The sequence below is a fragment of the Gambusia affinis genome, linkage group LG11, assembly GCF_019740435.1.
Source record: "Gambusia affinis linkage group LG11, SWU_Gaff_1.0, whole genome shotgun sequence".
In the NCBI taxonomy this organism is placed as follows: Eukaryota; Metazoa; Chordata; class Actinopteri; order Cyprinodontiformes; family Poeciliidae; genus Gambusia; species Gambusia affinis.
The window spans coordinates 100-64,530 of record NC_057878.1 but is presented as its reverse complement, the minus strand read 5'-3'; the positions used below and the strand labels follow the sequence as shown (position 1 = coordinate 64,530).

Sequence of the window (64,431 nt, the reverse complement as noted above, 5' to 3'; positions counted from 1 at the left end):
GCCTCAGGTGTCCACTGGAAGGGGATCTTGGTTGAGGTTAATGCTGTGAGGGGAAGAGCTGCCTGACTGTAGTTGCAAATGAATTGGCGGTAAAAATTAGCAAACCCCAGGAACCTCTGAATTTGCTTGCGAATTTGGGGAGTGGGCCAGACCAATGCTACTTTTATTTTCTCTCTGGTTGGTCTTACCTGTCCGCCCTCTACAATGAAACCAAAGAAGGAACTGACGATTGATGAAATTCACATTTTTCAGCCTTGACATAGAGTTTGTTTTCGAGGAGACACTGCAGGACCAGGTAGACATGTTAATTGTGTTCTGTAATGTCTTTAGTGAAAATCAATCAATTGATCAATCAAATTTTATTTGTATAGCACATTTCAGCAGCAAGGCATTTCAAAGTGCTTTACATCATATCAGACACAAAAACACAATGCAATATAGAATCAACAATCAAAACAAAACATAAAGTCAGGTTCATCAATAAATTAGTAATTGATTACGTTTCAAATACAACTCTAAACTAGTGGGTTTTTAGTTGAGATTTAAAGGAAGTCAGTGTTTCAGCTGTTTTACAGTTTTCTGGAAGTTTGTTCCAGATTTGTGGTACATAGATGGTGAATGCTCCTTCTCCTCATTTGGTTCTGGTTCTGGAGATGCAGAGCAGACCAGAACCGGAGGACTTGAGATGTCTGGAAGATTGATACAACAGCAGATCTTTAATGTATTGTGGTGCTAAACCATTCAATGATTTATAAACTAGCAACAGCATTTTAAAGTCTATTCTTTGAGCTACAGGGAGCCAGTGGAGGGACTTTAAAACTGGTGTTATGTGCTCTATCTTCCTGGGTTTAGTGAGAACACGAGCAGCAGCATTCTGGATCAGCTGCAGCTGTTTGATTGATTTGTTGGACAGACCTGTGAAGACGCTGTTGCAATAATCAATGTGACTGAAGATAAACACATGGATGAGTTTCTCTAGATCTGGCTGAGACATTAGTCCTTTAATCCTGGAAATGTTCTTCAGGTGATAGAAGGCCAACTTTGTAACTGTCTTTATGTGGTTCTGGTCGTTCAGGTCAGAGTCCATCACTACTCCCAGGTTTCAGGCTGATTGCTGGTTTTTAGTTGTAATAACTGAAACTGTGCACTGGCTCTAGATCTATAACTCTAGATCGTTCCTCTTTAGGTCCAAAAATAATAACTTCAGTTTTGTTTCTGTTCAGCTGGAGAAGGTTTTGGCACATCCAAACATTTATCTGTTCTAAGCATCTGTTCAGTGATTGGATGGGTTCTGAGTCTCCTGGTGACATCGTAATGTAGAGCTGTGTGTCATCTGCATAGTTATGGTAGCTAATATTATTTCCTGTTACAACCTGAGCTAGTGGGAGAATATAAATATTGAATAAGAGGGGTCCTAAGATTGAACCTTGGGGTACCCCATATGTGATCTTTGACCTCTTTGATGAGAAGTTTCTAATTGGAATGAAGAAATCCCTGTTCTTCATGTAAGACTCAAACCAGTTAAGCACTGGACCGGAGAGTCCGACCCAACTCTCCAGTCGATTCAGTAATATGTTGTGGTCAACAGTGCTGGTCCAACAGAATCAGCACTGTGGTTCTTCCACAGTCCGTATTTATATGGATGTCATTGAACACTTTTACAAGGGCAGTGTCTGTGCTGTGGTGAGACCGGAAACCAGACTGGAAGGAGTCAAAGCGGTTGGTTCTCGTTAGGAAGCTATTTGACTGTTCAATAACTTTGCTGATCAATGGGAGGTTGGAGATCGGCCTGTAATTCTGCAGTAGTGATTTGTCTAGATTGTTCTTTTTTATCAGTGGTTTGATTACTGCTGTTTCCAAATCCTGGGGGAAATGAGAATATCGTCAAGATAAACAAAAACAAAAAAGTTATAAAAGTCCTGTAGCACGTCATTAAGTAAAGCTTGGGAAAAGGCTGGAGCATTGGACAAACCGAAAGGCATTACCAGGTACTCGAAATGGCCGATTGGAATCTGGAAGGCAGTTTTCCACTTATCCCCCTGGCAGATTCGAAGGAGATGGTAGGCATTTCTCAGATTGAGTTTGGTGAATACTGTTGCACCATGTACCGGCTCAAATGCTGAGGAAAGATGAGGGAGAGAATACTTGTTTTTAACTGTGATCTGGTTCAAACCTTGGTGGTCGATACATGGTCTCAGGGATCCGTCCTTCTTTCCAACAAAGAAAAATCCAGCGCCCAGGGGAGAAGAAGAGGGACGGATGATGCCGGCTGCCAGCGAGTTTTATGTATTTCTCCAAGGTCTCTCTTTCAGGTCAAGAAATGTTATATAATCTGCTGGTGGGTAGCAGGGCTCTCGGGAGAAGATCTATAGCACAGTCATAGGGACGATGAAGTGGCAGGAAAAGTGCTTTGGACTTCCTAAAGACCGGTGCTAGATCATGATATTCGGCAGGTAGAGTGGATAGATCAGGAGGGTCTGCTTCTTGTAAATTTGCCGGTGGTGGACCTGGAGGAACTACTGAACGGAGGCAAGTGGAGTGACAGTTGTGTGACCAAGATTCTATATGGAGTTCTGACCAGTTAATATTTGGGTTGTGTCTATGAAGCCAGTCGAAACAAGGATAACTGATGAGTTAGTGGTAGGAAAACATAGAATGAGATATGTTCACTGTGATTTCCAGAAATAATTAATTGTAATGGTTTCGTTTTGTGGGTGATCTGTGGCAGGGCTTTACCATCCAGACCAGAGAGATGGACAGGTGAAGGAAGTGGGATGGTCTTGATGGATGCCTGCTGAACAAAAAAGGAGTTGATTAGATTTTGTTCGCAGCCCGAGTCTATCAATATGGAGAGGTTAACCGAGTCGTTGTTAAAGAATAGGATGGCTGGAAGCAATGGTTGAGGAGATTTTATTTCTTCTTTTGGACCCATCAGACTCCTCACTCTTACTGATGGTCACAGGTTTTTGGCCATATGGGATAGGCTGCAATGAAATGACTTACAGAACCACAAAACAGACACTGGTTTGAGCTCATTCTTCTTTGTCATTCTTCCAGGGTTAAACGGGTGTGACTGACCTGCACAGGCTCTGGCCCAGGTAAGCTCTGTGGGGAAGAAGAAAGAGATGGTAATAGAACTGTAGCAGTCAAAAATCTGGATGAGGTGGCTTGTTTGGACTTCTCTTTATTTCACTGTTTCAAGTGGTTGTCTAATCTAGTGGCCAGCATAATGAGTTTATTCAGGGTGCCAGGTTCATCTAGAGTTGCTAACTCGTCTTTTAGCATTTCACTAAGAGCTTGAAAGAACACACTCTTAAGAGCAGACTCGTTCCAATCGGATGCTGCAACCTTTATTCTGAAAACTACAGCAAATTCAGAAACTGGCCTTTGTTCTTGTTTAAAGTCCATAGACTTCTAGATGTTGCCGTGTTCTCTGATCCTTGTTGAAAAATCAATTTAAACTCCTTTAAGAACTCCTCAAATATACATCCAAAGTCTGCAGGATTGGGAAATCTCCGCCAAAACTTAGGCTCTGCCGGACAGAAGGGAGATAACGTAAGCTATCTTGGCACCATCGTGAGAAAAGCTTTGAGGGGAATGGTTAAAGGCTAGTGAACACTGTAGAAGAAATCCTCCACAATCACTTACATCACCTGTGTATTTCGCAGGCCAGGGGTAAGTGGATGACACTCTGAATACCTGGGCCGGATTGGTGGAGTGGGAGCCAGAACAGGATCAGGGGCAGTGCCCAGCTCCAGCTATATTTATTAATAAATAAATATAGCTGGACAAAAACTTTTGTATTTTCCTTTTTTTTTGAGTAAAGGTGTGCCTGAAATAAATTGTGAAAATGAACAGCTATATTTATTGATAAATATAGCTGCATCTCATTAGTACAAAAGTGTTTATACCATCAGTTAGTCATACCGGAGGACAGAGTATATTCCTCCTTCGTGATGCCTTAATCCAGCTGGAGCCTCAGCTCTATATTCACCTGAGGCACAGCAAGACTGAAGCATCCTCAGACTCATTTCATTCCCTGTAGTCAATCCTATCCTAGTAGAAACTAGTACCTTGTACTTACTTTATCCACAGGGTCTGGGCTCTTGGCTGTTGAGAAACAATTGCTTCCTGGTGGCATGATATGTATTTGTTTTAAATTTTACCCTATAGTTAATGTTTGTCTGTGACATATGTAATGTGGCAAAACTCTGCATGATACTTGTAGACTAAGATTTAAATTACCACCTTGATGCACTTCCCTTCTTTTGCCTGAATGTCCTCGTCGTGGAAAAAAAAAAGCTATTTCCAAGCACTGTTCAGGTAAAATCACTCAATCAGGTTTATTCATGAATTGTGCACAACTCAGAGAGCTCATAGGACAATCAATGATGAAGCAAGTCTGACCGGAAAGCTCTGCCAGGCAGACAACACATGAGTTTTATACAAAAGGGATAAGAGACCCAAAGCATGGGAAACAGACTGGTTCCCAAGCAGCTGTGAAAAACATCCAATCTTGTACATGTAACCAAAATAGTGAAAACTTGGTGGGAATATACAGAACTTAGAATAAACATATAGCAATACATCTAGCAGGTGTAACCTTATTGTAATTTTCCCATGTCAGTCCCAAAACATTATGGATGCAAACAGTTGTTAAAAGTTTTTTTCTGGCAAATAGGACTATTATCATTTGAAGGAATGATAAGTCATTCCTTTAACTTTGAAGTCAAAAGTAAAAGACGCACACAAAATCAATTCTACTGATGTAGTCTTTATATTTTAATAGGCATCATAAACAAGGCAGAAGAGACAATAACAAGCAGAAGCTTAAACCTTAGTGATGACGCAGGCAAAAGTCTGATCTTTGCTTTTTACACAGTATGCAAAATATCTGTCATCCTAGTGAGGGTAATTTACCGCCATATAGTTATATGATACACAATTTATGCTTAAATCAGTGCTGAAGTATACTTAAAACATTTTAGAAACTGGTTACCAATACCTGTTATGTCATGAATTACATTAAGATCAATATTCCACAGATGTAATTTTAGCTTGTCAGGGTTGAGATGTCACACGGTTACTGAACAGAGTTTCTGTCTGGAAACCCAGTTCATATCTACAGATTGTGTAAGCATAGTAACTTGTACATACCAAAATCAAACCTACACCCACTTTTCCAGAACATAAATAAAATATCACCCTAACCAAATAACATTTCCAAGTGTCAAAACTACAATAATTTTCTGTTTTTACCACTGAACAGACCATGGAGTCAGGCTCTTCCTTTCTTCCTGAAAACTCACATACTGCTGAAGATGACTACTTCCTACTAATTTTAGTTGGTTATGTCTATTTTATCCTCACTGAAAAATGTCTGGAGAGACTTTCCCTTAGAAATATACTTGATGTTTTCAATTTCACCACCACTGTTGTTGGGCTTCTGAAAATGAATTTCCAGGTGGTCCTGGAGGTCCTCCTCATCCTCCACATCATCAATGCCTTCCAGAAGAACGGTTCGCCTTGATGAACCGCATGATGTCTGAAATGAATAACAGACATAAGATCAACTTGCATAATATTGTGGGACATATGGTGCTCAAGATTTTCAAAGCAGTAATTGATTAGTGTGGTTGTGGAGTGACATGGAGTAGGCAGCAATCGGGAGACCAACATCTGGAGTAGGGCAGATGTTCTGTTTATAGGATTGAGTAAGATGCTGCACAGAGTAATTATACAGACGAACATAATTGAGACTTGATCCATCAATTAATATTTAGAATTACTACCATGACAAGACTTTTATTTTGAAGACCAATTCTACTATAACAGGGAGTGGCATGTCCATGTGATTAGCTTGGAACATGAGTAATGAATAGCTGCTTTCCCACTGGCAATTCTCTCTCTAACCAGTTAATGTGTGGTTCGGTTCTATCCCAGCTAGTGAACTTTTCCATTATTCTCTGTTCCTCACTATTGTTGGTGGGATGTGAGCAGCAGCAGCAGCAGCTGAGCTCAACTCTCTGCTGATGTTTGCAGCAACACTCAGCAATGGAGAAACCTCCAGGTTCTGGTTCTGATGGACTCAAATAAACCCAGACATTTAATTTTGTCTTATAGAAATTAAATGCTGGCTGAAACATAATGATAAATACTTAGATCAGCTGATTATTTTGCTATACATATAAATAAAATTACAATACTTAAATGTGCAACCTTTTGGATTTAGGTTGAGCAGTCAAGAGATGTAAACCAACATCCACACCTGAGCTTTAAAATTGTTTGTTTTTTTTTTACATCCAAAGGAAAAACTAAAATTCACATCATAAGCTAACATAATTTAGTTCAGGTGTTTGCCACTGTCTCCACTAAACTCCAGCTCTGACAGAAAGCTAACAACAACTGAACTGTTTTTCTTTTTATTACCGTCAGTTCTTCAGAGAGATGAGCTGCTAGCTGCACTGCTAAATCACAGTCATTCTGTGATTAAGCTTATAATAGCAGACAGCCTGTCCACAGTCCACAGTTAAACTGTGTTGTTTGGAGTTTTCAGTGAGGTAAATCACGAGCCAATCATGGACGAGGACCAAACCAATTGGAGGTGCTCTAGTGGAAAAGTGTGTAATGTGATTAAACATGGAGTGGGAATATAGAGCCACAGCTAAAACCGCAGGGTAATGCTCACTGCCACAAAGCAAACCCTGTACAGAAATGATTTGAGGAGAAAAATACCTTTCAACTTATAGAAGTATGTCCTGAAGCCAGAACAAATAAACCAACTCCTAACTCCGAGGACAGTTTACTCACTTATCTGCCAACAGAACCAGCGTCTGTCTCTGAGGCTCCTGCAGTCTCTTCTCTCAGGTTTACACTATTTGTTTTAAAATGTTCTGCTGCCTATCTATGACTTGTTTATGAAGAGTTCACAGCTGGCTGGTTGTAGCAAAAGATCCAGTGGAAGAGGCCAGTGTACTTTCCACTTCAGATGTCCTTTTGCATGAAGGGTTGACAACCTTCAACTCATGTATCTCAATTATTAGTTTGTTCTGTGGGTGCATTAGCATCCAGGGACAGAGTAGTTCCATCGACTTACACTGCCCTGGAGATTAAGGTCACTTTGTTGCTGCTTGCAGCTACTATAACCAACAAGGAAGAATCAACGCCATCTTCTGTAAAGTTGATACTGGTTGTGTTCATTAAGGTTTCAGAAACCTACCAACACTGTCTTTCCTCTGTCTCCAGTTCGCATTGCAAAGACAACCTGTCACTGGTTAGCTACCTGTATCAACTTTACATCCACTGTTTACTACTGTTACATTTGATTCCTGTTGCCACATCCACGGCCAGGCTTACCCTATCAAGTCACTATTGACACCTTTCACAACTGTGTTTGTTGTTTTTTTAAGAAATTTCTGATGGAACATTTAGGACCATACAGAGGTGAAGAGCAGGGCAGACGTGTGCCTCCAACTGGTTTGGTCCTGGTCCACCCAGCCAGATGCATTTTCCATTAGCAGATCAGGCGTGGCTCTGCCTTTTTGTATTGTGACTTGGAGTCAGACTAAAGTCACAAACTAAATCGTCAGTTTGCTAGGACTTGGGAAGTAAATGTTAATCTGGCAAAAAAAACAAAAACAAGACCATTTGTGCTGGAAAACTGGATCTATTTTATGCACACTTTTGCTCACGAAAGACAAATTTTTTGAGAAATGAAGGATGGACAGAAATATTTATATAGGATAAAATAAACAGAACTGTTTGTAGGACGAGTGTATTGTCTCTTACTTGAAACTTCTCCAACTTGTACTCATACGCTGGTCCAACCTTGACATTAACTTCAGATTCAAGATTTACTTTGTACACTCCTTTTCTGGCCAACCTCCAGGCAACTACACACACACACACACACACACACACACAAAGACAACATTTCAGCATGAAATTCATCATTAACTCAAAAATGTGATTTTATCATCTTTACACCAGTGTCCATTCAGACACAATCTATAGGCAATTTAATACGTTTTTTTTACTGATTAAAATAACTGGAGAGTATTAATGACATGGTCTCAGTCTTAAACTTCTGGCAATTTTGGGGTTCAAATAAAGAAGTATTTACCTTATAGCACTAAATTATTGTAGAGGAATGATCTGTCAAGTTTTGGATCCATTTCAATCTTAGTATAAAGAAATTAATCCTTGATATTAAAATCTTGTAGTTTCTGTATTTTTCCTTTCTTATTTCAAGTGCATTTCTTTGACAAAATAAACCTTTCAGACAGGTGTCTAAATGTTAAATGGCATTTACATAGCATTTACTAATCACTAGCACGACAAAGCACTTCACGCACTTTCACATGCTGATGCTACTGGATAGCAGAAAAAAGCTTGAAGTAAACCTACAGCAATTACTAATAAAACACTTAGCTGAATCTAAGTAAATCTGTTGGGCCACACGTCAACACTCAGACAATAATTCTGAGTGCCATACCTTATGACTTGCTACTATAACCTGTCATGTAGACTTCAAAGTAAATGGGTAACAAAGGACACACGCAGGTTGTTTTGGCATTTTACTACATCTCAGTGTGTGTGACCCTGAGAGTAATACCTCCAGGTTTCAAAAATGTAATGGACCCAGTTCCAGTCTTGCCATCGTAATCCACACTCTCCACTTCTCCTCCTCCCCTGGTTGGTCTGGAAAAGCTGATCTCCAGACGGTCCTCCGTTCTGTCCTCCGGCATGGCAGGGGGGATGTTGTATACTTTCAGCTCTTTTCTGGACACATCCACATGGACCTCCACAGATAAAACAAAGGTATTGCAAAAAACAGTTATTTCATAATGCAATGTTTGCATGGGAATGACAATATTTACATTATGTTCACACTTTATATATTCTATGTAGTCAGACGTCAGTGTAACATGCGACCCTCAAAGATGTTAGTTGTTGGTCGGCAGAATGAGCAAAGCAAAATGAGTGAAATTTAACAAAAAAGGGGAGAAGCAAGGGCAAAAACTCAGTGAGTGTAAATGATGCCATTTTATTTATATTCAGTACCATCTATAATATCAGTGCACATATATTGCACTCCATCTAACCATCTGTCTTTTTACGGCATAGCAAACCCTCAGGAAATGATTTAAACGCCAGCATAATAGCCTTTCCACTCAGTGTCTAAATGCCAGTTGTCAGTTTTTCTAAAAAGTGCAGCTGAACCAGAAGCATCTGAACTGATACCACATAAGTTATCTCTTGAGTGACCTCTAGATTCAACAATTACACAAAGAAGGAATGAGTTAGATTTGTTATGGACAGCTGTGAGCAAATATATCACTAAAATGTCTCCTTCAGGAAATATTTGATTTTTCCTTTGCTGTGTCCTGACATATTAATGCATTATCCCAGCCTGTTTAAATTTTGTTTTCCAGTCAATATTTGTCTAAGTCCTTCACACTTAGACAGAAATTCTCTGTGATTCAGCAACAGTCACACATTACGCTCACATACTGGTCGCAACCAATCAGAGACCGTGAAGGAGAGGAGCAATCCCATCTGATCAACAATGATGCCCTCACCCTCTCAAAAAAAATGTAAAAAGCGGTGGAGTGATCACAATGATGGTCACTGATTAATAAAAATGATTGGAATTTATGGTATATTTTCCATTGTGATTTTAAAAAGAAAGATTTGTTTTTCATGTTTGTTTAAAATCACTAAAGAAATGTGCAAAAATTTGAATAATCTATAATTCATCAGTGGTTCCGTTTTATTGGTAAACCTGGATTTTATTATATACCTCAAACTTCACAGATGTTCCCAAGGTGAGTCCTCTTGGTTTCAGATTCAAGGTGGCGTCTTCACAGGACACACGGCAACCAGGCAGCTTCAGGATTTTTTGAGCCACTAGAGGACCGACAAAATGACAGAAATACAAATCTTATAAAGAGCCAATGAGATGCGAGTCTGAGATGTTCGAAAATCAGCAACTACTTATATGTGCATAATGTCCTGCAGATCCACATATGTGTCAAGGAAAGACCGAAGGTGCAGTAATTTAGTTTTCCGCAAGTTTATTGGAATCAGTAATGTGAAGAGAAAGAACCTTGTGATTTTTTGTCTTTTGCAGAGCAATCATATAAACATGAAGTGGAGGAACACAGAAAGACCAAAGATTAATGAATGGATCAAACTATTGAGCAACAACCTAGCAACGGAAAAACTAACTTGCTTAATGAAAGAGAAGCTTAAGGTTAGTAGAATGTTCTGAAATTCTAATTTAACCACCACAAACAGGAAGTCAGTCAATTGTACAATTTGCAAGGAATCTTCAGTCGCATTGATTATGGCTCCTTGTAGCTCAAAGAATAGACTTTAAAATACTGTTATTAGTTTATAAATCACTGAATGGCTCATCACCACAATACATTAAAGATCTGCTGTTGTATCAACCTTCCAGAACTCTCAGATCTTCCGGTTCTGGTTCTGCTCTGCATCTCCAGAACCAGAACCAAATAAGGAGAAGCAGCATTCAGCATCTATGCACCACAAATCTGGAACAAACTTCCAGAAAACTGTAAAACAGCTGAAACCCTGACTTCCTTTAAATCTCAAATAAAAACCCACTTGCTTAGAATTGAATCTGAAATGTAATCAATTACATATTTAATGATGGAATCTGACTTAATGTTGTGTTTTGATTGTTGATTCTATGTTGCATTGTGTTTTTGTGTCTGATATGATGTAAAGCACTTTGAAATGCCTTGCTGCTGAAATGTGCAATACAAATAAATTTTGATTTGATTTGATAATGTGATAATGTGTTCATGGCCTACCCAGTGCATATTAAGCGTGTGGACTCCCACGTGTTCACAACCCACGTTTGTATCAGAGGAATTAATATTGGGCCAATTCTAAACGTAGTTACTAAGACAACACTGATCCCACATTGTGCCACCTTGTTAGGCCTGTCAAGATAACAAATTTTGGTGAGCAATTAATTGTCTCAAAAATTATTGCGATAAATGATAATATTGTTTAAAGACCTTTTTACACTGATTTAATGGAAATGACATGATAAGGCATGCGATTTCCTGCCAAAGATAAATACACTTTATTTTTAAAAGAACATTTAACACTGGAACTAATAAAATAAACAAAACAACCAAAAACTAAAATAAAATGGATTCTCAGTCTCCATTAACAAAAATGTACTTGAATAAAACACCAAAGTGTAAATAAATACTGGATTCAACCAAAAGAGTGCAGATTATGAAGACTGTAAACCATATTGCCCTTCAGTGATTATTAGATTTAAATAGAGAAGATGGAACATCGACTACCTGATGAAATAGTTCACACTAGTTAGTTCACACCTACATTTTCCCCTTAAGACAATCTTAGAACCTCTCCTTGGGCTGCCACCTTATCGTGGTGGAGGGGTTTGAGTGCTCCAATGATCCTGGTAGCTATGCTGTCCGGGGCTACATGCCACTGGTAGGGTCACCCAAGGCAGACAGGTCCCAGGTGAGGGGTCAGACAAAGTGCAGCCCGGAGACCCAGATGATGGATACTAACTTTGGACTACATGTTCCCTCGCCCGGACGCGGGTCAGCGGGGCCCCACTCTGGAGCCAGGCCTGGAGAGGGGGCACGACGGCGAGCGTCGGGTGGCCGGGCTTTTACCCATGGAGACCGGCCGAGGACAGCCCGAAGAGGAAACATGGGTCCCCCCTCCCATGGGCCCACCACCTGTGAGAGGGGCCAACGGGGTCGGGTGCAATGTGTGCTGGGTGGCGGCCAAAGGAGGGGACCCTTGCGGTCCGATCCTCGGTTGCGGAAGCTAGCTCTTGGGATGTGGAATGTCACCTCTCTGGTGGGGAAGGAGCCGGAGCTAGTGTGTGAGGCTGAGAGGTTTCGGCTAGAAATAGTCAGCCTCACCTTGACGCATGGCTCTGGTTCTGGAACCAGTCTCCTTGAGAGGGGCTGGACATACTTCCACTGTGGAGTTGCCCAAGGTGAGAGGCATCAGGCAGGAGTCGGCATACTTGTTGCTCCCCATCTCGGTGCCTGTACGTTGGGGTTTACCCCGGTGAGGGTAGTCTCCCTCTGCCTACGGGTGGGGGGACGGGTCCTGACTGTCGTTTGTGCTTACGGGCCAAACGACAGCTCAGGTTACCCACCCTTTTTGAAGACCCTAGAGGGGGTACTGGAGAGTGCTCCACCTGGGGACTCCCTTGTTCTGCTGGGGGACTTCAACGCTCACGTATGCAATGACAGTGAGGCCTGGAGGGGCGTGGTTGGGAGGAATGACCCCCCCGATCTGAACTCGAGTGGTGTTCTGTTGTTGGACTTCTGTGCTCGTCATGGATTGTCCATAACGAACACCATGTTCCTCAAGGCTCTGGATGTTGTAGGGTTGTGTTGGCTAACGTGACTCTGCAATATCGCATGGACATCGGGGGCAGTTCCCCTGGATTGGCAGACCGGGGTGGTGGTCCCCCTGTTCAAAAAGGGGGGCCGGAAGGTGTGCTCCAATTATAGGGGGGTCACACTCTTAAGCCTCCCTGTCAAGGTCTATTCGGGGGTTCTGGAGAGGAGGGCCCGTCGGATTGTCGAACCTCGGATTCAGGAAGAGCAGTGTGATTTTCGTCCTGGTCATGGAACACTGGACCAGCTATACATCGTCAGCAGGTCCTGGAGGGTGCATGGGAGTTCGCCCAACCAGTCTACATGTGTTTTGTAGACGGGACACGGGGAGACGGGGACATGGGGGCTCCCCGTGTCCCTCGGGGAGCCCTGTGGGGGGTACTCCGGGAGTATGGGGTACCGGGCTCCTTGATACGGGCTGTCAGGTCCCTGTATGACCGATGTCAGAGTCTGGTCCGCATTGCTGGCAGTAAGTCGGGCTCATTTCTGGTGAGAGTTGGACTCCGCCAGGGCTGCCCTTTGTCACAGATTCTGTTCATTACTTTTATGGACAGAATCTCTAGGCGCAGCCAGGGTGTTGAGGGGATCCGTTTTGGTGGCCTTAGGATTGCATCTCTGCTTTTTGTGGATGATGTGGTCCTTTTGGCTTCATCGGGACGTGATATGCAGCTCTCGCTGGACCGGTTCGCAGTCGAGTGTGAAGCGGCTGGGATGGCGATCAGTGCCTCCAAATCTGAGGCCATGGTCTTGAGCCGGAAAAAGGTAGAGTGCCTTCTCCGGGTCAGGGGGGGTGTCCTGCCCCAAGTGGAGGAGTTCAAGTATCTCGGGATCTTGTTCACGAATGGGGGAAGAAGGGAGCGGGAGATCGATGGGTGGATTGGCGCAGCGTCTGCCGTCAAGCGGGCGCTGTACCTACCGGTCCGTCATGGTGAAGAGAGAGCTGAGCCAAAAAGCGAAGCTCTCGATTTACTGGTCGATCTACGTTCCTACCCTATGGTCATGAGCTTTGGGTCATGACCGAAAGAACGAGATCGCGGATACAAGTGGCCAAAATGGGTTTTCTCCGTAGGGTGTCTGGGCTCTCCCTTAGAGATAGGGTGAGAAGCTCAGTCATCCGGGAGGGACTCAGAGTAGAGCTGCTGCTCCTTCACGTCGAGAGGGGCCAGTTGAGGTGGCTCGGGCATCTGGTTAGGATGCCTCCTGGACGCCTCCCTGGTGGGGTGTTCTGGGCATGTCCCACCGGGAGGAGACCCCGGGGAAGACCCAGGACACGCTGGAGGGACTATGTCTCTCGGCTGGCCTGGGAATGCCTTGGGATTCCTCCGGAGGAGCTGGTGGAAGTGGCTGGGGAGAGGGAAGTCTGGGCCTCCCTTCTGAAGCTGCTACCCCCGTGACCCGACCCCAGATAAGTGGAAGAAGATGGATGGATGGATGGATGGATGGATGGATGGATGGATGGATGGACAATCTTAGAACTTTGATCGCTCTAAGATTGTTGCTTGTGATCATCCTGTAGTGTGTGGTGTTACGGTAGATTGTTGTGGCGCTCTGATCTAAATCTGGGGTTTTCCCAACTGGCAACCTGTTGAATGTGACAGGTAGCCAATCAGAAAGCGCGGATTATCCTCTGTGCTTTCAGAGGGGAAATTACAGAGGGGAATCCCAAACAGTTGACAAGACGCAACCCGAAGTCCAGCGGACATTAGAGATGATATGTGGAAACAACATTAATGTTTATAAAACATTTTGTGCAAAGAATATAGAAATGATCAGGGGAGTAGTTGGAGCCAAATTGCTACGCAGTTGATGAACATGGTAACTTTTCAGCTGTTCTTTGTTAAGGTGACATAAATAGATTATAATGATTTTCATTCAGTCAGGACGTTACGCTGACACTAGAGCCACATGCACTGCAGGTAGATTGTAGTAAAGCATTGATTAATGCCTGGTGTTAAGATTAGTTCACTGGACTTGTAGCCATTATTTTCTGTCCATTGTTGAACAACACAGCAGGATCGAACCGTTGTACTAAGGATTTCTGTCGGCTAATGTGTGATCTCTCAGGTTTTGAAAATGGGCCGACAATCGGCCGACAGCTCTAAGATGTTGTAGTGTGAACTAGGGGTTGAACCAATTAGTCGACTAGTCGACTAGTCGACTCTAGGACGTCTCGCGAGTTTTTACATTTCATGTCGACTAGTCGCAGTCATGTGATTGCCGGTGGTGATAGCCTGTGCTGATCCGACAGCACAGTATACGTCACAAGACACAAGAAAAATAAGCTAATACATTAGTTTAAATGATATGTAGATGGATGCATATTTGTGGTTTTACAGTGTTTTTAAAAGGAGATGGAGTTGCAGCTGCAGTCGACTACAAAACACGAGCCGTCTAAAACTCGCCCCCTTCCCGCTAAGGATGTCACTTAGCCGGCTCGCAAGTGTCGCGAGTGCTCTGTACTGTGCTAATGACAGTGAACTTTATTTACCCCCCCGCCCCCGTGCCACCTCTTTTTATTGTTTTTACATGCCATCTAAAAGATGTGCGTTTCCTTTTGAATGTTGGTTTCCCAGCAACTTATTATTTATCATAAACTATCCCGATGTTTTGTTGTTTCACTTGTTGCTGTTCTGTGTAAATGCTGTATTTTTCCGTGAAAACGGGTAATAAAGCCTGTACGTTACTCCGAAGCTTTGCGTCTTGTTGCTATGACGTCACAACGACTCGACTTTTATCATGTTGACGTTGACTAGAAAATATCTTAAATCGTTCAATCTGCTGAGTCAGCAGAGCTTCCTGTCGCGCATCGGGCGGAGGAGAAGCAGGTGGTTTCGTTGAATTCAGCTGTAACCAAACGGGATCCGTTCATAACAAGTTTGGCTTGTGATGTTCCAAAAGCACCATGTAGTCAGTGTGATAATTTGACTCCTATAGTAACTATCCAGAGATCATCAGCATCAGCCGGTGTTTAGAAAAAAAAAGTCAGACCCGACTTTGTGCAACAAACTTTTCCCCGCTGCTCACGAAGAATGATCTGTTTATTGCTCTTTTAATTCTCCATAATAGACTTAGTAAAAGCAGGAGAAGGGGAGTGTGTGTGTGTGTGTGTGTGTGGGGGGGGGGGGGCAATATTTGCCGTGAAAATAGCTAATAAAGCCTCCAAGTTGTGAAGGTTTTTGCGCTTACGTCACTATGACGTCACCGCGACTAGTCGACATCGACTCGACTATTATCATGATGTAGTCGACCTTAAAAAATATGTAGTCGTTCAACCCCTAGTGTGAACTGGACATTACACTGAGGAAATGAGGAAGGGAGGGTCAGTGGAGAGCACCGGAGTTGAGCCTTTTTTCATTCAGTGTCATCAACAGAAAGAGAAAAAGGCTTGAAGAGACAATAATGCAGATAATTAATTGATTTATCGTTGATCGCGACAGGCCAACACCTTGTTGTCCGTTCCTAACCATGTTGTTCAGTACAAAGATGAATGAGGCTGTTCAGGCCATAATTAGGGCTCTGACTCCACAGGAGTGAGCAGACAGCCAATGTAGGGAGGGCATAGCCGTTCGCCTGCTCCCAGCAGAGGAGGGAACTCTTTTGTTTTTACTCCATTTTTCTATTCTGTTTATGATGTTTTTCTGCTGAAACTAATACTGAAGCCTACCTCCCAAAATTTATTACAACTTTTCAGCCCCAGAGGAGTTTAGCGGGGGGTGGGGATGTTGGCTTATTTTGGGGGGTCAGGGTGAACGAGCTTTAATGTAAATACATAAACCTTAAAGTATGTAATCTTTCAAATAAAATAACCATTATTAATGTAAAATAAACAATAAGGATGTAAACAATGACATATATAAAATGTCCTGTAAGAGCGGAAACCCCTCCTCTTTTATTTCTTCTTCTGTGGTATTGTCTTTAAATTGTCTGCGCCCCATAAACTGGTATGGGCTGGTAAGATGAGCTCCTTTGAAACTTTGTGGTTGAAGATGGACTCAAAATCAACTCCCAAACCTACTGCCAGTTTATAGAAGACAATTTCGTCAAGCAGTGGTAGAGGAATGGGTCTACATCTTTCAAGAAGAACATGATTTTTATGCTGGACAATGCTCCATCACATGCATCAAAGTACTTCACTATCAAATCAAATCAAATCAAACTTTATTTGTATAGCACATTTCAGCATCAAGGCATTTCAAAGTGCTTTACATCAAATCAAACACAAAAATACAATGCAACATAGAATCAACAATAAAAACACAACATAGTCAGATTCCGTCAATAAATTTGCAATTGACTACATTTTGAATACAACTCTAAACAAGTGGGTTTTTAGTTGAGATTTAAAGGAAGTCAGTGTTTCAGCTGTTTTACAGTTTTCTGGAAGTTTGTTCCAGATTTTTGGTGCATAGATGCTGAATGCCGCTTCTCCTCGTTTGGTTCTGGTTCTGGGGATGCAGAGCAGAACCAGAACCAGAACCAGAAGACCTGAGAGTTCTGGAAGGTTGATACAACAGCAGCAGATCTTTAATGTATTGTGGTGCTAAACCATTCAGTGATTTATAAACTAACAACAGTATTTTAAAGTCTATTCTTTGAGCTACAGGGAACCAGTGGAGAGACTTTAAAACTGGTGTTATGTGCTCTATCTTCCTGAACTATGTGACTAGCCAGTAAAGGCTTTAAAGATGAAATAATAACAAAGTGTCCCCCTTCCTCACAAAACCTAAACCTCATTGAGAACTTGAGAGCCCTTCTTAAACAGGACATTTAGGTGAAGGAAGACAGTACACATTTCTGGACAGTGTCTGGGAGGCTGTGGTTGCTGCTAAACAAAACGTTTATAGTCAACAGATCAAGAAACTGATGGACTCCATGAATGAAAGCCTTATAACTGTTATTGAAAAGAAGAGTGGCTATATTGGTCACTGATTTATTTTTTAAATGTCAAATGTTTATTTGTCAATTTTGAGTTGTATGTTTATTATTTTCACTATGAATAAATTTGTCTGTATCATTGCTTTGAATTTTGTAAACCTGTAGACATTTTTTAGAATGGATGCTATGCAGTTAGATTAAATTGAATCTTTTTCATATCAACCACATTACATAATGTGCAGACAGTACCACATATATAAGAAAACAACAATGAAATCCTGTTTACCTTTCTCTTCCTCAAAAGTGATGAGAGCCTGCCCTCCTAGTAGGAGCACTGCAGCTCTCTGGCTGATGGTAAACACTCCTCTGACTGAATGACTGATGTCTTCTCCCTCCCCACTCTCTTCTCTGATAAGAGACAAAAACTTCACTTCTGTCTCTGGAATCTGGGCATAGATCTAGACAAGGAATACAGTTAGCCTTCATTTAAATTTATATGCTGTTATTGCCCCTGTGAATAATAATCAAGTATCTATTTAAATTAAACATCTTTAATCTAAACAACGTTTATTATTTGCATTACTTTTTTTAGAACCCCTAACTCCAATTCACATACTTTAGTAGAAAAGATGAACAAACAGGACAATTTATGATTAAAAACCAGAAAGAATTACATTCTCACCTTGAATTTGTGCTTCAGTTTGGAAGCCTCGGCTCTCTTGGCCTCCAATTGAGCTTTACATCGCCTCAGTTTATCCAGTATATCTTGTTTGTGTTTAGAAAGCTTCTGGATTTCATCCTTCATAGAAAATGATTAAATATATATCATAACTATCTCCTTCCCAATAACCTGTAAGTGAAAACAAAGAGTCAGACATACCTTGACTTTTTCCAAGTCTTGATTGAATTCTTTCTGGCAAGACTCCTGCTTTTCAGCTTTAGCCATCATTTCTTGTTTGGCATTCTCCTTGAATTCATCTTCATCCAGTTTTTCCAGGATCATCCTGGCTTTCACATCATCAGCTTTCTCAACTTTAATCTTTATATATACATACACAGACACACACATGCATCAAAGAAAAGGAATACAATACTCTTTCTGATGTGCAATATGTGTACATGGGGCTTGTGGCAGAGATTTTTTTCTCTGTTCTGCTAAATTAGCTATACTCTGATTAATAAACCTATTTAAAGAGCTTCTAGATGTAATTCCAAAAGCCGAGATGCTGCTTCTTGTAGAACCCTCCCCTCTTGTAGAGGGGAGGGTCAACAACTCCTGCAACTGTCTGAATGTCCCTTCTTCTTCCTTTAAATCTCGACTAAAAACCCACCTGTTTAGGATTGTATTTGAAGCAGTCAATTACAAACTTAATGATGGAACTTGACTTAATGTTGTGTTTTGATTGTTGATTCTGTGTTGCAATTGTACAAAAATCCGTGAGGGACGGCGGAGTCCCAGAGTGAAATTCCGTGAAAGAGGTGTACTGAGTCTGGTGCTGGAAGCCCTTTGAAAGGCTGTTTACATCATTTTAAATGGTGTGATTGTGAGCGTGAGTGGGAATAAAAATAACAAGTATTTTGTTCCATATAACATAGTAGGAGTGTAGCAGGTAAACCTTTTATGGATGTAAACTTGACTAAAAACCAACCTGTTTAGGATTGTATTTGAAACGTAATCAATTACAAATTTACTGATGGAACTTGACTTATTGTCATGTTTGGATTATTGATGTTGCATTGTATTTCTGTGTTTGATATGATGTAAAGCACTTTGAAATGCCTTGATGCAGAAATGTGCTATACAAATAAAATTTGATTTATTGATGGTCTGTCGCAGGCAGTGATGTCAGTAACGCGTTACTAACGCCGGACCACTTTTTTCAGCAACGAGTAATTTAACGCGTTGCTATTTCAAATCCAGTAGTCAAACTACAGTTACTTATTAAAATCACTTTACGTTACTGTTATCTTTTGTAATTTAATTTTATTTCCTCTAAGCGTCTTGGGGAGTGACCGACGTTTCTGTGCGACATTATCAGCAGCAACAGAAATGTAAACAACGGAGGGAGATGCGCATTTTGTTGCTTGAAAAATAGGAACTATTCTGAGTTTCGGTAGCCAAGTCCGATTATTATAAGCAGCTTGGTCTTTTTGTAAAGTCGCTTACAAATTTGATGAGTCGTGGGTTGCACTTTTTGGGCTAGGAAATAAGCCGATATAAACGCCAGAATTTGTTTGACATCCAGTTAGTCTTAGCCAGACTCTCCCTGTCCATCATTTCGCAGATGGTCCACCAGAAGATCCCTTCTGCTGTGTCTATGTTAATGTCAAGGTAATATGACGTCGAGCTTCGCATTGCGCTATGACAAACTGTAAACATCGAGACTAATATGAGCAGCGCAATAAACGTGAAAACAGCCACGAATGAAGGACTCCGTAAAGTTGTGTGGACTCGTTTGGACATTGGACAACATTTTGGATCTCGGTGATCTGCCAATACTTACATGTGAAGCTGTTCTTGTAACTGAACAAATGTCAATCAACCAATGAAGATTTCTCCCTGTTACAGGGAAGTTTTCCTCTTCACTGTCGCTACATGCATGCTCAGTATGAGGGATTTCTATAAAGTCAATGACTGCGCAAGCAACTGTCTCTGCATTCCCATCCAGGAGGCGTGACCCAAGATTACTCAAGTTTGTAACACGCACACACACACACATATTATTATTTTCTGATCATTTTTATATTTACAGCCATTTATCCATCCAGCCAGCCATCTATTTTCTTACACCCATGGATGTAGTAGGGTTGGGAGGAGTGCTGGTGCCTATCTCCAGCAAGACGTTTTGGGCCAGAGGCGGAGTACACCATGGACAGTTGCCAGTCCATCACAGCTGAGCCATTTATATCCTTTTAAATATAATCTATAGCCCCAATAGACCCTGCAGCAGCTTCTGTCCCGTTTCTGACCACACCAGCAAAAAATACCTGCTTTTAGTTTTGAATATGACAAAGAAAAAAAGAAAGTGAAGTCATCAAGTAATTCTTTCTAGTTTCTAGAATCATACATTTAGATACTTGGACTACCCATTCCCCTGTGGCAGATGAGAATCCAGCGATTGTTTATAGCGCCCCCGTCAGAACACCCTCTTCCGTTACAAAAGCGAAACCAAAACCAACAACATTATGAATAAAAGTACATGTTTTATCCATGAAATAAAATAGTGGTATATATTTAAGCATAGGTTTTCTTTTTCACCTTCAATTCTTTCAGCTCCTTCTTCGCATCTTCAAGGTTGTCCATCTTTGGAATACTACTCATCTGACGAAAAGACAAACAAGGAAAAGAGAATCACTCTATTCTCCGTCCGAACCCCTAAGGCTCTAACATATAAGTTATTTACATGAACAATTACTCTTTAATCCATTAGTAAAAAGCCTGCCTTAACTTTGACAACGAAATCGAAACTTAAACCAGTAAATCGGTTAATTACGTCGCAGGTATTAGAAGTTGGGTTATTGTCTTACCTTTATTGGTGTTTTTTTTAACAAGGACCTTTTGCTAGGTTCTAAGAAAGAGTTCGAAAAAGTATCAAAGTTGTTTATAAACTGAGATAGAAAACCTGATTGGTGTTGTGCAGAGGTCCAACGTCAGAATGTTTTTTCACCCCCCAACACTTCTTCTGTACCGACTGTCACGCGCTGCTACGCAGCATTTTATAACCGACACACCTAATGGTGCATTCATGAATGCCTCGTATATCCAAGAACGTCAAAGTACTTGCGCTAAGTGAAATAAAAAAAAGATTGACTTAAGTGTTACCATCGTTCGACGTCTCCAGAGTCTAATTCAGTCCTTTCTTGTCTTTGGACATTTTCAAGGGGTTTTACTGTCCTAAATAGTTTTTTTAAAAAACGATGAAACTTCTTTCACATTCTTTAAATACTCTGAAAACAAAATAATGACCGATTGAATTTTTTTAAAAAGCTAACAATGTTGTGTATTCATTGAATTATTCTAGTGCCTCATCTTTGCATAATTTACGAAGAAATTATGCCATAAGTCCATGGCAGACTTATGAGCTGCCATGGAAATCAGCAGCCCATGAGTCAGTTTCAAATGAGACTGGAAAACTACTGATGTATACAAAAACACTGGCATCATTAAAAAAATTAAACCCATTTACTGCAAAATTATATTTTATTCTGTGAATCACAATAAATATTCATATAGTTATCCTTCAAGATCATGGACTGAGTAGTAATTCATAAGAGACAGAGGCAAAAACACAAGATTAAGAAAAATGAAAGTTGCCTATATGGTGTAAAAAGTATTCTTGGTTTTACTGTAGGCAGAGGTTATATTTACATTGCATTTATTTAAATAAGGACTTGATTATATGTTGCAGAATTTCAGAAACTGGTTTTAAGGATTTGGTGTTTGGTCATTAAAATTATTAAATAACAGTTTTTAAGAGTCTTAACATCCAATAATGCTATTTAGGAAGTTTTGCTTAAGACTTTGTTGGTGTGTAATAATATTTTTTAATCCCTATTTCCGAGCATTTTGGAGTTATCTTAACACACATTTATTTTGCCCTTATTAATAAGTGATTGCTGTGGTAAGAGGAGAAAACTACAAATACATCGCTGCACTTGACTTTACTGTACGGCCAGCTCGCTGTTACTCTTACTCTGCAGCTGTGGAGTCACAAATTGTTATTCATTTGCCTTACAGTTTTATGTGTTTGTCTTTAGTCTTACCCCTTGTTTTTGTTAAAATTTTCTACCTATGTTGCAATGTTCTTGTACCTCATCGAGTCTTTGTATACAGTTTGTTCAATAAAAAACAAATAAAGTTGTGGAGTTACAATGTCTGGGATCATGAGCGCCCCCTGCCATGAGGCAAGAAAACTGCCTGCCTCACCTCTGATCGCTCAGCACACAAAACACGTTACACACACAGTTGGTGACGCAAAGCACTTTACATTATATACATAAGCTAAATTATGGAAAATCAGTTCATACATACATGTTCTCATAGAATGGCAGCCAGTGAAGTTAGTGAGAGGTTGATCAATCCCAGGTGAGGCTCAGCTCACTGCTGCCTCACCAGCTTCGCTTCCGAGCATTTGAATGGGAAAATGCAAAAATTCAGCGATTTTGAGGAAAAAAATAATCAGAATTGGTTACGCTAAATGAAAAATAGGTACTTTATAGTACAAACCACAGGGTGAAAATGGCAATACAAATTATTTTATATTATTTTTCTATGATGACAGGTTAGGCTCTCTCTCTGTATTTATTTATATATATATATATATATATAATTAAGACCACTGCACTGATATTTACTTCTGAACCCTTACTGAATTAAAACATTAACTTTTTTCTTTGCATTATTTGAGGTCTGAAAGCACTGCATCTTTTTCATTATTTTGACCATTTTTATTTTCAGCAAAATACTAAATTTGTGCTTGGAATTTTGTAGAGATGTACTCAGTAGTTCATAGAATAAAAAAAATAATGTTTAATTTACTCAAACATATAACTTTAAAAAGTAAAATCAGAGAAACAGATTTTTAAGTGGTCCGGATCTATCCATCTATCTATCCACCCAGACCGCAGGTCTCAACTGCAGTCCTGCAACTTTTAGATGTGCCTCTGCTGCACCACCTGAATAGAATAATTAGGTCATTAAGGCTCTGGACAACTGATCTACACAACGAGAAGGTCATTAAGACATTTCATTCCAGTGCTTTGTACCTGTGGCACATCTAAAAACTGCAGGACAGGGGCCCTTCAGGACTGGAGTTTGAGACCCCTGACACAGACAGACAGTCAGACAGACAGATATCCTATTATCACAGATCCTAAAGTTGCTGAATTCTCCAGGATCCCTGCCTGCACTGCCCTGTTCTGTTGGAACTCCTTCAACCGTCAAAACACAAATCCCACAAAACCAATGTTTATTCCTTTTTCCCAATGTGTTCCATGAAAGAGCAGTTACAGAAATCATAAATTTGTGATTTTCTTTTGGAAAATCAGTTACAGCATACAAGGCACAATATACTTCAAGTACTCAGAATTCCAATCACCATCCCAAATAAATATGCACATGGGTTTCTTTTAGTGAAGATACAATTATATACATCTTCTAAGTAGTCAATAAATTAACATAACATAAATAATTAACAAATAAAACAGAAAAATAGCTAAGCATCTTGCAAGATTCACAATTTTTAATTAAAGGACTAATCACCTTAGCAAATGATAAATTAGAAATAATTATTTAATGTTTCAACTTAACTTAAAATGAGCATGTTCTAAATAAAAACCTCACTAAAACTGAATTTGAAAATAAACAAACAATTTCAGCCTGAAAACCTTCTACTCCCACAAGTGCATTGATAATTTATTAGACCCCCTCACCCCAGACCCCTAGTACAAATAGACCCCATTCCTCTTAGCAGCTTAGAAAAATAGAGCTTTGGTGCCCTATTACAAGACAAAGAATACAAAAATATTAATCAGAAATAAACATACAGATTAAAGTGTATTCAATTCAACAAATAAAGCGATTTCATAATTTCTTTGGTTCAGTAAGGCAATAGCAGCTTTGTTTCAGTGGTCAACTGCTGAAAAACAATGTTTAATTTGGGATGGCGCACAGAGAGCAAACTGCTACAACTAAAGCTCACCTCCATCCAGGAGAAAGACAACTTCAAGACTCATATATAGAGATGATGTCTGTGCCGTTCTGATCTATGACTGATAGATAGATGAATCGCATCAAATTAAAATGGCACTCTGCATCAAGAATACAATCCAAAAATGAATTAAAAACCAAAATGGCAGTGAGTGCTACAAAGCTGCATCTGGTGCTGCTGGCAGGACGTTGCTCAGAAAGCTAACTCTGGGATTTTCACTATAAATGTCATGATTGCAACAACTAGTTCAAATTCTAAGTGTTTTACATTCGCTGTTAGTAACAAGAGAATAAAAAACAAAAGTAAAACCCTATGATCTGAATTTTTGATTAGATGCCTGACCAATGTAAGACTTCATATAATTAATATGATCCTAAGAACTTAGACCATGAATACTAGTATTGATATCTGTGAACAGTATCTGTAGTATATGGTTCAAAATGAAGACAAGCTCCAAAGCAGAAGCCACATTTTTTAGACTCCTGCTACAGTCTACTATTCTTCCCTAGCTGGAGCAATAAAAACTATTATCTGAATGTAAACATGACAGCTAATTTAGAGTTGTAGGTTTGGTGAAAATTATGATTACAAGGATTCTGTCCTTCCTTAAACAGGGTTCTATTATAAATATCTGAGTAAAACCAAATCAAAGTTCTCTGTGGGCCACACTTGTTAAAAATAAAAGGATGGTTAAACAGAATTCAGCTGTGTTTTCAAGAGATATATGAGGAAAGATACAAATAAGCTGAGTGTACATGAATCTTGAAGTATGCTGCTGTTGAGCTTGATTCATCTTCAGTTTCCAGCTCTTCTCCAGAGTAAACCTTGTGCATTTGAGCCTGACATGTTTTCCAGGGATTGGCTGAGCTGCCCTCCTGTCCAGGCTGAGACGAGTGGTCAGTGTGTGTGTTTCAGAGAGAGGTGTGTGTGGTAACAGTGCAATCATGGTGCTCAGTGCTCCTTCAACCTATGAAGATAAGAACATAATTTTGATACAGAGAGTAGGTGTGGTTACGTTTTACAGTCACAAGCAGTAAGCTGAACTTTGTCTTTCCTGAGCGAGTCAGAGCTAAGGTCTGATGCTTCCTGTACACACACACACACACATACACACACACAGTGTGAGCCAAAAGACATGACTCAAACCTCCACATTCATGTCTCTTATTATCACAGTGAATCCTGGGACTTCGCCTGGCAACCCCTCAGCCATTAGAATAAAAGTGTTGTACTGGGTGTGTCTGTGTGGGCACTATCAATTGTAGCAACATGCGCCACCTACACATTCAACATCCTCAGCTTTCTGATCCATATTACACTAACTCCGCCAGCAGCTAACAGCCTTCTGATCTTAGGCAGGAGTTTGTTCACTCAACCAAAGAAAATGGATCCACAGATCCAACCGTGTTACAACATAAGAATTGACATCATCTATATAGATCCATCTATCTATATATAGATCCATCGACACACAGACAGAGAGACAGACAGATCAAATTCATTATATAAATTTGATCTATATCAAATGAACTTATAATGTCATCAGACAGAAATAGTTTGTGGAATGGAAAGGAACTGAGCGAATGAAGACTCACTCTATAGCAGAGACAGGGTGGGACTTGGATGAGGACAGCTCCTTGGTCACCAGCCGTAATAAAAGCTTCAACACAAACAATAAAAACATTCTATAAGCATACAAAATATTTGTAACGAATTAAGGCCTGACACTATGGTTCACTTGGTAGCAGCAAAAAATTAAATAAAATATAAATAATATCAAAATCTGACATGACAGAAATGTGGTTATCCTTGCGCTCGTCTTCAGTGAAGCTGAAATAAATGTTTTGCTCTGTGTTGTTATGAAGTCTATTGAAGGTGGCTATTTGTACTGTACACTGTACAGAAGAAAAAGTGGAACCTAGCTAATGCATAACTTTTACTTTAGCACTAAAGCTAAACATATGTTTTTATTGTTGAGTAAGAGGGTGAGTTAAAAAAAATGTCAAAAAAAGCTTGGTGCATACTTCAATAGCTCTAACATTTTAGAGCTCAGGTGTTACTATTTATTCTAGCATTCTTTGCTGATAGGATCAAAACTGTGTTCCTAGCCTTCAACTAAAACATTTCACACTAGCAGTAAAAGAGGGCAGCTCCAACTCCATTTCCATGCATCAAGCAAGCTTAAAGGCCAAACATGGCCAAAGTGAGTAAAAAACCTTGAAAGTACAGAGACGAATCTTCTAACTTGCATATTCATGAGAGAGCATGTCCACTCATTGAGAATTCTGACAAGTTCTAACCCTAAAGTATGTCATAATATCTCCAAACAGTCACTGCTCTGCACTCACCAGCAAAGCAAGGAAGTCGGCAGTCATTAGCATGTAGAAGACCTGATTCCAGCCACCTGCAGACAACACGCCTGCCAGTAGGGGGCCTAGAGCTGCACCTATCACCACAAACACAAATAGAATTTTAGATTTGGGCTTAAAATTTACTAAAACTTTACATGTCAAGATGTGAGCATATTTTGGGATTTGACTACTTCAAATATACAATATTGTGCTGAACTTTCACTGTTTGCATAGCAACCAAGAGAAGCATGAGAAGCTGCACTTCCTGTAAGGTAGGTGAAGTTTACATCTATTATTCTGGTTTCTTCCTTCCTGATGGCAGTTTCAGTCAACAAGCAGCACAGCATGTTTCTATTTGCACTCTGTACAGGTGAAACTCTAACAGCATTAGTCTATCAGAGGCTAATCACTTTTCTGCAGGTCTCAGGGAGGTAAACATCTCATAATAGACTTCACTGTGACTGTTTTTTTAACTGATAAAATTAAAAGACAAACTACATCAATAAAGTATATATTCTATTCTACATACAACCACTAAGCCCTGACAGCAGGAACCTGTTCAGCCGTAAAATGTGCGGCACCATATTTACTCATACGTTGGCATGTATATAAATGAACATTGCGTCAAAGTTTGTGTAAATACACGCAGTTTGTTTTGTGTGTGGCAGCCACACACACTTTTTCTGTGGACAATAACTACAAAGCGTCAAAACTCACCCAAATACACCAAAATCTGACTACATTCAGTTATTTATACCATGAAGCATCAAAACAGATGTTTTTTCCTGATTTTAATATTTTATTGTTTAAACATTAACGTTTAAACATTTAATGAAACTGAACTGCATTTATCCTCCGACAATAACCTAACAGGCAAATAAAGAAAATAAAATGAAAATGATGTGAAAACCTCACTCAAATTTAAATAGTACTTTTCCTCAGTTTTTGTCTCATAAAGATGTAACGCATTGGTCTCTGTGCCAAAGTGCATGGAATGAAATGCATTTATGGGGTAATTTCATTCTCACTAAAAAAGAAAACAGGGTTGGATCAGCAGATTAACTCCAAACAGGTTTGATTATTTTTATGATTAAAGTGTGTTTGCAATCACATGTATATAAGTAGCTGCACAAAGGAGAGCGTAATTGTGGAACGCTTTGGCTCTGATGGAGAACATCACCAATGGAGGGAGCGAATGATCATATTGATCTTCTGGGAAATGTTGATGCTGGTTTATTGCTCAGACTGATCATCCTGGAGCTCTGAGCAAAACTTTAAGAAGGAGCCATGCTGTACCAGTACCGTTGCAACTGCAGTCATCCTTCAGTCGAGGCACCCGCTTTGTAAATACTCCTTTATGGACAGAAAGCATCTCTATTCTGTAAATGTACAACTTCTGCATATGAAGGACTCTCTGACACGCTGTGTCTTTAAATCCCAGCTGAACGCTCTGCTGTTCAAACAGGCATTTGGATGATCTCTTTATTTTCTTTTTTGTAATTTGGATTTTTTTTCTTTCAAATGTATAAATTTTATTTTTGTGAATGGACCTTGTGTGCTCGAAAAGCATATTTTAAATAAAATATATAGTTATTCTTATTAAAGATACTTATACTGCTACAAACAAGGATGTTGCCATGGTTATTGCTTGATATGGTGGCAGACATCTGGGTATTTATACAAATTTACATAATGTATTTAAGAGTGGCGACAGAGGGACCAGCAGCTGCGCTTTATTTCCTGCAAATTGGGATGTATAAACAAGATGTGCACAACTTTATACATCCGGATTTTTTTCTAAATTTGCCCATACGTAAAGTTTTAGTGTGAAAACTGCGCACTCTTTTATGCATGAGGCCCTTGGTGTTTCTGTGCTTGACTGATATGTGTCAGCTAGGAATAACAGGAGCACAATTACATTCAAACTCTTGATCAGTGATGTATTGCTAACTTAAGGGAGAGAATAAATAGTACTGACCTACAGATCCTGTCCCATCGATGATGGCTGTGACTGTGGACAAAGCCCTGGCATTGCCTTTCAGGCTTTTGTGTGTTCCCTGTTATCAAAAACACAAAAAGAGAGAATCACAGAGGAGCGGTGTACATGTGAAAGAAAAACTATTTAAAACATAAAATAGATATTAGTGTGAAATATCTACCAGATCTGCTGAAACAGCAGTTGTTATGAGAGCATATGGTCCGTTCACCAGACCTCCACATATGAGCAGCATTCCTGGGAAACACCAAATCAGTCAAACTTCTGTTCCTAAAGACTAGCTAAATGTCCACAGGCAGCATTTCCCATTAAACCATTTGCTCTGCATGCTGTCAGTCAGTCAGTCAATCAATAAAGTTTATTTATATAGCACATTTCAGCAACAAGGCACATCAAAGTGCTTTACACCATAAAAACAGAAAAATACAAAGTCATAAAACACACAGTCAACAAGTGAAACATTATATTTTGGTTAATGTTCCAGTGATTATGCTTCAAAAGCAACTCTAAACAGATAGGGGTTTTTTGTTGTTGTTTTTAACAGTTTTCTTAAGGTTTGTTCCAGATTTGCAGTTTGGTTCTAGTTCTGGAAATGCAGAGCAGACCAGAACCAGGAAACCAGAGAGGTCTGGAAGGTTGATACCCCAACTGTTCATATATAAAGCCCAATTTCACAAACAATGAGAATAATCAGTGACAAAAGTAAGCATAAGGAAACCAATGTGACATAATTAAAGTTCACATTCACAGCAAGTAACCCTAACTACTTCAGAACTGGGTTTATCATGTCATCTGGGAAATGAAGAAAGCAGACCAATTTATTTTACCCAAAGTACCTTGATTACATTGGACTAGAAGGATAAGAAATTCACTTTTGTGCACACTCCAGAAATATTTTTCTATTAAATCCAGTCCAGAAATTGGACTGGATTAGCATTTGATTGCTCCTCATGCTGTGTGATAATGTAACCCTGACAGAGGAAAGACAGGTTGTTGCTAGGCAGCCATTTCTAATACAGTTTCTTTTTTCTTTTCTTTTTCCACCCAGATAAAAAGGCTTTATTCTCCTCTCTGTGTTCTCTCTGTCTGAACACAAGCTCAGGCTCAGGGATCCTAAAATGTTGGACTTGACTGAATTGATGTCAGTACAGGAGAAGGCAGCGTGCTGAAGGTAACCCTAGCTCGGCTTTTGTCTTAAAGGTGGGGAGCTTTCTTCACCGTTTCCTGTACTTTCTACTCATTTACTGCATGACCTCTCAAGCTTTTCTTCCATCTATTTACAAAGACACTCATAAAATAAATACGACAAACATCTCTAAATGTTTTCCATCTGTTATTCCATCCATCTTGTAGACCTACTAGTCCTGTCCAGTCATCAATCTTCCCATCTATTCCAATATGAACATTTAAGTGTTTCATTCAAGTTCTATTTGATCATATTGGTGCAATACAGCTGTTGGAACAGATACATCTGCAATTTTTCTCACATTCCTAGCTTGTGAGGAAACAGGAAACAGGTTCCTAACCCTAACCCATTTCTTCTGAAGTTTGTGCATTGTTACATTTGCTGCAAACAAGACTTGAAGCTTTTAAGATTAGTGGCCTGCGGAGCTCTAAACTTCTGCTTTCCTAGACATTTTCTATGCAACTGTCAACAGAAAACAAATGCTTTACACAAAGAATTGTATCCAGTATTTTAAAAGTATGGATCTAGAAATTCCTGCCAGAAAAAAACAATCCTGTTGAAAGAAGACAGGAAAAAGACAGCAGCTTCTCACCTACAGTTGGTCCCAATCCCAGCTGGCTGATCATAGAGAAGCCATAGAGCTGCAGAGCAAAAAGCAAACAGAACCAGAAGAATAATGTGCATCGATATTCATAACTGATCCAAACTAATCAGAAGGACGTTTATATAACATACATTACAGGGATCTGTCATCAATCCTGTTCTGGACAATTAAATACTGTGCTTATTTCCTAAGAACCAAAAAATGGTAAAGCTTACTGTAGGAGCAGCTAGAAGTAGCATAACTGCACATGTGCTGGCTCTCTTCCCCAATTTATCAGAGATCACTCCTGCCAAGATCCCACCTGTATGGCCATGGACACACACACGCACACACACACACAAACCACAAACCCACACACACACAAATAAACCGAAGCTAATTTTCAATTTGCACAAAAAAAGCAATGAGGAAAAAAAGCCTCAGATTCCATCAGCAATTGGAAAAAAAAATAACTAATCGTAATGAAAAACATAAAACAAATACTTTTATACTTTTAATGGTTGGAAAATGTTTTTAAATAAATAAATTAAAAAATCAAAAAAATCACTGACCCACAATTCCTCCAACATCAAACAAGGTGGAGAGATCTCCAGCTTTCTTTGCATCCAAGTGAGCTGAAGAAGAAATAAGGACCAACAGTTCTATCACATTCCTCTCGCCTGAATAAAGGGTTTTCAGCACAATTCAGTTAATTTATAATGTGCAGATTCAAAACTACATGTCTGAAGGCATTTTACTTAATCTTGAGGTTATTCAATAACAGACTTTTTTTTTCACAGAGCATACAACGCGCCTGAGGAGGGAACCATTCACTGAAATCTGTCTGGTCAAACTGTTTCCAGAGATGCGGTTCTTCAAAGTCATTTTAAACACATGGAACATGATGTGTATGCTCCCTGTGCATACGTTTGCTCATTTCAAGCAAACTGAAATGAGGCAAAATTTTAAGGAGGAAATTGCTGAACAAGGCTGGCAGGTTGTTTACCCACCTGCTTTGGTGATGTAGAGGGGCAGCCAGAAAAGAAAGGTATAACTGACCAGCTTGGCAAAGAGCAGGCAGAGAGAAAACTCCACCACTCCCTGCAGGAACAAAGAGCATGTGACAACTGATTGATGTGACAGCAAACCCAGCAGAGAAGCAGTGTCAGTAAACTGACAGGTATTCGCAGCGCTCCCATGAAGCTGATGGCAGAAGGCTCTGACTCGCTCTTCACCACCACGACCGGCTGGGCAGGGACACACACAGCGTCCCGGGGCAGCAGCAGCTCCGTGTCGTAGTTCTGCACCAGGACGGAAAAAGGAACAGGAAGGCCACAGATCAGCTGCAACTCAATGGAACCGGCTGACACCAACACCAGCTCAACAGCTAACAGCCTCAGAAAAAAGCTCAGTATTCGAACCTCAGTCACTTCAAGATGCTCAAGAGGTAGAAAAATGAAATTATGTTGCTTGAAAAATGTTATCATTTTAAAGCAACCAAATTATTGTAAAAATATCTGTGATTAAACTTAAAAAAGATCATTAAAAAAAATGTATGGAAAAAAATATCAATAAGTCCCACGCAACTTTTGATCTTCTGATTTTGGAGAACATTCAGTGAAAACTCAACAAATAGAAAGCCTAATTTAACAAGAAGCAGGAGACAGTAAGACAGTGACAGAAAAGAGAAAATCCTCACCAGATTTCAGTTCAAGCTGGTTTGTCAGAATACAGAAAAAGTAAATCTTCTAGTCCTCATCAATAAATATACAATCAATATTTCCCGATTATATCTATTTCACTACTTGAAAAATGACCGGATCCCATTTAACAGCTCAACATGGTAACACTTTATATGAAGGGGTGTTCTTAAGACTGACATGACATGAACACATATGGAGCAATGGCCAGTACACGGCAAGACTTGATAAGGCGCTATACAAGTACAAAGCCATTTACCATAACACCTGTCATAAACATGAAGGACTCTTCATGAACATTTATGACTGTTGTAATGAAGGGTCAGTCGGTAAATAATGACACTTCAATACAAAGTTGCATTAAAATAATAAAATTATATTTTGATAAAAAGTTGCATTAAAACTTGCATTAAAAGTCCATTCACAGAGTCAACTTTGCATTGAAAGTGTCATTATTTACCAATTGACCCTTCATGACAAAAGTGATAAACATTCATCAAGACTCCTTCGTGTACATGACAGGTGTTATGTCACATTTATGACAGTGTCATGTCAGCCTTCAAATAAAGTGTTATCCTAAACACTATAGCTACAGGAATACTAACTGTCAAAAGACTAACAATCTATGACTTAGTTTAATAAACTGATTCAAAAGTCTTATCTCTCAAAAGAAAATGGCTGTAAAAGTTAGGTCTGCAAAGATTTTTTTTAGGTCATAACAGACACATATAAAAAATGCATTACAGCATTACACTTTATAATAGCTGTGCAGAGGCACATGTGATCAAATTGAAATCAAAACTAAATCAAAGTAATAGGAAATGTGAATGGGTGAAATCCTGCCTAAGGGCTTTCCAGACACCTCAGAGCTGAGTCTAAATGTTGATGCTCTGGAACAACAAATCCCTCATTTAGCAAAACTGTACAGCCAAATTATTAAGCTCCAACATCCTGAATTAGTATTCAAATTTAATGCGATTGAATGTGTTGTTGTTCACAAAGACTTAAACATTTAGATCCAGCCTAAAACATAATTACCAGTGAAGCTGGAGATCACTGACAGAACTGACCTTCCTATTTTGAAGACATTCCTTAAAAAAGCTGTAGGCCTAAAACACAATATAGAGGAAACATTGTGTTCAATTCAAAAATACTTTGATAAAAAAAAAAAAAAGTAACTTATTAAGTTTGTTCAAAGAGTAGTAGTGATGTTGAAGGATTATGATTTAGTAGTCACTGAATCGTAGCTTCTTATTTTTTCTAGCATTGTGGGACTAAGAGCCATTTTATCATTTATTGATCATTGATCATTCATTATCATCGATTTTATCTTATATACAGCAGCTCAAAATTTATTTGTCATATTTCACTATATATGAAATATGGCAAATTATAAAGTCCTGGAGTTCTGAGTGGGTGGTTTTAAAACTGTAAGAAAAAAGGCTTCTTGAGAGAAAATAGCCAGACATATAATTGCAGCTGACCTCTCCATCCCTTCAGGTCTGTTACATCCTCTCTGCAAGATAAGGCTTTAGATGGACTTTTGTGTTTAAAAAATGGTCAAATATATAACTAGGTCCATGTCTGGAGTTCTCAGAGTAATACCAGAGTAATACCTGCTTTTTGTTATCCTTGTATTGCAAATATACTTTTGGATGTCCATTTGCTCCATTCCAACTTTTGGCTGAAACCTAAATAAAGACAGATTTACTACATAAAACAGGTAAACACACACAGGACGGATAAAACAAATGTCCTTTACTCACGCTGTTGCCAGGAGACGGTTTCTGAGTATATATGCCTTTTAAGTCATTCGGATCTGCGGAGGAGAAAACCGGTTAGTTGAATTTGGCAAAACTGTGGAGTGAGAAAATCCATCAGCCTTATTCATGCTTTTATTTTTAAATGATTGCTCCGTCAGCAAGTCTGGAAGGTAAAGTCTCTGACACAAGCATAGCAGGATGGAGTCAAACAGTAAAATCTCTGACTGAAGAAGTTATTTTGTGAAAACAGTGCATCCTCTAACAACCTTTTTGTTTATTCCCCTGCACTTATAATATCAGAAATTATTATTTAGTATTATCATTATTATTGATGTGAAGATGTTCACTTTAAAAGAAAAACTAAGGCGGACATTTTGAACCCTGTTAAAACTCTGATATGTTTTCACAAATCGGTGTTATGCCCTTTACATAATTATGATTTTAATGACTTTTAGACTTACGTTCAATAAGGAAAAGGAAACAAATGACTCCCATGGCTGCGATGATGAGGCCTGGTACAATGAAGGAAAGGCCCCAGTTAGAGGAGACCCAGTACCCAGCGATCAGAGAACCCAGGATGTTTCCCACTGAGGTGTGGGAGTTCCAAAGTCCCATGATGAGCCCACGCCTGCCAACACCACAAGATTTCATCACTAAGCCCATCAGGTCTCAGCCTACATGAGCTCCATTCATCTTTACATAAAAGCTGTTAACTATTCTATCTTACCTTCCTTTTCCAAACCAGTTGCCAATGCAGGTCACGACACTGGGCCAACCAGTAGTTTGAACCAAACCATTGGCCACCTAGAAAAACAAAAATAGAGCCACATCTACTTCCTGTACACATATCAACTAACGATACATAAGCAGAAGTAAATGCTCCAGCCCTCCAGACAGCCTGTGTGCAGTTGCACTGAAAAAAAGAGAATGCAGCTCCAACTTTAAGAAACTGAGATAACTTGTTACGTGTAATCAAATTAAGTTTGTCAGACTTAATTTATGTACGTTTGTCTAACATCGTAAATTAATAAACTTCACATATTGGATAAATTTTATCCAATAGTTGGATCACTGATTTTCTTTTTTCAGTACAGCTGCCCTGACTGAGAAGTTCCAATTAGCCTGGTTAAATCGGGTGTTGTGTGCATCTCACCTGAACAAATATATAGAAGCCGAGACTGTGAATGTTGTAAATGTAACCAAGTCCAAACAGGCAGGTGAAAAGCCCACTGCTCAGCATTCCCACTGTGAGATACAGCCGGATAGGTAGGCGCTCCCCAATGATGCCGCTGCACAGGGGGAACAGCAGCAACATGCTAACTCACATTCATCTATGATGTAAAAGCTTGATTCATAACTTTCATAGAGGATCCTGATTCTGTCAAATTTCTTTTGCTTATGTTAAAGTTTATTGAAGTAAAACAGAACAAACAGAACATGTTACATCCTTGTATCTGTTGATAATTTTGTGCTTTTGCTCTAAGATAATTCAGGAACTGTGAAGGGATCAAATACTTGATTCCCTCATTGTAACTCTAGTATGAAATGATCTAGTATCTAGTAAACACCAAACTAGTATTAATAGTTTAGTGTTTATGTGATACTGAAACCTTTTTCTCACCATTCAATATCTACTTAGTTTTATGCTAGCTTTATACTTTATGCTAGTCTGATCATATTGATGTCTCACCTGAGGTACATCCCAATGGCATACGCACAGAGAAAAGAGTAGTCCATGGCTCCTAGCAGCTGCTTGTAGTTGCTTTTATCTAAAATTCAAATATTAATTACTAAACAAAGATTATGCAGCTCGCAGTTTATTACTGTTTAACTGATAAGGGTTCTTTCCAACTTGATTGCCCTGCTTATGCTTTTCTGTTTAGTTTGAGGCAACAACTTTTGGAAATAAAGCCAAAAGCACTAAATCCACAAAAGCTCTCAAGTACTATATACAATTCTTTATTTATACTGGAAAAATCTTGAGTCTCATGGTCTCATTTACAAAAGAGACCTGTTACATACATCACAAAAAATATACTGACAGCTCATTGTTGCTTTTATGGATTGTTTGAGTTCAATTATACAGTAACTGATCTTTTTACAGTGTGCTTTCAGTAAGATAACCTGCATTTCAAAGTGTAGTGTGATCCATCAAAAGCATAACCTGGATTTTTTTCAGTTTAATAAATTCCCAAATGGGTTTATTGGACAGCTAAAGAATGACCGACATACAAGTTGATCAAGCGAACATCTCCCTCTCCTGACAAACCTTCTGGATATCTCAGCAATTTTTTCATATCCCAGACAATCTAACTGTATGTCACAACTGTAAGAATTCCTGTTTACGTCAGACCAACAAAACATATCACAAATACTTCTAAAACAGAATATGTCCATCTTTGAACAAAGAAATTATTTTGCAAGAAAGAATAAAAAACAGTTTTTCTCTAATGAACTATTTCAGTGACATTGCCTCTGTGAAAAGGAGTTTATTCTGACTAGCCTCACTGTTTAAATAGAAGTGGAAAAATGTCCAACATATAAAACCTAAAAAATAATCTAGCGTGCACTGATTGCAGTTTTCTGACCAATCACTGATGACCTATCTTTAAAAAGCCTCATGGGGCCTCATGTATAAAAGAGTGCAGTTTTCAAACTAATACTTGGCATGTGGACAAATTTAGAAAAGTGTGGCGCACAAAAAAAGTTTGGCTGTATAAAGCCGTACATACCTGTGCACCTTTCCTTTATAAATTCTATTTTGCAGGAAATGGAGCGCAGCTGCTGATCTGCCCCCGTCACCACCCATAAATATAATATATAAATTAGTATAAATACCCAAATCTGCCACAACGTCAAGCAATAAAGATGGCAATGTCCTTGTTTGTAGCAGTATAAGTATTAATAATAATAACAACAATAAAAATAATATATTTTATTTAAAAGTAGAGGATCAATATGATCTCTGAATACACATTCCCTCTGAATTTTTCCTTTGGTGGTGTTCATCAGAGCCAAAGCCCTCCTCAGTTAGCATCTCATCTTTGTGCAGCTATTTATATACGTGTGATTATATACACCTTAAAAATGATCAATCAACAATCTGCTGATTCAACCCTGTTTACCCCATGTAGATGCAATTCGTGCATTTCAGCACAGAGACCAATGCATTGCATCTTTATTAGACAAAAACTGAGGAAAAGTACTATTTACATTGGAGCGAGGTTTTCACATGCTTTTATTTTTATTTTCTTTATTTTTGTGTGTTATACTATTTTCTGAAGACAAATGCGGTTCAGTTTCATTGTTTACGTATAAACAATAAAATATTAAAATTATGAAAAAACATCTGGTTTGATGTTTTCTGTTCTTAATAAAACTTAATGTCGTCAGATGTCGGTGTATTTAGGTGAGTTTTGACACTTTGTAGTTTGATATTGTTCACTGAAAAAGTTTGCATGGCTGTCGCACATTTTCACAAAAAGGTCAAAAGTTTACGTAGATTTACGCACTTTCATTATCACATTATTTTTATACATGCCAACTTGTGCATAAAATAGGTCACCGCATATTTTTTGCGCATACGCACGTTTTGTACATGAGGTCCCAGGTGTTTTGGATTTTGGCTGATACATTCTCTGAAATGTTGCTAAATATAGCAAGAAAGTTGCTGAGTTGGCAACAGTTGGGTGAATATTGTTAACTGCCAGCATACAGACATGACCTGGTGAGTGAAGAGGATATTTGATTTTTAGACATTTGCTGTGGTAGAAAAGATCAACTTCACATGCAAGTATTGGCTGATCTCCCAAAATAAAGGAAATCTTGACCAATTTATTGATGCACCCCTAAAATAATCACAATAGAGTGGAACAGATAAATACCAAAAGGTTTCCAGCTGCACTCCATCTCAGTGTGGAGAGAAGGGAAAGAGGCTTCCTGGCCTCCACTGCCGGCCACAGCGCCGCCGGCGGCAGCCAGCTCACTGGCTGCTGAGCAGTTCTTATGTAGCTCGCTCTGGCAAAAATAAAGAAAATACCATCAAGAACTGTTCAATCTCAATCTCATATAGACATGGCATTTATTTCCCTAAGGATGTTTTCTATGTCTAAAGAGCAGCTTCAGATTTTGTATCAGGTCTTGATGTTAGTCTTTTGCTTTAATCAGAGAAATAAAATAAAAAACTTTAAGCTGAAACAGGCTGTTCAAGACTATTGGGATCAACAAGTCAAAACCTGTACAGAAATCTGGTTGTCAGCCAGATTTCAGATAAATATGACTCCCTAATGGCAACATCAAAATAGCTTCTATCATGGCAGGATTGTTGAGCAGAACAAGCCAGGCCTCTCAGAAGAAGCCATCACTGTCAGAAACCTGGATATGTTTCATGATGGGAACACTGTTCCTGATCACAGCATGATGTTGTTCCCATCATGCTAAGCCAATGTCTACAGGCTGGTCAATCAATCAGTCAAGCAACTGATTGATAGATTCCAGCATTATATCCCACTGGCAGGGTCTTCTGTTCATCCCAGTGGAGGAGGTAATGACCAGGTCCTTCAGCTGGACAGGCTGGAGTTAGTTTATCTTCAAAGGGAATAAAGTCCCTGTTTTAGACTCTGAAGAGGAGTGGATGGATGGCGAGTGAAGTTAAAAAAAAAAACAAAAAAAAAAACAGATTATGCAGCAACGTTCCCATCAACCTGCTGGAAAAACTCACACCAAGCATATCTAAAACTTCAGAGATCACCAACAGGAGCGATCAACACTGTGCTACTTTTGACACTTCTGGTTCTGTTTTGGGTTTTGCTTGGGCCATGTTCTTGAACTCTAGACAATGAGCAGCTTGTTTTTTAGATGTCATTTTCAAATAAACTCCTTTCCCTATTTGTTTTATCTATGTTTATTTGTTTTGTATTTAAAGCAAACAACCTTCTTACAATCCAGCAGTGTGAAATGTGAAAGCTAATTTCTTCCTAGCCGTCAGGCTTTGATGTGTAGATTACATTAGAAGTTCACACACAAATGTTACCTTTACAATACTGATGGGTTTCCTGGAAAGGTGAAAGCTAGTGTAAAGCAAAAAGGTCAGCATGAAGGTCAGCGCTCGGTACCTGCAGGAGAAACACAGCATCATAGATCCACAACATTTCTTCTATTCATGCTAGCAACAGAAAGGAAATCCAAATCCCAACACAGAAACCTGGACTGTGGGAAAAGGATCCGACTTTCCAACATCTGTAACTGGCTGGTCGAATGCATGTAACTAAAGCGGTTTGTTTTTCAACAATAATCTACTAGGCTCACCCATCCAAATGATCAGAATCAGATGTTCCAATCACTTCCATGGCCACAGGTGTATAATATGAAGAACCTAGGCAAGCAGACTGTTTTTACAAACATTTGTGAAAGAATGGCCCTCTATCAAGAGGTCAGTGAATTCCAGTGTGGAACTGTGACTGGATGGCACCAGTACAACAAATCCAGTCGTGAAATTTCCTCTCTCTTAAATGTTCCACAGTCAACTGTATTATAAGAAAATGGAAGTGTTTGGGAATGACAGCAACTCAGCCACAAAGTAGTAGGACACATAAACTGACGGAGATGCTGAAGAGCATAAAGCCAAGAGGTTGGCAACGTTCTGCAGAGTCAATCACTACAGACCTCCAAACTTCACGTGGCCTTTAGATTAGCTCAAGAACAGTGTGCAGAGAGCTTCATGGAATGGGTTTCCATGGTGAAGCAGCTGCATCCAGGCCGTACATCACCTAGTGCAATACAAAGCCTTGGATGCAGTCGTGTACAGCACACCACCACTGGACTCTAGAGCAGTGGAGATGCGTTCTCTGGACTGATGAATCGAGCTTCTCCATCTGGCAATCTGATGGCCAAGTCTGGGTTTGGCAGTTGCCAGGAGAACGGTACTTGTCTGACTGCATTGTGCCAAATGTAAAGTTTGGTGGAAGGTTGTTTTTCTGGGCCTGGCCCCTTTGTGCCAATGAAAGAAACTCTGAATGCTTCAGCATGCCAAGACATTTTGGACAATTCCATGCTCCCAACTTTGAGGGAACTCTTTGGAGTGTGTTTGGAGCATGAATGCACTCCTAAACCTTGTGGACCAGGGGTCTCAAACTCCAGGCCTCGAGGGCCGCAGCCCTGCAGTTTTAAGATGTGCCACAGGTACAAAACACTGGAATGAAATGGCTTAATTACCTCCACCTTTTGTAGACCAGTTCTCCAGAGCCTTAATTATGCTATCCAGGTGTGGTGCAGCAGAGGCACATCTAAAATGCGTGTGCATGCATGTATAGCCTTGTGAAGGATGAGCGACCAGTAGAGGGTGAACCCTACCTCTGGTCAATGAATGCTGGTCAAACCACCTGCAAAAAAAGCTAATAGAGGGGATGCAGGGACAAAGGAGTAGATAAATAGATGGATGGAGCCATACCATTGTTCCCTGTTGAAGGACACCAGCAGATGGATCCCTGGAGGAACAGGAGCCATGATGTGAAAAAAAGTGTGAGTTTTAGGGTAGAATTTGGTGAAATAAGTTTAGCATTCCAAGCTGCCTCAAACTCATCAAGATGGAGTTAGTCATCTTCCTCTTCACAGTAGACCAGCAGGGACATGGACGCCTGAAGGACACATGACTGACACCTGCAAGTGGAGGTGGGGGAGGCAGAAGAGTGAATAGGTGGGAGAAATGACAGAATCATGAAAATAAAATGAAGAAAGGAAGGATCTTAAACAAGACAAACGTCTACAAATGTCTCCACGCTGGGCTAGGGTAAATATACTCTAAATAAAATAAACTGTAATTCTTAAATCAAAAGTAGATGACAGTATGATGCAAAACAGGTTTTATTCCTGATACAGGTTTACTCTTAATAATCAGCCTATTCCAAAATGTACCAACTTTTAGTTTATTATTGATGAATTTGAAACAAAAGTTGTTATTTTTCATCTGTTAGAGATATTTGCATTATACTGTGGACTGCTGCATTTTGAACTCTGGTTTCGTGGTGTTAATAGTCTCCTTTTTCCAGCCTCTATTCCATATGGATAAATTAACACAAACGTTTCAGAAGTCTCAGTTTACAGATGGAGTAAATATAGAGCTTTCAGCCAGTGTACTGCATCAGTGGTGAAAGCATCACGGTAAGGATCAGCTTTGCTGGCAGCGTTTCTGCTGTGCTAATTAAAATGTATAGAATAAAGACAGACTACTTAAAAAAAACAACTAAATTATAACATCAGAACTTTTGCAAATGTCTGGCGTAATGAACAAACAACTGAGCAAAATGAACCCACCCTTTCTTATATTCACCTGAGGAAACTCATTCAGAGTGCAGATCAAATACATTTTATGTTTTAATCTTGTCTTCGTGCTTCTCCTTTCTATTGCCCTGGGAAATTGTCCATTTAATCTCCAGAGTTCATCAAGGCTGGGCCAATTAGTTTTCTATTTCTCTACTACTGATATTCAGGAAATGACGAGGAAATGAGAGTAAATTCTCCGGAGTAATGAGTCATGGTTTAACTCTTGAAGTTCCGTGGTGACAGGCGCAAAGAAAGCAGGAGGTGTTCTGTGAGGTTTGAGTCAAAAAACTTGAAACCTTCATCTAGAAATACAATCTTCAAATACAAATGAACCGTATGTGCTCTTCAGCTTCTCTAGTTAACATCGTCGCTGCTCATCACGGATGTTCAGACGTGGCTGCTGTGTATTGAGCAGAAAGCCAAACGTTCCTGCATAACCCATCTTTAGAAACGCTCCGATCTAAAGATGGGTTACAGATAAAACTAGAGTGAGATATAGATTCAGGAACAACATCTCTGCGTTATGCTTTAACCGATTCTTGGAACAATGTTGGCTACCGTCGAGTTCTAGGTTCAAACAGCAGCTAGCTAAACCACATTAAAGCAGGACTAACCCCACCAGTGCTCAGGATCCTTCCCAGGACAGTTTTCACCCCAAACCACGTTAATTCTGCTCATCTTACCGTGTTCACCGCTGTCACGAACTTTGCTTATCTGTACGGAACACAAGAGCCGCCACTTCCTAGTTTGCTGAAAGCTGGCAACAGTCAACATCCAACCACACTCTTCCACAAAGAGACTCACTTAGCGACACACAGCGTGTATGGCAAGACATTTTAGGATGTAATGCTTAACCCTCTACGGCTACGCAATTGAAAAATACTCAGTGGTTGGCTGTCAGGGCCAGCAGGGCATACCTGTCTAGTCTACTGTTTTTTTCCGAGAAACTACCGTATTTTATCTCCCTCCCATATTAGCATTTTCCCGTAAATATCCCGTGTTGCGCGTGCTTGTTCAGCGCTCTTATCTAGACAACTATGGACACCGTGACGGCTCAAACAAAGTATTTCAGCGACGTTGTCTAACTTTATCGGCGCCTGCCACGGCAATGCAAGGCATTTCAATGCCTCCATGCAATCAACGCATAAAATGCACCTGGGTGATTCTCTGAATTCGGTACATTTTGGGGTCTCAGGATCCTTAAAAATATACCACTAAAAATGGTGTTTTTGAACACTGCATCTATTGAAGGACTCTTTGAGCCGCCAAGAAAATGTTTCCCTGCTTTATGCATGGAATTCCAAACAGAATTATGAATTTCTTTGTTACTTGCTGGTTGCTTTAAATTCAATCCCGTAAGGGTAGAATTTGATTCTTCTGAGTAGAAATCTATATTATAATTAAACAAATTCTTTCACGCTTTTCATAAATCGTGAAAATACTCTTTAAAATAAATACAAAATCAGGCTTTTTTATGCTTTTGACTAATTCTTGATCTATGGATAAAAATAATCAAATATAGACAAGAAACTTTCCTAACACTTAAATCTCTTTAGAGTGTGAGCGGGTAAAGACCTAATGATGTCATTTCCAGGGTGCTTAGGAAATTAGACTGAACCATTATTTATAACAAGGAGGGATTGGTATGTTGTTATTGTTGTGTTCCGGGGTTCCTTATTTTCCTTGAGAGTCTAGGTTCTGCTACTCACCATCTTGCCACCAGATAGCACCAAACTCACCTCTCTCTGGAGTGGTGGAGTCTCCCCACTGGAGTCGACCCGCTTCTCTGATTCCGTTTGGCCTGAACCTACCTGCTCTTCCCAAGTTCCACTGAAAACCACAACATCATCAAGGTATGTACAGGTGAATGCTGAGAGCCCACAGAGTACCTGATCCATTAGTCTTTGAAATGTTGTCTGGGCCCCATGCAGACCAAATGGCAGGACTGTGAACTCAAACAATCCCCAAGGGGTGCGAAATGCTGTCAGCTCCTGGGACTGTTTGGTGAGAGGCACCTGCCAGTAGCCTTTAGACAGATCAATAGTTGTTAAATACCTTGCTTTCCCCAGGTGTTCAATGAGGTCATCAGTACGTGGCATTTGGTAGGAGTCAAATTTTGATATGGAGTTGAAGGTACCTGAAGTCGATGCAAAATCTTATTTTGCCATCCTTTTTCGGAATTGCGTTGGTTTTCCTTCAAAATCGCTCACAAAATAAGACCAGGGGAGGGGAAGTCTTTAAATGGACATGTGTTAGCTTAATTTACAAAGCTAAAATGTTTGTTCACAGTTGTTCTTTGTTTGAGTAGTCTAGGGTTGTCACTTATTTTACTTGTTTTGAATTTCCAACAGTATACAATCCAATGACTTCATTATCACCACTGTGAATCACAACCTATAATGTAAAAGGAGTCCCATAATAAATGCTGCCAAATGTTAGGTAAATTGTATTATTGGTATTATCAAATATTTGTTGTTTTATGTAGCCTTATAGTTACACCTTTATAATGTTTTTACTTGTATGCTTTTACTTCATTTAATCTTTATACTAATAAAGAATGTTTCTGTGTGTTGAATTACTTTGATTCCTTCCTGCGGCCTTCCTGGGAGAGAGCAAGAAGGCCTCTCTGAAGAAAAGCAGTGACGACCAGGTCCAACAGGGTTTATCGCTCAGCAGAAACCAAGGCCTTCCTGACATCTTAGATAGCTATAAAACTGTCGCCATGAAGACGTACAACTTGCTCTGTTTTACCCTGTGACTGGAACAGAAGAATCTAGTGTGTAGATAACATGTGTCTAGATAGTGATTGTCATTAGCGCTGCAACTATGTGATGATTTGTTTTCCCCGCCCTTTGAGAGTTGCAGTGTCCTATGTGATAAGGATCCTAAATGCAATAAAAAGAGAGGAGCAGGCATATGTGATTCAGAGCGGTAGGAGATTGTAACTGAAAGCACGTCTGTCTGTTCTCCTCGCGAGTATACAGAATCCATCTCTCGTTTTTCTTGTGTTTAATTAATCTTGTCTTTAATAGGTGTTTGAACCTGACACCAAATTTCCCATGCAAAATGTCCCATATAAAATGCTGCCAAATGTCTCATTATAAATCCTCCTAAATGTCCCATTATAAATCCTCCCAAATGTCCTATAATATTTGCTCAATTTTAAGCTCCAGGCCTGGTTCTCTGTTGCTCCATCTGGTCAGGGGGAAAATGTATTGCTCCCGCTTTCAGTGCTTGATTTCGGGCTTATTTATTTAAATGTTGCTCACTTTGACCTCCAGGCCTGGTTCTAGTAGTGAATTTCTTTAAAATAAAGTATGGAGGCATCCAGGGGTCAAATTCAGGTCTCTAAGCCTCTTTCCAGGCACTATTTCCAGGATATTTATTAATTGTGTCTCCCTTTGACCTCCAGGCCTGGTTCTATGGATGAATTTCTTTAAAATAGCAAAGTATGGAGGCCTCCAAGGGTCAAATTCTATTCTGTAAGCCTCTTTCCAGGCACTATTTTCAGGGTATTTAATTTTATCTTCCGGCCTGGTTGTCTGTGGCTCCATCTAGTGGGGGAGAAAATGTATTGCTCCCGGCCGCCGTCAGTGCTTGATTTTGGGCTCATTTAATTAATTGCGGCTCCCTTTGACCTCCAGGCCTGCTTCTATGGGTGATGTTCTTCAAAATAACAAAGTCTGAAGGCCTCCAAGGGTCTAATTCGATTCTTTAAGCCTCTTAGCAGGCCCTATTTGTATGTATGTACTTTCTGACTTCCATAAAAATTTTTAAAAATGCATTTCCCCTGGGTAAGTTATATATTGCCAGAAAGCTTAGAGTCTGAGGAGTAGCCTGGTGTTGTTGTTTCCTTTCTGGGACGTTCACAGGCCAAATATGAAATCAAAAACCGTAATTCATAAAAACGGTCAAAAATGCACTTTTCCGGGGACCAGGACGTCCAAAACTAGGATCATTAAGCCCAAAATAATGCACTGATCATGCTCATATAACTCCCGTAGGCCTGGGTTAGGGTAGGGTTAGGGTTAGCAGAGGTGTTTGAATCCGCAGCACCTCACTGTCCCGGGACTCGAGCTCTGAGAAGTCCTGGTACTTTTTGGACTTCCATAAAAATCTTTAAAAATGCGTTTCCCTGGGGAAAGTTATATATTGCCGGAAAGCTTAGAGTCTGAGAAGTAGCCTGGTGTGCTTGTTTTCTTTCTGGGACATTCACAGGAGGCAGGAAAAATAGAAGGCCCAGAAGGGATTCTAAAACGGTCAAAAATGCATTTTTTTTTATTAGGTTTTAACGTCAAAATACAAAATGTGCAAAAATATATGAACAAGATATGTAGACTTTTTTTATAACAGAACCGAACATGTCGTACAGTACACATGGATAAGCCTTCCCAAATAAAATCCAGAGGAATAAGATTAATAGTGAGAGAAAACAAAAAACAAAAAACAAAAACAAAAACAAAAAAAGGGGGAGGGGTGGGAAGGATTTAAGAAAAAGGTGCATCAATGGGTATTAATGACAGAATAAATAATTTGATAAATAATATGATAATGTAAATAAAAAGGTCAGGCCAAAGCAAAATTTAGTTGGGCACCATACGGGATGGCAATGTCTGAATAAAATCAAAAAATGGTTGCCAAATCTTCAAAAATTTTGTTGTGGAACCTCGTAGGGTAAATTTAATCTTATCAAGTTTACTAAAGTGTAAAGCATCTTTAATCCAGATTTCAAATGAGGGAGGTAAAGCTGATTTCCAGCACAGCAATATTCTACGCCTCGCCAACAAAGTGAGAAATGCAACCAGATCAGCCTTAAGTCTTGACAAAGAAACCGTCTCAGAAAGTTCACCAAACAATGCAGTTAGTGGATCAGGCTGGATGGACATATGAGCTACTTCAGACAAGGCTGCAAAAATGTTTGTCCAATATTGCTTTAGTGATGGGCATGACCAAAACATATGGATCAGTGAGGCAGGTGTTTGATGGCAACGATCGCACTCCGGGCTAACGTTTGGGTATATTTTAGAAAGCCTGGCCTTAGTCCAGTGAGTGCGATGCAGGACCCTACACTGAATTAGTCCATGTCTGGCACACAGTGACGAACCATGTACACGGTAAAGAATTCTATCCCACAAGTCATCTGGAAACAGAAAACCCAAGTCCTCTTCCCATGCCGCTTTGATTGAGAGAGTTGGGGACTCACGAAAACAGCACAATCTCTCATACAAACATGAAATAGGACCCTTTTTCGGTGGGGGAGGTGACAAAAGTTTATCCAAATCATTAACAGGAGGTTTAAAGGGAAAGAGAGAAGTTTTTTCCTTAACATAACTTCGGACCTGTAGGTAACGAAAAAAGTGGCTCTTTGGGAGGTCGAATTTTGCAGAAAGCTGATCGAAGGAGACAAATGTACCCTCCTCATAGAGGTCCAAAAATGCATTTTTTCCACTAAAATCAACCATGGTCCGATAGCCTGCGGTCCAGAGAACAGCCCTGTGCGGTTGAAATATTTTTAAACCGTTCACAGAAGCCGGGATAACACTCGAAGTCCCGCAACTAGTATCAGCTGCTGTGACAGCCTTTAACACTAGAACTACCAGAGAAGGGTCATTTGACATTTCTACCTTTGGAACCCAGAGAGGGGTCAAATGACCTGATGGATTCTAATTAGCATCCTAAAAGGAGGTGTGAACAGGCGCTTTTGTTCTGTAAATAAGGCCATTACTGGCGCACCAAAGGAAGAGGGAAAGCTTAACTCCCAACTAACTGTCTAGTTAGTTCTATTCAGTATATTGTATTTTATAATATAAAGATTATATATATTATATTTAGCTTAGTTTTATTTTAGCAAAAAACCACAATGAATTAATTTTAATATTTTAAATGGAGAATTAGAAATTTTACAGCCAGGTACAGCTGTGAGCAATGACCAGAAGTATTTGTGTCTAAGTCAAGAGGACTGAAATTCCAGCATGAGAAATATACAAAAGAACAACTGTTATTTGTTTAAATGCTTTTTATTTTTGCCATTAAAAACGATACAAAAAATACAAGAAATAAAACAATTCCACACATATTTACATTAGGCACAGTGGGGGGCTGTGTGTGTGAGTGGCATGTCCTTGTGTGACTGGCATTTCAGCACGCAGTCTGCACTGTCGGAACATACCTGGCACTGCCAGGGTATGACCCTAGTGCATTTGCCACATGTGTATTTGTAGCATTCAACGCATCTCACAGTTGTACAATTGTTCCTGCATCGATGGTTGACCTGACATTTCGCCCTTTTACCTGAGCTGGGTGTGGAAGGTTGTTGCCGAAGCAGTTTCTCCTTGTGTGCCTTCTTCCCACTTACATGAGAGTTACCCAACTCTTTTGCAAGCTCAACCAGGAAGTCCACCCGTCTCTTCTGCACCCCAATGCATGCCTAATAAAGCACATGTGCATTCAGTGCTGCCATGTCAATCATGTTATAGAACACTGCAACTGGGCATCTCCGTGTTCCTGCACGCACGCTGTACTCCCGCACCATTTGGTCCATCACATCCACACCGCACTTTGTTTTGTTGTATTGTGTGACCGTGTTTGGCTTCCTTTTGGTGGTATCCTCAGTCTCAACCACGCTGTGCATGCTGCTGAGAACGTAAACAGCCTTCTTCCGTTTGGGCACATACACTGCCAGCGTGGCACCAGTGGTTGAAAACACCTGAGTGGTGAATTCAGTGCGATCCATCTGTCTAGCGGATTGAGGAATTTCCCGACATCTCTTGTTGACTTTGCCGAGGATAGTGGTTTTCCGGCTAAGCAGTCGTTGTGCAAGTGACAGTGATGTAAAGAAATTGTCCGTGGTTACAGTTCTGCCCTTGTCCATGAACGGTTCCATCAGCCTCATCACTACAGTCTCGGACAGTCTCTCCCTGCTGGGACGACTGGGGTCCTTTCCAAGATATGGGAAGACATTACAGATGTACTTTTATTTCAAGTCGCAAGCCACCCAAAACTTGATGCCAAACTTGTCCGGTTTTGTTGCAATGTATTGCAGAAAACATCAGCGAGTCTTTGATGAAAAAAGCTGTTCATCAATAGTGATGTGTCGACCAGGGTTGTAGGATGCGATGCAGTTAGTGACAAACGATCCCCAAACATCGGAGATTGCAACAAACTTATCGGTCTCCGCTCGCTCACTGCGTAAACATGTCATGAAAGCGTAGGTGTCGCATGATGTCTTGGAAGCGTTTTTGGGCCATAGTTGCAATGATCCTTGGGTTTGCCAGGTTTGCTGACCAGCTGTCACATAGTGATGGAACCTTGGTCACCCCCCACAAGATAATGACTGAAATAAATGCCATTAGTTCCGGGAGATCCATGAACCAATCCAGCTGCTCCGTGTGACGTGCATGTTGAGTAGTCCATTCTTGAATGCTACGAAGCATGTCAAGAGTGATAAAACAGAGGAAGCTCTGAAGGCGACTCCAGATACTTTCTCTGGCCTTAGCGCTTGGCTCTCCATCTGTGGCGTACGGTTCTATTGGAGTGAAATGGAGATGTGTCCCCACTTGTTCTTCACGCCACACTGTGCCATTTTTCATGGTCTCTGACAGCTCACTCCCCAAACAAGCTCTCTTTTTTTGGTAGAGGGAGAGTCTCCTCATCTGCAAGATAAACAATTTCAAATTAACCTTTTGATTGGTTCTAAATAAAAAATAGTCAGGAAAATAAAATAGGTAGGTTGAGAAATCTAACCTGAAGACAGCTCAGAGTCCGAATCCAGTTGAAAGTCTATGTCTTCTCCATCTGAATCACAATCTGCTCAGAATCAGTTCCAATGCCTTCTGAGTGGTGAACCTCTTCTGCATTTTGTTTCTTGTGAACTAAATAGGTGAAGCAGTCACCCATTTATCCTCCACGGCACAAAAGGCTGCATGCAAATTTGCATGTGCAAAGTCTCCCAGATCTCTTTTGCTTACACTTTTTGCATGATTTTTTTTAGGTGGATCAACAAAATTAATTTGGTTAGTTTATTTCTAAACTGTCATTTTAAACCCATCCATCCATCCATCCATTTTCTTACACCCTTCGTCCCTAATGGGGTCGGGAGGGTTGCTGGTTTCTCTCCAGCTGCGTTCCGGGCGAGAGGCGGGGTTCACCCTGTACAGGTCGCCAGTCTGTCACAGGGCAACACAGAGACATACAGGACATACAACCATTCACACACACACTCACACCTAGGGAGAATTTAGAGACCAATTAACCTGACAGTCATGTTTTTGGACTGTGGGAGGAAGCCGGAGAACCCGGAGAGAACCCACCATGCACAGGGAGAACATGCAAACTGCATGCAGAAAGACCCCGGGCCGGGAATCGAACCCACAACCTTCTTGCTGCAAGGCAACAGCTCTACCAACTGCACCACTGTGCAGCCCCATTTTAAATCCACTTAGCTTTATTTAAAAGAAAAACATTACTAATTTCTTTTAGAAAAACCTTTGCATATTTCTTGAAACAGATTGTATGTTTTGCAAACTATATGTACATTTGGCAAAATGACCTGGACCTAATGCAAAATGACCTAATGCAGCACAACATCATGAATCAGCTGCAAAAGGTCACATCTCTCCAAAAACACTTCATGTATGCTTCAAAACTACCCAACCCTCTCTGAAGAGCATTACCAACAGGAAAGTCTACTGTAGAGCTGCCTCCATCATAGATCGCACCCACCCCCAACATGGACTATTCACACTCCTACCTTCTGGCCTGACGGCTCTCCTCCCCCCCTCCTGATTCCTCAGGCAATGGCCATATTTACATTTGAAGAGGGGATGCTAATTTGAGCCATCAGAGTCGTCAGTTTGGACTCAGGGTCTTTTGACCCTCTTTCGGGACTTCTAGGAGGAGGTTGAAATCCCTGGTAGTTCTAGTGTTAAACCTCTCGGACCAATAGGATTTCAAAACCTTATAAAAAAAATCCCACCGGCAGGATTGTAGGGGAGAGTTCAGAAAGAGGATTTGGAGCGAAAAATTACAAAGTCCTTTAACACTCCAGGACCTCTATTATTACTCTTTATCAGCATTTTAACTGCTTTTCATTTTTAGCCGTTTTTCCAGGAATCTCGGTATGGTTCTCTGGGGCAGTAAAGTGATGGGCTCTGGTCGATCCGGTGAGTCTCCTCGGTCCTTCTGAAGGGCCTGGTGGTTCGCTGGGTCTGTTTTGAGCTCAGTGGAAGCATGGAAGCGAGCGTAAAGACATTTTTACTGCACAGATGTAGCACAGTTGATTGACACCAAATTTATTTCTTTTTGCAAATGTGAGCAGGACCACGGGAGTGGTTGACCTCTGATGACCCCTGGAGACCATTTTCCTTTACATTTTTAAAATGATAGCAACACAAATGAAACTTTTCTGCATAAACCAGCACAAAAGGAGTCCAGTTAATTGACACCCATTTCATCTGATTTGAAGAAGGTGGGGGTGCTGGTTGACCTCTGATGACCCCCTAGAGAACATTTTTCTTAATATCTTTAGAATGATAGCAGCATAAACAAAATTTTTGCTGCACAAATGTAGCTGAGGTGATTGACACCTATTTTGTTTCATTTTATAAATGTGTATGTTTGGGAGGGGGGCTGGTTGACCTTTAACCTTTCATTAATTTCTTCAGCACAAGCAAAAAATGTTGCTGCACAAACCAGCACAAATGTAGCACAAACGTTTGACACCAATTTTTTCTGATTTGAAAAACTTCACAAATGGGGCAACTTCACTCAGGTACTGTGGGTTTGTGGTTTTGGTTTCTTTGTGGGTGTCTTTGAGATGATCCACGTGAGATGATTCCAGAGAGAGATCTCTGGAGTTCTTGGTTGATGACATGGAGGCTGCAGTTGAGGGCGCACAGGTAAGTTCAGGCATGTAGGAAAACAGGAGCGAGGCGACTGGCAGCTGGGAAATCCAGGAACGGTTTATGGTTAATTTGCAGAGGCAAAGAAGGGACTCAGGTGGGTAACGACCCACGGCGTCACGAGGGACAAAATCCAAAATGCCAGGACTAGGGCTTCACAAGGAAACTTCCAAGGCGTCACGAGGAAACACCTGAGAGAGAGAGGCAACAAGAGTCGATTACTAGAAGTACATCTAGGAAAAACACAGAGAGCTATCTCAAACGAACTCAGAGTACTATTACTGGCAAACACTCAGGTGCTGAAGTGCTGGCAGTCTGCTTCTCATATACTCCTGCATGATGAGTGATGAATCACAGGTGTGCCGACAGAGTAAGGGGCCACGCCCTCCAAGGTGTACAGCCTCTTGTCACCATCTGGTGGAGGAAGGTGGGAGCAGCAGGTAAAGAGAGAAATCCCACAGAAAAAACAAAACTCCAGTCCCCAACAGAGACATAAAAAATAATGATTATCCTGCTATGTAAATGGCAATTAAAGGACACTAAGTGCTACAGGTGCTGTCCTTGCTTGGTTTCGGTAGAAACGGACCCAGCTGATGGGAGCCGCCGGCCTCTGACTCTTATTTGTTGAAATGAGGGAGACAAAGGAAGAGAATCTGCCACTTACCATGTAATCAATTAACTTGAATTAATTTAATGGAAAGAGTGATCAAAGCGATTAGAGACCACCTCCATGTTGAAACCTCTGCAGCTTTAAATGGGGATGTGAGAAGTAATGAATAGGCATCGCAGGAAAAGAGCTGCATCAGTTTTACTTTCTCATCATCATAGATGAGTTTAGAGGAGGAACAAACTAAATGTTCACTGATTGGTTTCCTCAGTAAAACAGCAGAGAAACTTTAAAGGATTTACATAGACGTGTGCTGCCATCTAGTGACGGTTTCTGAATAAACAGAAATAAAAGGAACAAAGTGGGACATCTTTTTTCTCATTATTAGGTTATTATGATTTTAATCTGTGTGCTCTAATGCAATTCTTTATAAACAGACATATTGCATCAGATAAATCCAAACATGTGCTTGAGCTGCAGAACACCTTTCACTTTCATCATTATATCTATGAATGAAACATCACAAAGCAGTTCTTACTAGTCCACAATTTCCAAGGTCTGCATTAAAAATCTGCTTGTAAAAAAATCAGACAGATGTATTTCATCTTTCATTGACAATAATCTATAGTCTGAGAGAACAGCATGGATATTCCAAAGAAAGAAAAAAATCAAATGTGTTACATTTTGTTTTACCCCTACACTTTCTGAAACTACTTTCTGTCCATTTGTGTTTAGATTTGTTCTTTCACTAATTGAAGTTCAGGAAGTCTCATAGTAATTTCGATCTGAAGCATTAAACTACATCTGATAGTCACAAACTCTCAGAAGAAAATAGTTTTATGCACTTTGATTCCCCTTCCTCTCCTCATACAAAATAGGTTCTGCCTGATAGAAGCATTTTGTGTTTCTGTCCCAAAGAGCCGGGCTGGGATTGGAAACAATACATAACTATTCAAGATCCTTTTCTACAACAGTGACCTTAAGCCTCTATGGAAGCAGCAGAAAATAGATTTCAGGTTAAACAGTGAATATTGTTCTTGACAACATTTAGACTCAGAAAAAAAAAATCTTATTTCTCTTAGTTACTGATAGACAACTTCTTCAGATAGATTGATAACTCAATAATCATACAGAGATTTATGGCTATTTTTCTAACAGGTTTTCAATACAAAACTAAAGAAATTAAAGTAAAAGTAACTAAATGCTCTAGAAATGTATCTGACTTCAGTCTGTCTCACACCTATAACAACCTTATTACCCATTTGTAGCCACCAAAAGCATCATTTAAACCCAGCTTTTTTATTCAGACGTCAAAGGAAAAAAGTTTATCTGATATTCAGATTATCTTCTTGTCAATTGAGCTTCAATCTGGATCAATGTCACAGATCATCTTTTTTTAACCTTTGATTGAAACTAAGCTGCAGTCTGATGGAAGTGAACAAGCATCGCTAAGTGGCTAAAGCTGTTTTTGAGTCCCCCCTCCTCCTTGTGCTTGACTTTATTGCTTTTCGCTCAACAAGATGACAACATTAATCTCAAAAAGTGAGACTGACAGTTCATTTCACAAATCAATATTTACTATTTACTTCTTACAAAGTTTCTTCTTGGAGAGGGCTCCACATTGTCCACCTCCCAAATAAGCTGATCATATCTCCATCGTCCCTGGAATCTTTCAGCTGGGTCATTAATCACAGCGGCTGACAGCCGGACCTTCCCCGTATTGGGTATCGGAGTTTTTTGGGTCTTCTTTGTGGGTTCTTTTTCTCCTGCTGCTTTATTGTTTACCCACCAGAGGGCGCCAGAGACCATCACCTCGGTTAGGTTTGTTCACACTGCAGCACACCTGAGTTGCATCAGTTCATCTCCAGGATTCAAAAGGAGTGGACTTTCAGCACTTCATCGCCTGAGTGTTTTGCCAGTAATGGTGCTTTCCGTGACTTCCTGAGAAGACTCTGTTATGGTTTCTTGGATATCCTTTCCTCGTGATGCCGTGGCTTATACCCACTGGTTGCCCGAGCTCCACCGTCACCCTCTAGCCTGAGAGAACAAGATAGTAAAAACTAATGCAGTGCACTAACTTAATAGGAATATTGAGGCTTTTATTTTCAGTAAGCTTCATTTTAAATGGCCACACTAATCCAATTTGTATCAGTGGTTGTGTTAAATCAGTTCTATAATGCTCAAAACAGCAGGTAGTTCTAAATGCCAGCTTCACAAGTCAGTCGCTGCCCTTCCTTATGCATTTCGATGGCAAGCCCCAATAGTTCTTGTTTATTAGGCAAAAACACCATTCTGACAGGCAAGTTTTATCCAGAGATTCTTATTGCAGAGATTTTCTATGTTATTAATCTCATTTGAATAGGTCATGTCAGTCATTTGTAAAGTAAAATTTCCCCTGCAAATCACCTACTATATTTTGTTAATGGAACACAAAGAGGCATTTCTGTGATTTAGACAGAAATTGCTGGGATCTGATACTGTCATATTTGAGGCTAATCGTTTGAGCCACATACAGAATGCACTTCAAGATACAGCGAAAAATCAGTTAAATAAAGTTTATTGTAGAATGAGTGGAAAGTATCTTCCTTGCCCGGGGTATGGGACAGCTTGAGATCTGGATTCTGAGGATGGAGTAGATGAGGTGAGTAAGTAGTACTGAAGGTGAAAGAATAATTGATTAGAAGATCTTACTATTGAAATGGAACTGATCCACCAGGGGGAGGTATACTGCTGGTGCTGGAACCTGGTTTCTAGGGTGAGTCCCGGGTCCAGGTGGAGTTGTAACTGAAGCCAGGAGAGATTAGTCACCAGTCATGGGGATCTTTGAACCAGGGGTTTCTTTATGAAGGATCTTGGAGGTGAAACCATAAAACTCATAAGGCGCACAGGTAACAGCCGCTGAAAATCATGAACGGCAGCACTCAGGCATCGAAGGACTGGTGACAGGCTCCTCTTAAACACTGGCTGATGACAGATAGGTAGCAGGTGTGAAGACTGAACACCTGGGACCGCCCTCTGGACCACACAGCTTCCTGGCTCCATCTAGTGGATAACTAGAGACAAGAAAAGCAGCCACACAGAAACCAAAAACTCCAGCTTCCCAACAGATACACAGTTATGTGTTTCTTTCCTGGGCACAGTTTTATTTGGTTTTGGTATGGAGGCTGTAGGAAGAGCATTGAAAACCATTTGGGTCCTATGTTAGGGTTAAACCAAAGTTAAGAAATGTTATTCACAGGGCCTACAGCCATCAGACCTCGAATTCCAAAATCCACCCATCATTCAACAATCCCAGGGGTGATTTAGTCCCAAGTCTGGTTATCAAAGTTTTAGCAACCCTCTTTCTGTGACACATGGTCCAGGAAGGATTGTGCTCCAGAACCATGACTCTTCTGGAGTCCCAACTATGTACAATAAAATGTTGAGTAAGTAAAATATGTGATTTCCTCACCTTTTAGTGCAAGACATTTTGTTTGTGCAAAGTGAGTCTGGCCAGCAAAGTATTTGCTGTATCACTTTCAAACCTTACTTTGCAGATCTAACACATTATTAAATAAACACCATTTTGTGTTTCTGGACCACCCGTTATAGGGACATGATACACAACTTGTGTTAAAGTGTTCAGCAACCATTTCTGGTACCTAAGAAATTGCCCATGACCAATAGTACTAGGCTCTTGGTTTTATCTGACCTTTGCATGCACACAGATGGTCTTTGAGGTTTTTGTTCCTCCTGAAAGCAGCTATGATCTTCCTGTTCATCAGCCTCCCACTAACAGGAACAGGAAGTTCTCTCTGAGACCTTTAATCAAATCAATATTATCAGGTGATAAAAGGAAATACCATGGCCTCATCAGTCAGTTTGTTTTCAGAAAACCACTTCAAACAGCTCCTTAAGGAAGACCTGTGGCACCCTGTGGTGGAAAGAGTAGCAAACTGTTTCATAAAAATCAGATTCTTGTTTCCAAATTCTTTTAAATTCTTTTAATTGTGATTTGAGTAATCTAGCAAATGTGTGCTTTAGATCAAAACTTTATTTCAATAATGTGTGCATATCAGTTTGAAATAAATTTTGATGTCCATTTGTTTGTAGAGCTGAAATTTGGATCTTTAAAGTTTGTGGTGTCCAAGAAATCCACTGCAGTAAGGCTGGTGGATAACTTTAATTTGATGAAAGCACTGTGGTTGCGTAGGGTCTCTAAGGAATGATGAAGCACCTCCTCTGAATATCCAAATGTTACCCAAATACTTGAAATAATACAAAGGGTTATGACAGACACTCAGTACACATGTATTTCTCTCAGCCGCAAAAAGTCCATTTTCATTAGTTTTTCTAGCTCCATTTTTTTTTATATACATCATAGCTCAGCTTTAAAATGTCATATCTGAGAATCAGTTGAATGAAGGAGTGTTATCCTAATGCTGCTCTGAAGGCTGAAATTCGGTATTAAGTTTCCACTCTTTTAACCATGTTTTATTTCACTTGTTTTGTCTTCAAATCACAGCTCAGCTTCTAATCTCATATCTGACCTTCTGCTAGGACCCAGAAATGTGTGTTAATGCTGTTCTGAACATCAGAAATGCACTTTAAGATGTCCGTCAGCATTTCCCAGAATGCATTGTATGGTGGAACTTCATATTTTAGCTTGTAGTTCAACTTTTTTTTTTCTGCAATCTCTAACAAACTATATACAGTTATGAGTAGCATGAGCTCCTCTGTCAATCTAAATTGCTTAGAATGAGCTTGGAAACATGTAGAAAATCAGCACCAAGAGTCAGAATGTGGTGTTCATTGTTGAACTGCTGCCTGATGTAAGCTTGATCACAGAGAACACATCCTGGTGGCAGCTTTGGGTAAGTCTTCTCACTTTGTTATTGTGCTCATGCATTCTTTTTGTTCCACATATACTCTGAGCATTCTAGAGGTCTTGCGGTGTATGATGGCACTAGAATGGCTCTTGGCTCTCATTGATGGTTTGAATCCCAGCAGGTATCTGGAGACCTGGAAGGCAGCAGCTTGTTGTGGCTGGTTCAGATTCTACTTCCTTGGGAGGATTGCTAATTAGTGACATCCTGCTATGGCTGCTTTTGCTCCTTTTGGTGGGCACTAGGGTACGGGGGGCTGTAACAACCTGGTGGAGATCTACTGGTGTGCAATTCACTCTGCACAGGTTAGCTAAGGTGAGTCAGTGTATTTACAGACTGCCAGCATTCAATGCAGACCAAACCAAAAAAGAATCAACGGAGAACGCTTCTGCTTCCTGGGCATGCTAGTTCCACCTTGCGGTGTTAACGGATAGCGTGTTATTGAAACCAGGGGCCCGGTACGTATCAGCCTTCCCAGGTTCCGTCTATAGGAACAGCACGTGGGAAAGGTGACTCTAGGACTCGGGAGTCTTAAATGCAGTCCAGTCTTCTATGAGGAATAGCCTCACAGACACACAACAGCACCACTCACACCAACCGGTTTTCTATCCATTCTACAGCTCCACCATTTCTAACTGCAAAAGGAATGAATGTTTTCAGGAAATCTTCAGCTTAAAGTTCTTCTAAACAGCTGTAACCTCCTGAGATCTGAGCTCTTGCATGGCATGTATTATTAAATCCTCAGATTTTTGCAATCATTAGCTCCCAAGCAATTAATGCTGTCTGTTCACATTAGCATTATTTCTGAGTGTAAAAACAAAATTCTACACGGTAGTTGAGACTGTTTCCACAGTGTGGCCCATTGAATATACTGCCAATAGGTATGGGAAGACGCAATTTCCTTAACGTAAAATCCCTCAAAGTAAATCGCATAGTTCTTGTTCTAAACAGTTAATTTGAAACATATAATTCAGAGACCAAATCTACTTCAACTTATTTTTCTTCGTATGGGATCATGCTCATACTTATGTGTAAACAACTTTGCAACAATTGCAACCTGCCTGTAAGCAGAGCACCTAGCAAATAAAACGGCACTCTTTTTTTCTGATGTTCTTTTACTCTGCAAGCCAAATCTGTAATTAGTACCCTCAATTTCCATTTTTATGGTAGCAACTCATTATAAGGTCAATTGCAGCCATCTAGGAGTTGCGTATATATGGACAATACTGGATAGTGAGATTTATATATTTAAGTGTGACATGTTTGTGAGGGATTCTTCTGCCTGTCTTGCATTAACAGTAGACATCATCAGTAGTAGCAAAAAATAATTTCACCTTGTAAATATTTACCACTCAGTGTAACTTGTGTTGATGCTCTCCCAACCATTTTCATAGATTTTGTAGGTAGCTTCATAAAACTAATTGCCTAAATCCATTTTATTGTAATGAATTCCACAAATCTGGAAGATCAAATCTCAGTAAACCTTTGCTATATACTCTAAGATAGATGACCATGCACCAAGCCTTCCAAAGGCTATGCTAACCCTATAGAAACAAGCCAAAATAATTATTTCATTATCACATTTTTGATATTAGATTAAGGGTAATGGTTTGAATCTACACTCACTTCTCTAAAAACAAACTTCTACTAAATGTAATAGTAAATCTGTGCACATAATCAATGTCAAAAATTTTTTTTAAGGAAGGGTAACACAGCAAACCTAACGCCAGGGCTAATTAGGGCCAACGTTAGGGCTAACGTAGGGCCAACGCCAGGGCTAACGTTAGGCCAACGCCAGGCCAACGCCAGGGCCAACGTTAGGCCAACGCCAGGCCAACGCCAGGCCAACGCCAGGCCAACGCCAGGTTAGAACGCCAGGGCCAACGCCAGGGCCAACGCCAGGGCCAGCCAGGGCCAACGCCAGGGCCAACGTTAGGCCAACGCCAGGGCCAACGCCAGGTGCCAGGGCCAACGTTAGGCCAACGCCAGGGCCAACGCCAGGCCAACGCCAGGGCTAACGCCAGGGCCAACGCCAGGCCAACGCCAGGCCAACGCCAGCCAACGCCAGGCTAACGCTAGGCCAAGGGCTAACGCCAGGGCCAACGCCAGGGCCAACGTTAGGCCAACGCCAGGGCCAACGCCAGCCAACGCCAGGGCCAACGCCAGGCCAACGCCAGGGCCAACGTTAGGGCCAACGCCAGGGCCAACGCCAGGGCCAACGCCAGGCCAACGTAGGCCAACGCCAGGCCAACGCCAGGGCCAACGTTTAGGCCAACGCCAGGCCAACGCCAGGGCCAACGCCAGGCCAACGCCAGGGCCAACGCCAGGAGGGCCAACGCCAGGCCAACGCCAGGGCCAACGCCAGGGCTAACGCCAGGGCCAACGTTAGGCCAACGCCAGGGCCAACGCCAGGCCAACGCCAGGCCAACGTTAGGCCAACGCCAGGCCAACGCCAGGGCCAACGCCAGGGCCAACGCCCAACGCCAGGCCAACGCCAGGCCAACGCCAGGCCAACGCCAGGCTTAGGGCTAACGCCAGGCCAACGTTTAGGCCAACGCCAGGCCAACGTTAGCTAACGCCAGGGCCAACGCCAGGGCTAACGCCAGGCCAACGCCAGGGCCAACGCCAGGCCAACGCCAGGGCTAACGTTAGGCCAACGCCAGGGCCAACGCCAGGCCAACGTTAGGCCAACGCCAGGCCAACGCCAGGGCCAACGTTAGGGCCAACGCTAACGCCAGGGCCAACGCCAGGGCCAACGCCAGGCCAACGCCAGGGCCAACGCCAGGGCCAACGCCAGGCCAACGCCAGGGCCAACGTTAGGCCAACGCCAGGGCCAACGCCAGGCCAACGCCAGGCCAACGCCAGGGCTAACGCCAGGGCCAACGCCAGGCCAACGCCAGGGCCAACGCCAGGGCCAACGCCAGGGCCAACGCCAGGGCCAACGCCAGGGCCAACGCCAGGGCCAACGCCAGGCCAACGCCAGGGCCAACGCCAGGGCCAACGCCAGGGCCAACGCCAGGGCCAACGCCAGGGCCAACGCCAGGGCCAACGCCAGGGCCAACGCCAGGCCAACGCCAGGCCAACGTTAGGGCCAACGCCAGGGCCAACGCCAGGGCCAACGCCAGGCCAACGCCAGGGCCAACGCCAGGGCCAACGCCAGGGCCAACGTTTAGGCCAACGCCAGGGCTAACGCCAGGGCTAACGCCAGGGCCAACGCCAGGGCCAACGCCAGGGCCAACGCCAGGGCCAACGCCAGGCCAACGCCAGGGCCAACGCCAGGGCCAACGCCAGGGCCAACGCCAGGGCCAACGCCAGGCCAACGCCAGGGCCAACGCCAGGGCCAACGCCAGGGCCAACGCCAGGCCAACGCCAGGGCCAACGCCAGGGCCAACGCCAGGCCAACGCCAGGGCCAACGCCAGGGCCAACGCCAGGGCTAACGCCAGGGCCAACGCCAGGCCAACGCCAGGGCCAACGCCAGGGCCAACGCCAGGGCCAACGCCAGGCCAACGCCAGGCCAACGCCAGGCCAACGCCAGGGCCAACGCCAGGGCCAACGCCAGGGCCAACGCCAGGGCCAACGCCAGGCCAACGCCAGGGCCAACGCCAGGGCCAACGCCAGGCCAACGCCAGGGCCAACGCCAGGCCAACGCCAGGGCTAACGCCAGGGCCAACGCCAGGCCAACGCCAGGGCCAACGCCAGGCCAACGCCAGGGCTAACGCCAGGGCTAACGCCAGGGCCAACGCCAGGGCTAACGCCAGGGCCAACGCCAGGCCAACGCCAGGCCAACGCCAGGGCCAACGCCAGGCCAACGCCAGGGCCAACGCCAGGGCCAACGCCAGGGCCAACGTTTAGGCCAACGCCAGGGCCAACGCCAGGGCCAACGCCAGGCCAACGCCAGGGCCAACGTTAGGCCAACGCCAGGGCCAACGCCAGGCCAACGCCAGGGCGCCAGGCCAACGCCAGGCCAACGCCAGGGCCAACGCCAGGCCAACGCCAGGGCCAACGCCAGGGCCAACGCCAGGGCCAACGCCAGGCCAACGCCAGGCCAACGCCAGGGCCAACGCCAGGGCCAACGCCAGGCCAACGCCAGGGCCAACGCCAGGCCAACGCCAGGGCCAACGCCAGGGCCAACGCCAGGGCCAACGCCAGGGCCAACGCCAGGGCCAACGCCAGGGCCAACGCCAGGGCTAACGCCAGGGCCAACGTTTAGGCCAACGCCAGGGCTAACGCCAGGGCCAACGCCAGGGCTAACGCCAGGCCAACGCCAGGGCCAACGCCAGGGCTAACGCCAGGGCTAACGCCAGGGCTAACGCCAGGGCTAACGCCAGGGCCAACGCCAGGCCAACGCCAGGGCCAACGTTAGGGCCAACGCCAGGGCCAACGCCAGGGCCAACGCCAGGGCCAACGCCAGGCCAACGCCAGGGCCAACGCCAGGCCAACGCCAGGGCCAACGCCAGGGCCAACGCCAGGGCCAACGCCAGGGCCAACGCCAGGGCCAACGCCAGGCCAACGCCAGGGCCAACGCCAGGCCAACGCCAGGGCCAACGCCAGGGCCAACGCCAGGGCCAACGCCAGGCCAACGCCAGGGCCAACGCCAGGCCAACGCCAGGGCCAACGCCAGGCCAACGCCAGGGCCAACGCCAGGGCCAACGCCAGGCCAACGCCAGGCCAACGCCAGGGCCAACGCCAGGCCAACGCCAGGGCCAACGCCAGGCTAACGCCAGGCCAACGCCAGGGCCAACGCCAGGGCTAACGCCAGGGCTAACGTTAGGCCAACGCCAGGGCCAACGCCAGGGCCAACGCCAGGCCAACGCCAGGCCAACGTTAGGCCAACGCCAGGCCAACGTTAGGCCAACGCCAGGGCCAACGCCAGCCAACGTTAGGCCAACGCCAGGGCTAACGCCAGGGCTAACGTTAGGCCAACGCCAGGCCAACGCCAGGGCCAACGCCAGGGCCAACGCCAGGGCCAACGCCAGGCCAACGCCAGGGCCAACGCCAGGCCAACGCCAGGCCAACGCCAGGGCCAACGCCAGGGCCAACGCCAGGGCCAACGCCAGGGCCAACGCCAGGGCCAACGCCAGGGCCAACGCCAGGGCCAACGCCAGGGCCAACGCCAGGGCCAACGCCAGGGCCAACGCCAGGGCCAACGCCAGGGCCAACGCCAGGCTAACGCCAGGCCAACGCCAGGGCCAACGCCAGGGCCAACGCCAGGCCAACGCCAGGGCCAACGCCAGGCCAACGCCAGGGCCAACGCCAGGCCAACGCCAGGCCAACGCCAGGCCAACGCCAGGGCCAACGCCAGGGCTAACGCCAGGGCCAACGCATAACGCCAGGGCCAACGCCAGGGCTAACGCCAGGGCCAACGCCAGGCCAACGCCAGGGCCAACGCCAGGGCCAACGTTAGGCCAACGCCAGGCCAACGTTAGGCCAACGCCAGGCCAACGCCAGGGCTAACGTTAGGGCTAACGCCAGGGCCAACGCCAGGGCCAACGTTAGGGGCCAGGGCCAACGTTTAGGCCAACGCCAGGGCCAACGCCAGGGCCAACGTTTAGGCCAACGCCAGGGCCAACGCCAGGCCAACGCCAGGGCTAACGCCAGGCCAACGTTAGGGCCAACGCCAGGCCAACGCCAGGGCCAACGCCAGGGCCAACGCCAGGGCCAACGCCAGGGCCAACGCCAGGGCCAACGCCAGGGCCAACGCCAGGCCAACGCCAGGGCTAACGCCAGGGCCAACGTTAGGCCAACGTTTAGGCCAACGCCAGGGCTAACGCCAGGCTAACGTTTAGGGCCAACGTTTAGGCCAACGCCAGGGCCAACGCCAGGGCAGGCCAACGCCAGGCCAACGTTAGGCCAACGCCAGGGCCAACGCCAGGCCAACGCCAGGGCTAACGCCAGGGCTAACGCCAGGGCTAACGCCAGGGCTAACGTTAGGCCAACGCCAGGCCAACGCCAGGGCTAACGCCAGGGCTAACGTTAGGCCAACGCCAGGGCTAACGTTAGGCTAACGTTAGGGCTAACGTTTAGGCTAACGCCAGGGCCAACGTTAGGCCAACGCCAGGGCCAACGCCAGGGCCAACGTTAGGCCAACGCCAGGGCCAACGCCAGGGCCAACGCCAGGCCAACGCCAGGGCCAACGTTAGGCCAACGCCAGGGCCAACGCCAGGGCCAACGCCAGGCCAACGCCAGGGCCAACGCCAGGGCCAACGCCAGGGCCAACGCCAGGCCAACGCCAGGCCAACGGAGGCCAACGCCAGGCTAACGTTAGGCCAACGCCAGGCCAACGTTAGGCCAACGTTAGGCCAACGTTTAGGCCAACGTTAGGCCAACGCCAGGCCAACGCCAGAAGAGGCTAACGTAGGAAGGCTAGGGCCAACGTTAGGCTAACGTTAGGGCTAACGCTAGGGCTAAGTTAGGGCTAACGTTAGGCTAAGTTAGGGCTAGTTAGGCTAACGTTTAGCTAGAGGGCTAGGGGTTAGTTAGGGCTAGTTTAGGCTAAGTTAGGGCTAACGTTTAGGGCTAGGTTAGCTAGTTAGGTTAGGGTTAGGGTGTTAGGGCTAGGGTTAGGGTTAGGGTGTTAGGTTAGTAGAAGTAGGTGTTAGGGGTTAGGTTAGGGAAGGGGTTAGGTTAGGTTAGGTTAGGGGTTAGGTAGGTTAGGGTTAGGTTAGGGGCTAGGGGTTAGGTTGTTAGGGTTAGGTTAGGTTAGGTTAGGGTTAGGAAGGGGTTAGGAAGTAGGGGTTAGGGTTAGGCAGGGTTAGGTTGGGGGTTAGGGTTAGGTAGGGTTAGGGGTAGGTTAGGTTAGGTTAGGGTTAGAAGAAGGTTAGGGGTTAGGTTGGGGTTAGGTTAGGTAAGGTTAGGTTAGGGGTTAGGTTAGGGGTTAGGAAGGTTAGGGTTAGGTTAGGTTAGGGGTTAGAAGAAGGGTTAGGTTAGGTTAGGGGTTAGGTTAGAGGTTAGGTTAGGTTAGGTAGGGTTAGGTTAGGTTAGGGTTAGGTTAGGGGTTAGGTTAAGGTTAGGTTAGGTTAGGTTAGGGGGTAGTTAGGTTAGGTTAGGTTAGGTTAGGTTAGGTTAGGTTAGGTTGGGGAAGGGGTTAGGGGGGGTTAGGTTAGGGTTAGTAGGTTAGGGTTAGGTTAGGCAAGGGTTAGGGTTAGTAGGGTTAGGTTGGGGTTATAGGTTAGGGTAGTTAGGTAGGGGAAGGGTTGGGGTAGGCTAGGTAGGGTTAGGTTAGGTTATAGGTTAGGGTTAGGTTAGGTTGGGGTTAGGGGCAAGGGTTAGGTTAGGTTAGGTTAGGGTTAGGTAGGTTAGGTTAGGCTAGGTTAGGTTAGGTTAGGGTTAGGGAAGGTAGGCAAGGGGTTAGGTTAGGTTAGGTTAGGTTAGGTTAGGGTTAGGGTTAGGGGTGGGGTTAGGGTTAGGGGTTAGGTTAGGGTTAGGGGTTAGGGTTAGGGGTTAGGGAAGAAGGTTAGGGTTAGGTTAGGGGTAGGTTAGGTTAGGGGTTAGGGGTTAGGGTTAGGGGTTAGGGTTAGGTTAGGTTAGGTTAGGGGTTAGGGTTAGGTTAGGTTAGGGTAGTTAGGGTTAGGGGTTAGGGGTTAGTAGGGTTAGGTTAGAAGGGGTTAGGGGTTAGGTTAGGGGTTAGGGGTTAGGTTAGGGTAGGGTTAGGGGTTAGGCAAGGGTTAGGTGTAGGGTTAGGTTAGGGTTAGGTTAGGCTAGGCTAGGCTAGGGGGGGTTAGGCTAGGGTTAGGTTAGGTTAGGGCTAGGGTAGGGTTAGGGTTAGGGGTTAGCTAGGGTTAGGTTATAGGCTAGGGGTTAGGGTTAGGTTAGGGGTTAGGTTAGGTAGGGTTAGGTTAGGCTAGGTTAGGCAAGGGTTAGGTTAGGTTAGGTTAGGTTAGGGGTTAGGTTAGGGGTTAGGTTAGGGAAGAAGGTAGGGTTAGGGTTAGGGTTAGGTTAGGTTAGGTTAGGTTAGGGTTAGGTTAGGTTAGGGTTAGGTTAGGGTTAGGTTAGGTTAAGGTTAGGTTAGGGTTAGGTTAGGTTAGGTTAGGTTAGGTTAGGTTAGGTTAGGTTAGGGGTTAGGTTAGGGGGTTAGGTTAGGTTAGGCAAGGGGTTAGGTTAGGTTAGGTTAGGGTTAGGTTAGGGTTAGTTAGGTTGTGTTAGGTT

The 64,431-nt window shown here is 42.5% G+C and overlaps 2 protein-coding genes across 6 annotated transcripts; both read right to left on the bottom strand.

The window, feature by feature from the left end:
- Positions 1-4,758: 4,758 nt before the first annotated feature.
- On the bottom strand, positions 4,759-21,015 carry nmi (N-myc (and STAT) interactor). 2 transcript variants are annotated; one of them, XM_044131908.1, is made up of 9 exons: positions 20,930-21,015; positions 20,566-20,628; positions 18,187-18,345; positions 17,989-18,105; positions 17,593-17,764; positions 9,803-9,909; positions 8,615-8,801; positions 7,789-7,892; positions 4,759-5,545 (listed from the first exon to the last, which is right to left on the bottom strand). In XM_044131908.1, the coding sequence occupies exons 2-9, from the start codon at positions 20,626-20,628 to the stop codon at positions 5,342-5,344; spliced, it is 1,113 nt and encodes a 370-aa protein (XP_043987843.1). In that variant the 5' UTR covers positions 20,930-21,015; the 3' UTR covers positions 4,759-5,341. The 2 variants fall into 2 exon arrangements, with proteins under 2 accessions (XP_043987843.1, XP_043987844.1); XM_044131909.1 differs by having other exon boundaries at positions 20,835-21,010.
- Positions 21,016-23,258: 2,243 nt separating this feature from the next.
- slc37a1 (solute carrier family 37 member 1) lies at positions 23,259-42,008 on the bottom strand. Of its 4 annotated transcripts, XM_044131907.1 has the most exons (22): positions 41,598-42,008; positions 40,164-40,251; positions 40,043-40,079; positions 38,627-38,708; positions 37,479-37,611; positions 35,285-35,363; positions 34,748-34,883; positions 34,322-34,398; positions 34,056-34,222; positions 33,598-33,650; positions 33,448-33,522; positions 32,902-32,940; positions 31,310-31,432; positions 31,142-31,232; positions 30,704-30,766; positions 30,368-30,453; positions 30,141-30,189; positions 28,526-28,599; positions 28,345-28,423; positions 26,364-26,461; positions 25,611-25,675; positions 23,259-24,983 (listed from the first exon to the last, which is right to left on the bottom strand). In XM_044131907.1, exons 4-22 carry the CDS (start codon positions 38,687-38,689, stop codon positions 24,968-24,970), a joined length of 1,566 nt encoding a protein of 521 aa, XP_043987842.1. In that variant the 5' UTR covers positions 38,690-38,708; positions 40,043-40,079; positions 40,164-40,251; positions 41,598-42,008; the 3' UTR covers positions 23,259-24,967. The 4 variants fall into 4 exon arrangements, with proteins under 4 accessions (XP_043987842.1, XP_043987839.1, XP_043987840.1 ...); XM_044131904.1 differs by having other exon boundaries at positions 40,043-40,251; XM_044131905.1 differs by lacking the exon at positions 41,598-42,008 and adding an exon at positions 40,922-41,581 and having other exon boundaries at positions 40,043-40,251.
- Positions 42,009-64,431: the final 22,423 nt, after the last annotated feature.

Coding starts and splice junctions, on each gene's coding strand:
- nmi (XM_044131908.1), bottom strand. CDS start 20,628: ATGAGTAGTATTCCAAAGATGGACAACCTTGAAGATGCGAAGAAGGAG. Junction 9,910..17,592: donor CACTTTTGAGGAAGAGAAAG/GTAAACAGGATT, acceptor TCGGTCCTCTAG/TGGCTCAAAAAATCCTGAAG. Junction 8,802..9,802: donor GAACATCTGTGAAGTTTGAG/GTATATAATAAA, acceptor TTATCTGTGGAG/GTCCATGTGGATGTGTCCAG.
- slc37a1 (XM_044131904.1), bottom strand. CDS start 40,098: ATGGCTCCTGTTCCTCCAGGGATCCATCTGCTGGTGTCCTTCAACAGG. Junction 34,399..34,747: donor GCTTCTATATATTTGTTCAG/GTGAGATGCACA, acceptor TTGTTTTTCTAG/GTGGCCAATGGTTTGGTTCA. Junction 33,651..34,055: donor TTTCCTTTTCCTTATTGAAC/GTAAGTCTAAAA, acceptor TCTCCTCCGCAG/ATCCGAATGACTTAAAAGGC.